General features: G+C 44.2%; 3 protein-coding genes across 6 annotated transcripts in view; 2 read left to right on the top strand and 1 right to left on the bottom strand.

The window, feature by feature from the left end:
• The window catches only part of LOC118385872 (serine/threonine-protein kinase D2-like), a 55238-nt gene extending 38768 nt beyond the window's left edge, over positions 1 to 16470 (top strand). The window contains exons 5-18 of the mRNA XM_052525563.1: positions 84 to 267; positions 399 to 470; positions 1660 to 1822; positions 1905 to 2016; positions 3474 to 3551; positions 4045 to 4366; positions 4751 to 4803; positions 4950 to 5022; positions 5111 to 5217; positions 7238 to 7399; positions 13008 to 13106; positions 13928 to 14195; positions 14346 to 14431; positions 14645 to 16470. Coding sequence (XP_052381523.1) covers positions 84 to 267; positions 399 to 470; positions 1660 to 1822; positions 1905 to 2016; positions 3474 to 3551; positions 4045 to 4366; positions 4751 to 4803; positions 4950 to 5022; positions 5111 to 5217; positions 7238 to 7399; positions 13008 to 13106; positions 13928 to 14195; positions 14346 to 14431; positions 14645 to 14857 — 1992 coding nt within the window. The 3' untranslated portion in view covers positions 14858 to 16470. The remainder of the gene's footprint in view (positions 1 to 83; positions 268 to 398; positions 471 to 1659; positions 1823 to 1904; positions 2017 to 3473; positions 3552 to 4044; positions 4367 to 4750; positions 4804 to 4949; positions 5023 to 5110; positions 5218 to 7237; positions 7400 to 13007; positions 13107 to 13927; positions 14196 to 14345; positions 14432 to 14644) is intronic.
• Positions 16471 to 23825: 7355 nt separating this feature from the next.
• Positions 23826 to 36554, top strand: LOC118385861 (G-protein coupled receptor 4-like). 3 transcript variants are annotated; one of them, XM_035773027.2, is made up of 3 exons: positions 23826 to 24247; positions 28579 to 28672; positions 33164 to 36554. In XM_035773027.2, exon 3 carries the CDS (start codon positions 33205 to 33207, stop codon positions 34195 to 34197), a length of 993 nt encoding a protein of 330 aa, XP_035628920.1. In that variant the 5' UTR covers positions 23826 to 24247; positions 28579 to 28672; positions 33164 to 33204; the 3' UTR covers positions 34198 to 36554. The 3 variants fall into 3 exon arrangements, with proteins under 3 accessions (XP_035628920.1, XP_035628931.1, XP_035628941.1); XM_035773048.2 differs by lacking the exon at positions 23826 to 24247 and adding an exon at positions 27828 to 27861; XM_035773038.2 differs by lacking the exon at positions 28579 to 28672 and having other exon boundaries at positions 23827 to 24247.
• Positions 36555 to 48647: 12093 nt separating this feature from the next.
• LOC118395339 (prolactin-releasing peptide receptor-like) lies at positions 48648 to 53213 on the bottom strand. Of its 2 annotated transcripts, none has more exons than XM_052525550.1 (3): positions 53103 to 53213; positions 50189 to 51030; positions 48648 to 49932 (listed from the first exon to the last, which is right to left on the bottom strand). In XM_052525550.1, exons 2-3 carry the CDS (start codon positions 51011 to 51013, stop codon positions 49606 to 49608), a joined length of 1152 nt encoding a protein of 383 aa, XP_052381510.1. In that variant the 5' UTR covers positions 51014 to 51030; positions 53103 to 53213; the 3' UTR covers positions 48648 to 49605. The 2 variants fall into 2 exon arrangements, with proteins under 2 accessions (XP_052381510.1, XP_052381506.1); XM_052525546.1 differs by lacking the exon at positions 53103 to 53213 and adding an exon at positions 51240 to 51711.
• Positions 53214 to 71809: the final 18596 nt, after the last annotated feature.

Raw genomic sequence — 71809 nt, 5'->3', positions numbered from 1 at the left:
ATAGCCGACACTGATTTACATGCGTGGAAATACCACGGGTAGAGCGTTATCATTTGAGTTCCTCCGTCTCCTCCCGTCCCCAGCCGCGGACCCCCAGCGAGGCGCGGCGGTTCTACACGGGCCGGCCGGTGCACCTGGACAAGATCCTGATGAGCAAAGTGAAGGTGCCGCACACGTTCGCCGTGCACTCCTACACGCGCCCCACCGTGTGCCAGTACTGCAAGAGGCTGCTCCGGGGCCTCTTCCGACAAGGGCTGCAATGCAAAGGTTAGTATGGAGTCAAAGGTTAGTGTGGGGGCCCCTGGGGTTTATCAAGAGGGGGATAACTTATTTGGAGTGCATATTGGAAGAAGATAAATTGTCTAACAATGACGTTGATTGTCCGTGTCGTGTCGTAGACTGCAAGTTCAACTGCCACAAGCGCTGTGCGTACAAGGTTCCCAACGACTGTCTGGGGGAGACCATAGGAGGTAAAGAAGACCAAACGCATCTTTGTTGTATCATGTTGTGTCATGTTGTTACATTTACATTTACATTTAAGTCATTTAGCAGACGCTCTTATCCAGAGCGACTTACAAATTGGTGCATTCACCTTATGACATCCAGTGGAACAGCCACTTTACAATAGTGCATCTAAATCTTTTAAGGGGGGGGGGGGTGAGAAGGATTACTTTATCCTATCCTAGGTATTCCTTAAAGAGGTGGGGTTTCAGGTGTCTCCGGAAGGTGGTGATTGACTCCGCTGTCCTGGCGTCGTGGGGGAGTTTGTTCCACCATTGGGGGGCCAGAGCAGCGAACAGTTTTGACTGGGCTTAGCGGGAACTGTACTTCCTCAGTGGTAGGGAGGCGAGCAGGCCAGAGGTGGATGAACGCAGTGCCCTTGTTTGGGTGTAGGGCCTGATCAGAGCCTGGAGGTACTGAGGTGCCGTTCCCCTCACAGCTCCGTAGGCAAGCACCATGGTCTTGTAGCGGATGCGAGCTTCAACTGGAAGCCAGTGGAGAGAGCGGAGGAGCGGGGTGACGTGAGAGAACTTGGGAAGGTTGAACACCAGACGGGCTGCGGCGTTCTGGATGAGTTGTAGGGGTTTAATGGCACAGGCAGGGAGCCCAGCCAACAGCGAGTTGCAGTAATCCAGACGGGAGATACTTGTTAGAAGTGTGGCCGTGATTTGTTCAGCCACACTTTAGTGGCGCTGCGGTCTAAGGCACTGCATCTCAGTGCAAGAGGCGTCACTACAGACCCTGGTTCGAATCCAGGCTGTATCACTTCCGGCTGTGATTGGGAGTCCCATAGGGCGGCGCACGCAAAAAAATGAATGTTTTTACATTGTCTACTGCAGAGATGAGTAACTTTGATGGGGGCCACAAAAAAAACTAATTTGTCATGAGGGGCCGCAGTGGCTTGTGGGTCTTCGTACCCACATCCATACCTGCCAATATTATATGCAATATTAGTACATGTAGAGTCCTAATATTATATAGTACTTCTCACCTTTTTTTCTCTCAGACAACAGAAGTTGTAAGTACTGCCCTACTCACATACTGGTATAATGGGCTTTGTAATGGAAGGGGGTGTTATGCAATTTTCTCTGTCTATTTTTCTACATCTCTTTGTAGTCATGTCATGTGTGGCTGGCTCTGTCCTCCTCTCTCCTCCAGACATGTTGAGTCCCAGTGTGGACCACGAGGTGCCTATGGACTACAGCAGTGAGTATGCCGACTCAGACAAGTCTTCTCTGACGGACGATTCAGACGAGTCCTGCAGCATCCCTGGCTCTTTCTCCCCCGAGAGTAGCCAGGATGGGGTCGGCGGGGACCAGAGGTACGCTCACGCACAATAACACACACATACACACACGCATCAGACCCTCCGACCACCTAACCCTGTCCCGCTTGTTCCTCAGCGCTAACATCCCGTTAATGAGGGTGGTTCAGTCCATGAGGCAGACCACCCGTCGCTCTAGCACATCCATCAAAGAGGGCTGGATGGTGCACTACAGCAACAAGGACACACTGGTAATACTATTGACCGGCTGATGTACTGGCCGACAATGCGAAACATTTTTCTCTACCACACCGGATTCAGTCTTTTTTTTCTATTTCTACTTTGTTTCTAAAACGTATTCCACTCTGTTTTAAGGCCTCCTAATTAACATTTTTTTCTAAGGCATTTATAAGTCGTGTGTTCGCTGTTTATGAATCGTTGCTCCCAGGTTTGTAAACGTTAGTTAGCTAGTTATTCTCACATTTCCTTAAGCGTCACTTGTTCTTTTACCAGGTACTGCTGGGATGTCTACCAATGGCTAGCCGATTTAAACTCAACTCCACGATTTACACTAGTCGCCGCTCAACTCCACCGTAAATCGCGGCGTTGAGTCGGCTAACCAATGGCATGCCCATCTTTATTTGTGAGAGATTACACTGGTCACCCCATTTATAGCAAAACAACATATTTATAAAGTATAAATAGCACTCACTTTAGATTAGGGACTGTAAAAAGACTGAACTAATAATTAGTACGTGGGTCATAGATGTCAAGGTAATAGAACACACAGTATATGAAGGCCTTAGAAATGGTTGATTTTAGGTATCCTTTTAAAGTAGTTACCTCTCTTACGTTCTACTTCTTTTCTGGAACCTTCCGAGACGTTTTCTTCTCCGTGTTTGTTCTCCATGACGCTAACCCCCCTCTGCTCATCGTTCCCTCTGCCTCTCCTACCCTCCATCTCTTCTTCTCCGTGTTTGTTCTCCATGACGCTGACCCCCCTCTGCTCATCGTTCCCTCTGCCTCTCCTACCCTCCATCTCTTCTTCTCCGTGTTTGTTCTCCATGACGCTGACCCCCCTCTGCTCATCGTTCCCTCTGCCTCTCCTACCCTCCATCTCTTCTTCTCCGTGTTTGTTCCCCATGACGCTGACCCCCCTCTGCTCATCGTTCCCTCTGCCTCTCCTACCCTCCATCTCTTCTTCTCAGTGTTTTCCCGTTGGAGTTTATCTTACCTCTATAACCTCTACCTCCGTCGCCGTTAATGCTCTTCCTTTTCATCTGTGTGTTTGTGTGTCTCCGGCTGAGTGTGATAGATGGTGAATACCTGCTCCCTGCCGCACTAAAGCACTCGAGAGACGTGTGTTGAATTCACATCCACAGCCTCTTTTTTTTCCTTCTTCTCTCTCTCCTTCCTCTTAGAAAGTGTTTCTGTTTACCTGAACTCAGACCTGGGACACTTTCCGCCTTCTCAAAGCTAACCTGTCCTGGCTTTTCTGACACTGCTGTGGTCTCTCTTCTCCTTCTCTCTTCCTACCCACTCCCTTTTGCTTTTTCCTCTCCTCCACCTCTCAACTTGTCCCTCCCTCTCCTTGACCACTCCTTCCTGGACCACAGCTTCACCTTTTGACCCCTCTATGAACCTTGGTTGACCCCTTTGAACCCTTTTACCTCCTGTCCCCTCCTACTCCTCCCCCCCCCCCCCGCAGAGAAAGCGGCACTACTGGCGTCTGGACTGCAAGTGCATCATCTTGTTCCAGAACAACACCACCAACAAGTACTATAAGGTATTGTATTCTCCAGCTCCGCACAACTAGATTAGCAACCCAATAAACTTCACAGGTACTATATGAGTCGGGTCTCAATCAACTTTATTTTATAGAGCCCTTTTTTACACCAGTAGTGGTCACAAAGTGCTTATATACAGTAGATACCCAACTTAAAACCCCAAAGAGCAAGCGATACAGATGTAGATGCATGTTTATGACATTTATTATTGTTGTTATTATTATTATTTAGTAAGCATTTCACGGTAAGGTTTACACCTGTTGTGACATGCAATTTGATTTGATACATTCCCTAGTGAAAGTCGACACACCCCTTTGAAGAGTTTTCACATTAAAATTGAATCTAAAAAGGGATTCAATTGGATTTTTCCCCCTATATATCTACACAACCTACTCCACAATTTCAAAGTGAAAGAAAAATTCTAGAATCAAAACAGAAATGTCTTGATCGCGTTTGTGTTCACTTGATTGCGTACATTCCCATATCCTGTAGGAGATCCCTCTGTCTGAGATTCTGGAGGTGCGCCCCTCAGGGGACTTCACCCTGGTTCCTCCGGGCACCAGCCCCCACTGCTTCGAGCTCGTCATGGGAGCCATGCGCTACTTTGTAGGGGAGGACCCCAACGTCCACGTCCCCGCCCTGCCCCCCACCGCCACCCAGGCCTTCCCCCCCACGCCCCCCTCCCCCAGCAACGTGGTTCCCAATAGCGGCGTGGGGCGGGAGGTGGCCAAGGCGTGGGAGGGCGCCATTCGCCAGGCCCTCATGCCAGTCATCTTCCAGGATGCACCACCGATAGAGGGACACACTCCTCACAGTAAGATACAATACAACATCACGTTTTTAGCTAAACTTTAATTCCCAAGTTTCTTAGTTCCTAACGTTCCAGCCAAATTGGCCATCGGAAGAACAGAATCACGGGGTCTGGATCTGATATCAGTTTAGCTCTTAGTCTGGATTTACAGTCCTGCTGTTTGTGATCTGGGGCAAGGGGGGCTGGTGTTGTGGGAGAGGTTACAGTGAAAGGCTTACGAGTGGTATGCAGTCCAAAGGTCGAGGAACAGAAGCTTGTTTTCAGAGCTCCTACCACACACACAAACACTCTATCTCTGTAGTGACCCCACGTAAGGTCAGATGGGAGTCCTGTATATGTTATTGTGGATGGTTAGCTTTTTTATTTATTTTTAACTTTGATCCTCAGGACAGGCTTCAGTCAGCATCTCCGTGTCCAACAGTGTGATCCAGGAGAACGTGGTGAGTCGTCTCTTGACACACTGTCGTAATACACGACCGTACATTGTACACATTCACAATCATTACCAAGGACTTTGTGGTGATGATGATAATGAAATGTACGATAACGGTGATGTTTATGTTGCCTTCGTCAATTTCTCCTCCAGGACATTGGCATGGTGTACCAGATATTTGCAGATGAAATCCTTGGTTCTGGCCAGTTTGGAGTGGTGTATGGGGGTCAGTGTCTCCAGTCTTCTACCATCGCTGTATTGAGTCAGTTAATCAGACTCCTGTAATATCCTCTCTTCCACCCCCCCACCATCAGGGAAGCACAGGAAGTCGGGGCGTGATGTGGCGGTGAAGGTGATTGACAAGCTGCGCTTCCCCACCAAGCAGGAGAGCCAGCTGAGGAACGAGGTGGCCATACTGCAGGTGACCACCAGGGGGAGACACAGATACACATTTTCAACAGGTCTACCAGTACACTACTAGTCTAGTTCATCAGCCACACTACATGGCCAAAAGTATGTGGACACGTGGTCGTCGAACTTCTCATTCCAAAATCATGGGCATTAATATGGAGTTGGTCCCCCCCTTTTGATGCAATAACAGCCTCCACTTCTGGGAAGGCTTTCCACTAGATGTTGGAACATTGCTGCAGGGACTTGCTTCCATTCAGCCACAAGAGCATTAGTAATGTCGGGCACTGATGTTGGGAGATTTGGCCTGTCTCACAGTCAGCGTTCCAATTCATCCCAAAGTTGTCCGATGGGGTTCAGGTCAGTCAAGTTCTTCCACACCGATTTCGTCAAACCATTTTTGTATGGACCTCACTTTGTGTACGGGGGGCATTGTTATGCTGAAAGAGGCAAGGGCCTTACCCAAACTGTTGGCACAAAGTTGGAAGCACAGAATCGTCTAGAATGTCATTGTATGCTGTAGCATTAAGATTTCTCCTCACTAGAACTAAGAGGCATAGCACGAATCTTGAAAAACAACCCCAGACCATTATTCCTCCTCCACCAAACTATACAGTTGGCACTATGCATTTGAACAGGTAGCGTTCTCCTGGCATTGACCAAACCCAGATTCGTCCGTCGGACGGCCAGATGGTGAAGCTTAATTCATCAATCCAGAGTCCGCGTTTCCACTGCTCCAATGTCGGCGAGCTTTACACCACTCCAGACAACGCTTGGCATTGCACATGGGGATCTTAGACTTGTGTGCGGCTGCTCAGCCATGGAAACCCATTTCATAAAGCTCCCGACGAACAGTTCTTGTGCTGACGTTGCTTCCAGAGGCAGTTTGGAACTTGATAGTGAGTGTTGCAACCGAGGATGGACGATTTGTACGTGCTACGCACTTCAGCTCTCGGCGATTCCTTTCTGTGAGCTTGTGTGGCCTACCACTTCGCGGCTGAGTTGTTGTTGCTCCTAGATGTTTCCACTTCACAATAACAGCACTTACAGTTGCCCGGGAATATTTGAAGAACTGACTTGTTGGAAAGGTGGCATCCTTTGACGGGGCCACGTTGAAAGTCACTGAGCCTTTCTATACGAGCCATTCTACTGCTACTGTTTGTCTATGGAGATTGCATGGCGGTGTGCTCCATTTTATACACCTGTCAGCAACGGGTGTGGCTGAAATAGCCGAGTCCACAAATTTGAAGGGGTGTTCACATGCTTTTGTATATGTAGTGTATGTATGGCTGGTGGCTTACTGCTGCCACACAAAGAAGGTGTCCCAAATGGCACCGTATTCCCTACATATTGTACTACCCTGGTCAAAAGTAGTGCAATATGTAGGTAATAATGTGTCATTTGGGACGCAAACTGTTAGGCTCCCACCTACAGATGTAGGATCTTAATTTGAGCCAGTTTGCTACAGCAGGAAAATAATCCTGCAGCAACAGACAATGTGAATTATTATGTGGATTATAATTCAGGGTTTGAGGCATTTTTCGTGAGGACAAATCAAGTTTTAAAGTGGAAATTACAAACTTGAGAAGCCTTTTTAAACCTTGAATACACATGCTGTGCAGGAAAATTCTCAGCAACAAAAAAATTATCCAATTAAGATCTTACCTTTGTACAGGCCACGAGGGTCCATTTTTTTTAAATCATAGGGTTGTCATGCCAACTGCGTTCAATTACATTGGCAGGTTTTGCAGCAGAATTATCATCTCTATGGGGTGTAGTTAGATAAAGGTCAAGTGACAAATAAACAATGCCATCGCACTATACTCTAACTGATACTCAGTCTAATTCTCTCTCAATCTTCCATCCCCTCCACTGTACCTCTCCCTGTTTCTTTCCCTCCCTGGGTGCCATTTCCCAACTCTTCTTCTGCCCTCTTTCTCTCTTCTTTTCTCTCTCTCACACTCACGCTCACTCACACACTGTCTCGTGCCCCCCCGTCCCCCCCCAATGCTTTCCCTCTCTCCATCTCCCAGAGTCTACGTCACCTGGGCATAGTGAACCTGGAGTGTATGTTTGAGACTCCAGAGAAGGTGTTTGTGGTGATGGAGAAGCTTCATGGAGACATGTTGGAGATGATCCTGTCCAGTGAGAAAGGACGGCTCCCAGAGAGGCTCACCAAGTTCCTCATCACACAGGTGAGTGTTTGTGTGTGTGTGTCTACTCCCATACGGGGGGACTTTAAAATATATATTTTTTTATAAATGTTTTAGGATACATGTGAAATATGTAAAATTAGACAAGTAATATATTTGTCCAATTGTAATGTTCCACGAAATGAGTGCTTTTTGTATCCCTTTAAGTTAAGTAGCAATAATTCACCAATATTTCATTTTTTAATCTTCTGTTATATGAAATGAAGTGCCCTTTAACATGGAGAATTCAATAAATCTACATTTCAAAATGAATAAAATTCAGCATTTGGACATGTCCCTCTGTGTACCCTCTGTGACTTCTAGGAAGATTTAACGTTAGCTACCGAGCTAACAAGCGAGAAGTTAACCAATGATCTTCAGGTCGGCGCTCTAGAAAGAGGCAAGAGTTCCCGACTTGGAATTCCGCGTTGGATGACCGTTCATAATGTATTTTCCAAACTGGTTTCCCCCCCCGGGTTGAACGCACTGAAGTCTGAGATTTCCCAGTTCCGAGTTTCCAGTTGTTTTGAACGCGGCAGTCGTCATGCTGGGTTGACAGCATGGCCAATGTATTCAACCTTTTCTGTTGCGTGTGAATGTTTATCCTTTTAAGCTTGGAAAAAAATATACTTTCAGACAGATGTTTTAAATCCTTAAACCCAGACTTGGACCACACACCCTCTCCACCGAATAGCAGGCAGGGGAAGCAAAACACTTGCAGTTAGCCATTAATTCCTTCCAAACCACTTATTGTGTCTGTGTCCAGCGTCTGTGTTCTTTTGCTCATCTTAATATTTTCTTTTTATTGGCCAGTCTGAGATATGGCATATTTTCTTTTCAACTCTGCCTAGAAGGCCAGCATCCCGGAGTCGCCTCTTCACTGCTGACGTTGAGACTGGTGTTTTGCGGGTACTATTTAATGAAGCTGCCAGTTGAGAACTTGTGAGTCGTCTGTTTCTCAAACTAGACACTCTAATGTACTCGTCCTCTTGCTCAGTTGTGCACCGGGGCCTCCCACTCCTCTTTCTATTCTGGTTAGGGACAGTTTGCTCTGTTCTGTGAAGGGAGTAGTAGTACACAGCGTTGTACCGGGTCTTCAGTTTCTTGGCAATTTCTTGCATGGAATACCCTTCATTTCTCAGAACAAGAATAGACTGATGAGTTTCAGAAGAAAGTACTTTGTTTCTGGCCATTTTGAGCCTGTAATCGAACCCACAAATGCTGATGCTCCAGATACTCAACTAGTCTAAAGAAGGCCAGTTTCATTGCGTCTTTAATCAGCACAACAGTTTTCAGCTGTGCTAACATAATTGCAAAAGGGTTTTCTAATGATCAGTTAGCCTCTTACAATTATAAACGTGGATTAGCTAACACAACATGCCATTGGAACACAGGAGTGATGGTTGCTGATAATGGGCCTCTACGCCTATGTAGATATTCCACAAACAATCTACCGTTTCCAGCTACAAAAGTAATTTACAACATTAACAATCTATCTATTTCTGATTAATTTGATGTTATTTTAATGGACCAAAAAAAGTGTTTCTTTCAAAAACAAGGACATTTCTAAGTGACCCCAAACTTTTGAACGGTCGTGTGTGTATATACACACAGTAGGAAGAAAAAGTATGTTAGAATTACCTGGATTTCTGCATAAATTGGTCATAAAATGTTATCTGATCTAAGTCACACCAATAGACAAACACAGTCTGCTTAAACTAATAACACACAAACAATTATAATTGTTCATGTCTTTATTGAACACACCATGTAAACATTCACAGTGCAGGCTGGGAAAAGTATGTGAAACCTTGGATTTAATAACTGGTTGACCCTCCTTTGGCAGCAATCACCTCAACCAAACGTTTTCTGTAGTTGCGGATCAGACCTGCACAATGGTCTGGAGTAATTTCAAATCAAATTTTATTGGTCACATACAAGTCATTAGCAGATGATATTGCGGGTATAGCGAAGTGCTTGTGCTTCTAGCTCCGACAGTGCTGTAGCATCTAACAAGTAATGGCATATTTTCTTCTGTTGAAGCCATTCTGTTGTTGATTTACTTCTGTGTTTTGGGTCGTTGTCCTGTTGCATCACCCAACTTCTGTTGAGCTTCAATTGGTGGACAGATAGCCTGACATTCTCCTGAAAAATGTCTTGATAAACTTGGGAATTCATTTTTCCGTTAATGATAACAATCTGTCCAGGCCCTGAGGCAGCCCCAAACCATGATGCTCCTTCCACCATACTTTACAGTTAGAATGAGGTTTTGATGTTGATGTGCTGTGCCTTTCTTCCTCCACACGTAGTGTTGTATGTTCCTTCCAAACAGCTCAACTGTAGTTTCATCTGTCCACAGAATATTTTGCCAGTAGCGCTGTGGAACATCCAGGTGCTCTTTTGCAAACATCAGCCGTGGAGCAATGTTTTTTTTGGACAGCAGTTGTTTCATCCGTGGTGTCCTCCGATGAACACCATTCTTGTTTAGTGTTTTACGTATTGTAGACACGTCAACAGAGATGTTAGCATGTTCCGGAGATTTATGTAAGTCTTTAGCTGACACTAGGATTCTTCTTAACCTCATTGAGCATTCTGCGCTGTGCTCTTGCAGTCATCTTTGCAGGACGGCCACTCCTAGGGAGAGTAGCAACAGTGCTGAACTTTCTCCATTTATAGACAATTTGTCTTACCATGGACTGATGAACATCAAGGCTTTTAGAGATACTTTTGTAACCCTTCCAGCTTTATGCAAGTCAACAATTCTTAATCTTAGGTCTTCTGAGATCTATGTTGTTCGAGGCATGGTTCACATCAGGCAATGATTCTTGTGAATAGCAAACTCAAATTTTGTGATGTTTTTTTTATAGGGCAAGGCAGCTCTAACCAACCTCGTCTCCTTGATTGGACTCCAGGTTAGCTGACTCTTGACTCCAATTAGCTTTTGGAGAAGTCATTAGCCTAGGGGTTCACATACTTTTCCCAACCTACACTGTGAATATTTAAATGATGTATTCAATATAGACAAGAAAAATACAACAATTTGTGTGTTATTAGTTTAAGCACACTATGTTTGTCTATTGTTGGAACTTAGATGAAGATCAGATCAAATTGGATGACCAATTTATGCAGAAATCCAGGTAATTCCAAAGGGTTCACATACTTTTTCTTGAAGCTATATACGTTTGTTTTTTTGTTAGCTTTTTTGCTAAACAGGTGGCTCTGCCCCACATGCGCTGAATGACGGGTCGCCACTAGTTGTACGATGTATAGATTTGGTTTGAATCGATAAAAACAAAACAAAAACTTAAGAAAAAAAAAAAAGTGCCCAAGATCTATTATTTAGTTGATTAATAAAATAAATACTTACTGTAGGCATTTTTTTTCTACCTCTTGAGATGGGAAAACTGTTTTTTTACATTGTGTCATAAAGAGCACATGTTCAAGGTGCACTATGCAGAAATTGCTATTTGAAAATTACATCGCCGAAGTCGAAGATCGGTAGGATGGTCAGTTTTACGAGGGTATTTTTGGCAGCATGTGTGAAGGATGCTTTGTTTGCGATATAGGAAGCCGATTCTAGATTTAATTTGGATTGGAGATGTTTAATGTGCATCTTAGACTTGCTTTCAATGAGAATGACAGATCTCACATTTCTATGTGAATTTAGTTCGGATCACCCAAAAAGTGACATTGTCTTATTCTGGTGACAAGACAATCGATGCTTGGCAGCCGTTTGAAAAATGAAATATCATGCTTTTTGGTCCATAATAATCTCATGTAGGCTAAACACTGCGTATACAAAACATTAAGAACACTTGCTATTTCCATGACCATAGACTGACCAGGTGAATCCAGGTGAAAGCTGTGATCCCTTATTGATGTCACTTGTTAAATCCACTTCAATCAGTGTAGATGAAGGGGAGGAGACAGGTTAAAGAAGGATTTTTAAGCCTTGACACAATTGAGACATGGACTGTGTATGTGTGCCATTCGGAGGGTGAATGTACAAGACAAAATATTTAAGTGCCTTTGAACGGGGTATGGTAGTAGGTCCCAGGCACACCGGTTCGTGTCAAGAATTGCAACGCTGCTGGGTTTTTTTCAGGCTCAACCCTTTTGATGCATATAATCACATATTTGTCCCTGCAGCGTACCATCGCCAATATGTGATTGGAACAGTAGCAACAGAATGTATGATGCCAACAAACGCTTCTAAACAGCATTGTTGTCTGAAAAGCATCTAAACAATGTTTTGTACTGATGGGAAATAAAGGTCTTCACAACGCTCTTCCTCAATTTCACCTTTTATTGTGAAAAATTAAATGCGAACTTAATAGCATCACACAGAATACATCCACAGCCAAACTCCTTCCATAATCCAGTCTATATAACAGGTTGCACTGACAAAAGAACTAAACATAAGTTAGTGACCTAACAGCTAGACATGTTTACAATGTACCACATCTCTGGTGAGCACAAGGGAGAAATGCAACATTATTTAGAAAAGAGATGCGTGTCGGCTAATTTGTTTTATGATGGCAGCCATGTTTGTTTATGTTTGACAAGCGAAAACTCCCTAATCCCCGAATGCCATTCATTTTAAGACGCAAATCAGTCAAGTCAAAGATGGCTGCGCCCATTGCCCGCATAAGATCTACTTGATTTGGCAACTCACTTTGGCAGCTCGAGCTTAGGAAGGTGTTCCTAATGTTTGCTGTTCTCAATGTACTCTGCAGATAGTGCTGTTGGCTAGAGATAACGCTGTTGGCCAGAGATAACGCTGTTGGCTAGAGAGCACGTGCCAATACCAGAGTGGACACACTCGCTATATAACGCAGCATTTTTGTGAGAAAACCATTGTCCTTCTTTTTTAATTTTTTTTTACTTACATTTTTTATTTGACACACGGGAATTTAAACCCAAAATATATTTGTATGTGCACTATGTCATCACAGACAGCCTTTAAATAGTATATTTATTGGAACCAAATCTCTGGTAGGAAAATGCAGAGTTTAGAATATTTCGCATGAAAATCTGTCGCCAGTTGGATGGAAACTAACTACTGATCAATATGTAAAGAGTGATTTAAAAAGCCAAATTAGTAACCACTCTAGCTACCCCGTAGACTAGATGTCAGGGCCCTGAATTTCTGGAATATTGTCAGGCATTTATATGCATTTTAGTAAAGATGCAAATTTGAAATGCATTTCAAATATACTTTTTTTTTTATCTGCATGGGTTTGATACTGTTTTTCATAGTTAATTTTTTTTACGCCACATTTTAATAAACTTATCTAGGTGTGTTTGTGTGCGTTTCCTACAGTTGTATAGTTTCTCAACCGCTGTGTGTGTTTCTCATATTTTCTCACATCATGAAAATAAACCTGCAGTTAAACCATCGAAGTGTCAAATTTACTTCAGAGTTTTGTTGGTTCCCGGTCGTGTTCTGTAGTTATTCACTCCACAGATCACTCACTACGTAACACATACGTCCTTCCTGAAGCGGATGTTTTCCTTAGGGGTATATTCTCACTCTCTGTGTGCGTTTTGGTTTCCTGTTTACAGCCCAGAGAGTCTAAACCATATCCTGTGTGTGTGTATGTGTGTATAGATTCTGGCAGCCCTGAGGCACCTGCACTTTAAGAACATCGTCCACTGTGATCTGAAACCTGAGAATGTCCTGCTGGCCTCTGCCGAGCCCTTCCCCCAGGTACAGACACCTGTCATCACACACACCACGACTCTACACATCCAAGCTAATGTAGACAACCCTTAACTCAATGTAATGCACCTTCATTCATATTATACAAATTCACCCCGACTTTATTCCACTCCAAAGCAGCAATTCACACACGTCTGTCTGTCTGTCTGTCTGTCTGTCTGTCTGATTTGCTTTATTGGCATGACCTAACAATATACACATTGCCAAAGCTTACTTTGGATATTTATAATATGGAAATAATAAGAATCAAAATTGTCAACAGGACAACAGTAACAGCAATAACCAAGGGTCAAAATAACCATACATTCAACAATACTAAGCATACAGTAGAGGACATGTGCAGGGGGATTGGTCTGTCAGACACTGTCCCTCATCTTATGGCAGGCAGCAATGTAGTGCACTGCCAACCCACAGCTCTCTGCGTCCTCCCCCAACAGGACGGGTAGCCTACTCTCATCAGAGAGGTCTTTAAAACCTTGCTTGAATAAGGGTTTCAAATTTGGGGAAATGACACTCCAATTGTTTTATATTTTAGACATTTTGTCAGGAAATGCAGCTCTGTCTCAGGTTCTGCTGTGGTTGCACAGCCTTTCCTCTACAGGGGAGCCAGGTTTTCCTGTGTCTTCCCTTCTCAATGGCAAGGCTGTGCTCACTGAGCCTGTACTTTGTCAAGGATCTTTCTAAGGTTTTGATCACTCACTCTCTCTTTCTCTCTCTCTCACTCTGTCTTTCTCACTTTCTCTCTCTGTCTTTCTCACTTTCTCTCTCTCTGTCTGTCTCGCTGTCTCCGTCTGTGCGCGTGTATCCAGGTGAAGCTGTGTGACTTTGGCTTTGCCCGTATCATTGGTGAGAAGTCGTTCAGGCGTTCGGTGGTGGGCACCCCGGCCTACTTGGCCCCAGAGGTGCTCCTCAACCAGGGCTACAACCGCTCCCTGGACATGTGGTCTGTAGGAGTCATCATGTACGTCAGCCTCAGTGGCACCTTCCCCTTCAACGAGGACGAGGACATCAACGACCAGATCCACAACGCTGCCTTCATGTACCCACCCAACCCCTGGAAACAGATCTCACCTGATGGTAAGACACACACACACACACAAGACACACTTGTGCTCATGCATGACAAATGCAACTGTCTTACGCAAACATGGGTAAGTCTATCTAAATATGCAGGTCGTTATGGCGTTCACACACTGTTCTCAACTGTGTGTCTGTGTTTCTCTTCAGCCACTGACCTGATCAACAACCTGCTCCAGGTGAAGATGAGGAAACGCTACAGCGTGGACAAGTCTCTCAGTCACTCCTATCTACAGGTACACAAGTCAACAGAAGCATGGTGGCGATACAAAGGTCCATTACCTACAGTGGAGACACGAGGCCACCTAACTTACTTATTTCTCATGTTTCTCTCCATCCTCTTTCCTCCTTCCATGCTCTTCTCTTCTTCCCCTCCTCCCTATCCTCCCATCAACCATCCCTCTCTCCCTCCATCCCGAACCTCCCTCAATCCCTCCCGCCCTCTCCAGGACTACCAGACGTGGTTGGATCTGAGGGAGCTGGAGACCAAGCTGGGCGAGCGCTACATCACCCACGAGAGCGACGACTGTCGCTGGCAGATGTTTGCCCGCGAACACACGCTCCCCTACCCGGCCCACCTGGTGCCCCCTCTGCCTGCGCTCGGCTCTGACGATGAGGACGCAGACATGCAAGGGCTCACCGAGAGGGTCAGCATACTCTGAGAACCTGGAGAGCCAGGACCCACGCGGACCCAAGGGACTCGGACTGACCCAGGGAAGCGAGTAGAGAGAGAGAGAGAGAGAGAGAGAGGGGATGGATGGATGGAGGTCTGGAGAGTGGGGAGGGGGAGGCTGGGAGGTTTAGCTGTTAGAAAAGCGCCTTCTATTGAGATGATGCCGCTCCTAACCGTCTACTAATGGTGTCCCACTCCGGCCCTAGCCTGTCCAGTCTCCAGACCCCATCCTTGACCCCTCTCTCATCGGTCTAGCTTAGCTCTTCCACCCTTGAACTCTTTGAGTGTAAGATATTTGCTCTTCTGTATCCCACAAGGCCATGCTGTACTGTACCCAGTGGTCAGGGGATGTGTAGAATATTGTTGCTTGCAGTGTGCTCATTCAGTCTAAGCTGCAGTAAGGCAGAGGTCAGTTTGGGTGAAACACTCAAAATGCAATCTAAGCTCCTGGCAGAGGCACAACTTGCATCTTTCTATCTCCGAAGTCTGGGGAAGCACAGGGATCCCCTGCGTATTGTGACGAGAGACGGGGATAGAGACAGACAAAAAAACTTGAAGGACTCGGATCAATCCACTTACGTGGGACTTACATCCACCCATAAACAAATCCTTATGAACTGTTTTATTGTCATTGAACGCGATGACTGGAAGCGCCCTGCCTGTACTGTCAGAACGGTTTGCTGCAGACCTCGAAGAGTTTAATGGGGACAAAGGAGTCATTTAGTGCCTGTAAGTGGTAGATAAAGGGCTTCTAACAGTAGGCAGCAGACCAGCGCTCGTGGTCTGTCATGGTCTCCGAGGAAATCTGCCGTTTCAAACGACGACAGAAGAAAACAAAGCCGGAAGTGGATGTAGCAATCGAGGATTGCACCTTTTTTTTTAAACCACTGATACTTTCCTAGTTGGCCCAGCGTCATTATCGATGACGACTTTATTAGTGAAGACTCGCTTATCATCGGAAGTGCAAATTCACGAGTCCTGGTGATTCGAGGGTGTCCTAGACCCGTAGACATGCACGGTTACAATGACGGGGGGGTGCTATTGCTCTTCTAGTTAATGTAGAAAGACGACCGACTGCCCATCTCTGGCGTCAACGTTAAAGTGTGGGAGGAGGGCTCCGATATCGATGGCTGACTATGAACCTAGCATGTCAACTCGTTGGATGTCCACGTGAGGTCGATTTTGTCTAGAGGAAAAGCATTGTCATGAAGGAATATTGTGTACATGTGTAACCATATCTTTATGTAGTGTAGTCAACATATGCCCGGTGGAGAATGTAAACCCATGGAAGGTCCCAGCATTTATATGTGACACCGATACAAACCATGACGTACAATTGTTCATCTGTGTCATTTTATCTGGCGTGTTGCCTCTTGAACATTGAGACGGAAGATTAGGGGGGGAAATGTGGAAGGCTGGGGCGAAGCATAGGAGGGAATAATGACGGTGATTATGCATACCGCTCTTAAAACGTTACCTGCTCAGAATTTCCATCACACTGGAGCATATACACTATGTGGATTGAATGACAAATTGAGTGTGGTAAATATGTAGCGAGCGTCCAATAAATAATCAGCGTGTATGGATGATGTTTTCCTCGCACGATGCTTGCTCCCCTTTTTGATTGACAGGCCAAATGTCTGCCTATTTAATACATCATCATGGGTGGCCTGCTGCCAAGGCCTTTTCACAGCCTGTAAATCAGCTCTCCTAGGTAACGAGTGTAAATGACATGCTACACATGGACAGATGGGAGAGAACTGGGGCTTCAGATGGACATGGGGGGGGGGACAAACTCATTCCACGGAGGGCCGAGTGTCTGCGGATTTTTGTTCTTTTCTTACAATTTGTGTCCAATTAAGACCTAAACAACCAGATAAGACGAGTTCCCAGCTAATCAGGGACCTTAGTTGTTCCATAGTGGACAACGGCGGAGAGAAAACTGCGGAGACTCGTCCCTCCATGAAATGAGTTTGACACCTGTGCCACTTGTCAGGACACAAAGCCAGCGTTTTGCATTATTCTACACAAGCATATTATGAGAGCCTTGTGGCCAGCTCTGAAAGAAAGGACCACTTGTTAATTACGATTTTTCATATGTAATTTAGCAGGCGCTTTTATCCAAAGTGACTTAGTCGCACATGCATACATTCTCGTATAGGTGGCCCCAGGGGGAATTGAACCCACAGCTCTTGAAATTGCAATGCTCTACCAACTGAGCCACAGGACCATGCTGAATGGTGAGAGCTCTTCACTAGACTGCTGGGTCTGCCAGAGGGACAATTGTTACGCTTACTGTCTTGGAAAGGTCAAGAGGGGAGCATGGTTGGAGGATAAGTGGCCGTCTCACCCAGCAGGTAAAAAAAAAGACATCATACTCTGAAACTATTGGTGGCAGCAACAAACCCATCAAACCTGGTTTCAAATACATGTGTATTTGTTATTTAAATACTTATTTTCTGTGTCTTTTGAGTATTTTCAAATAATGTGGCCCAAATCAACTACTTCTATTGGAAGTATTTGAAGTATATTTTGAAAATGTTCTATAAATAGCCTACTATTTCAAAGTACTTATTTCAAATGCTATCTTTAGAAACCAGGGTTAAATGCATGGGATATATTTGAGTGAGTGTATTTAAGTATTTTCAAAAACTTTTCAAGGGTTTTTCCAGATACATTCCAACATTCAACTAGCTGTCTTTTCAATAATAAAAAAATATTTAAATATATCCAAATGTCTTTGAAAGTAATTGAAATACACTAAATAGTATTTTAACCCGGGTCTGAAACCCATACTCGATTGTTTTAAATTATGTGATGTGATCCACAAAGCAGTCAAGTTATGGAAAGGGGGTATTTCAATGATAGGACAATGCCTAGACTTTTAGCTGCCATGGCAACAGACAATAGGCCTACGAGTATACATATTCGACTAGTACGGTTTTCGTCTCGCTACAATGCCAAACAAGGTCATCAGTTGGAAGTCATCACACGCACATCCTGGTGCCCATCCTGTCGAGCTTGATCTGTGCATGTTGGTAGGCCTGCTGCGGCTGCATACATGTTCTAGTTGGGCGCAACTCTTTCATGTGCTATTCTATCAAAACGGTTGTTGATGTGCACGGCTACGTTTCTGGTACATTTGAGCATGCGGTAGGAACCAATCTACCTTGTGTTATTAGGGCTCTGACACAATACTAGTTGTGGATTTAAAATGCCCACTCGTGTATGTCATCCTGGAGCCAGGCCGAGAGGGAAAGAAAGACAGAGGGAAAAGACCGAGAGAATGACTGAGAGAGGGGAAATGGGGAGCGAGATGGAAAATATTTGAACATTTTGCGGTAAAGCATGTCTCAGTACCCCACCTCTGCTCTCCTCCCCTGAGCTCAGTTAGTTCCCGCTGCGTGCGTCTGCCAAAGCTCTGCACTGCATCATACAGCAGTTATGTCGACGCCTGTTTCCTGTAGCGTTCTTTAACGGTTAATATCAAGGTGATCTGTACTTAGCAAGTAGGAAAATACCAGTTGGGTAGAAATGGCATGCACAAGACTGGTGACGGTCTTACTCTGCTCCGAGTGCACAACTGTGAGCGTGTACGTCCAACGGTGTGTCTATCGGTGTTCAGAGATTCATTCTAAATAAATATTACTAAGGCCTAGAGATGAAAGACATCCGCATAGCTGGTGTTTTGGCTGTGTCGGAGGTGGAACTGTGTTGGAGCGTTACAACTCGGTGAGCAGCTGCTCTTGCACGACTGTCATGAATCCGCACCTGCCTCACTCACATTGGAAGTTCAGAACGAGAAAGTGTAGGCTATGTCGAAATAATGACGCTCAAGTAGGAAAATCACTCGACTAAATAATGAGGATTTCTATCATTCCCATGGAGGTGTAGATTACAGCTCACATTCTAGTGTTTGAACTTGTATACAAGGCTGCATGGGATTTCTGTTGTGACTCTGTGCAGCCAATGGCAATGTCTGCCAGGAGTCACCTGTGCATTTGACAGCTCTATTGCAGTTCCACTGCTGACACTGCCAAAACAACGCTATGCAATTTTCAGCTAAAGCGAATCTGGTTGAATACAGCCCTTAATTAATACATTGTAGCCCAGAGGAGAAACTGATATCTCAGTGATTCCTAAAAGATGGGACAATCCCAAACTTTATTTTCACAAATCAATTTTTCTTCATATTAAACATTTTAAATATATATTTTGAGAGCATGAGCTATCACACCATGTAACGGAAGAACCTCATAATTCTTAGTTGCATTTCATTTAGGTCAACTTGATTTAGGTCAACTCTGTCAGACACCATAAAAGACATTTCCTTTTTTTTTATTGAAGTGTTTAAAAGCCTTGATTGTTTAATTTTAACATGGGACAATTCAAGTATGTAATTACAAGTCTCCAAAGTTTGAGAGAGAGAGAGACGGAGAGCTATGGCATGCTCCAGGGATCAATTTTGTTAGCATTTTGGCATGTTTTTCTAGATTCAGAACATGAAACAGCATTTGTAAAGCAAACATTATCCCTTAGATCTAGCACAGGACATATGTCAATAGTTTAAGCATGTGTTGCAGAACAGTGATGAACAACAAAACAAATCTGAATATTGACAAAAAGATCTCAAGGTGGATGCTGTCAGTGACGGGGTTGATAAGCCACTGACAGTTAACATATGCTCAAAACGGACATATGTTTGCCTCTAAAATAATATCGAACCATTCTATCAGAACTTTCCGCACTCTTGACGGAGTTGACGTTAGACAAAAATCTGAAGGAGTTTGTTTTATGGAATTGCGGTGTTAAGTTCCCCCAGCAAGAAAAACTGAAAATGTCGTTCGCTTTGAATCAAAATCCACGTTCTATCTTAAAATAAAAATCCACTCCAAAACTGTAATTAGGTATTTTTTCCATTAGTCCACCGTTGATACAGTGGCAAAATATTTTCAGGCATTTCAGCAGTCAAGTTGTCAAGATATTGGACTTTCAAGAAGGAAAGTGATGAGTCATGATGATGTGACAAGGTTTTGAGTGATTTCCTTTCATCCAGAGTTGATCGTTTATGGTTGTGACCATGGTGATTTCAATATTGTTTGTTTAAATCTATCAAAAGAAATGTTATAGACCATGAGTTGTCTTGCCCCCCTCCCTAAAATATATATATTTGTGTATATATGTATCCATGTTATACTATATTTAGTTTGAGCTGGAGAAATATGGTCATGGGCAGGTAATTTATTCTTAAACATTACTGTTGCATTGTACAGTGCCTTAAGCTGAAGTCTTCCCATCACAAGTTCACTTTAACAAAATAGTTGTCAACAACAGAAATGAAACATTTTGTTATGAAGCCTTTAATCAACATGGCTGTATGTTCCTTGGACCTAAACAGGGAGATATCAGCCCATTTATTATAAACTCTGTAGGAGAAGATGGATGGGTGCACAGAGGTGAGCGCTGGCTTTGGTCTCTCTCTGAGATATAAGAAAAGCCTGGAATCTCTCATGAGTTATTTAAAAGAGCCGGACTAGAATATTCCCGGCAAGAGGAAGCCGTGGTAAATCAATAGAATGGCCTTGATGCATTAAGTGGAATTTCAGCCCCATCCATTTTCCCTTCACTGACATTATTTATTTCACTTTCACGTCAGCTTGGTTTATGTGTGTTGTTCCATGGATGAATAATGTCACAATGACATCCAGCACTGTACATTTAGTATAAAGTTGTTTGTGTAGGAGCTTATCAAAGATTCTTACAGGCTTCAAAGCTTAAACTTGAAAAATTAGAACTACATTATTTTTTTGTACCCCTTTTTCTCCCCAATTTCGTGGTATCCAATTGGTAGTTTACGGTCTTGTCCCATCGTTGCAACTCCCTTATGGACTCAGGAGAGGCGAAGGTCGAGGTCAAGCCGCACTGCTTCTTGACACAATACCAGGTTAACCCGGAAGCCAGCCGCACCAATGTGTCGGAGGAAACACCGCACACCTGGCGACTGTGTCAGCGTGCATGCACTCAGTTGCTAGAGAACGATTGGCTGGCCGGCCCAACGCCCCCCTCACGACACTGGGCCAAATGTGCGCCGCCTAATGGGTCTCCCGGTCACGGCCAGGTGTGACACAGCCTGGAATTGAACCAGGATCTGTAGTGACACAGCCAGCACTGTGATAAAGTGCCTTAGACTGCTGCGCCACTCTGGAGGCCCTTATAGGCTACATTTCTGTTGAATTTGTGACACTTGAGCGTAACCAAGCTGTCACTTCTCCAGGGACGCAATATTTTATGTGTGGGAGCGTTTCAGGAAAGACAACTCAATCAAGCTAAGTGCATATTCTATAGTCATAGCTGATGTAAAATGTCCTACATGGCAGTAGCTAATTTGAATCTGCCGGGAATAAGACTAAATGCCCATTCTGAGCGCAACACACACACACACACACACAGCATAGCAAGAGAGCAGGGAGGGTGCCGAGAAAGTAAGCCGTTTTCATAGTATCGGGCTACTTTTACAGTAGCTGGGCTACTTTTACAGTAGCCCATCACACAATGACTTTGTAATGCAGAACAGAGTCAAAGTTTGCCTACTTGCTTCAGTAGGCTACACACTGTATGGGTCCTACATATAAGACGTACCAAAAATGTAGGCCTATCTGAAATGCAGCCATATACACAACAACTGACTGCACCAGGCGTTGAAGAAAAACACCATTTATTCAGGACCATGGACAGAAGGCTACCTCCAGTCAGAGCAATGAAAGGAGGACTTAAAAAAAAAAAAAAAAAAAGCACTTCCAATTTCAGCATCACCTCAGAACGCAACAAATAGGCTACATTGGTCATTGTCACCATGCCTGTGGAATAATGCAAAACTGTATATCGATCAATAGCAATTGGACCCGCAAAAGCAAGCAATGACATTAAGAATCACAGATGCATCTAAAGTATGCATTGAAGTAAAAAGCAAAGGCTTAAACTATACGTTACATCTGCCAAACAACCAGTAGGCTTACATGAGGGAAAACCAATGAAATAACCCTTCTGGCACAGCGGATAGGGCCATAAAGGTTGTAGCTTACCATTTAGACACGTGTTTTTGCCTCCTCCATGTTGTGTTGAACCTCTTGAGAAATCTCTGATTCCATTCTCCTTCCTGACGAAATATACTTGCCAGGTCTAGTTCAAATGCCAGCTGGACCAGCTGGGCTTTCCGTTGATGTAACATCACTCAGTAAGCTCTTTAGAGTGGAGAAGGAATTTTCACACACTGCTGTCGATGTCCCAAATGTTAATCCAAACCCATATTTCAGTGCCAACAGCACAGTCGGCATTGATGACAAAGGCCTGCCAAATCTTTTAAAGACCACTGAGTGGGATCCATTTGTTGTTGCTGGCTGTGGTTGCGATTTCACTTTGCAAGAGTCCAAACAATCTGCTTCCACTGGTTCAGTTTTGGTTTGATCAAACAGGTCCGTCAGGTGCAAGTTACTAGTGGCTGGGGAAACGGCGGTGTAGGTGCTTGTCGTGATGTTACCCTTGTGCAGCTGGTGCTTGGCCCTGGCTCTCCTCCATGTTGTTGGTCAGCAGGCAGTATGCGCGATGGACGGGTATTACATTTGCTGCAAGGCTCCTCAACCTCGGCCCAGTGGGTAGGCCCAGTGGGCTGCTTGGTAAGCTTGGCATCTACATGGTGGTCCTCCGTTTTTATGCTCTTGGCAGTGCCTAGCCATTTTCAAAAATCCACGCTGATTAGCCAACTATAAATATTCAGCTCACTGCTACCAAAAGTTAATGAAGCTAGTAGCTACTAGCTAGCCTATTAAAACGGTCAATTTTACCCTGCCCTGGGTGGAATCCAATGGGTTTCCTAAATGAAGGTAATGAAGATGGTACCTTATGACAATGAATGGCTAGGTGCCCAATCACAATGCATTTTGGGATTTTAACTACTAAACATTACATTATTACATCCCCCTCAGATCATGAGCCCGTACCCAGCATAGCCTCTATCCCGGGTCTGTGCTATTGGCAGGCCCGACAACTCTGCATTGGCAAAATTCATAAACCATTTGTTATGTTTATGGGGAAACAAAACTGGGGGGTATGTCTAGGGGGTCCATGCCATGTCCGGCTTTGCCACCCCCCGTACTTTGCCAACCCATAGAGGCGGCTCTGTCTCTCGTTTCGTCTCTCCATCTCCCTGTTGAGCACAACACATCCTCACTTCCGGACAGATTTTCCTCTCCAACTCCCAACTTCTAATTTCTGACCGCATCTCTGAAACTTATCACCGCTGACAATTGTAGACTATCTGCTCATTTACCCACATACCTTCATGCCTTCCTGTACATTTCCCTGCAGCAACGTTCATTCAACCTCAAGTGCATATTGAGAGAGTTATTACAAGACAAAATGCAAAGATGGGATGATAAATATTAACACGGAGTGTAGGGCAGGTCAGTTTATAAAGGATATTCGTTTCCCATTCCCAGTTGAATTGTGACTGTGATACACATATTTCCCTCTATTAATTAATAGGCAGATGCCGTCCAAGTCATGTAATCTCCGGATGTGATTTACTTCTGGTACGGAGATGACGTTAGAGACGACCTGACCCGTGATGAATCATTTTAGAGTTTTCACTGATGGTTTCAGTCCAGGTTGACATGTGTATCAGATTTCTACGCCAACAGGAATAGCCCATTAGTCACATCTAAAGATAATTTTGCTCTATTGTGTTGTTGACTCACATTGCCTGTGTGTCTACAATATCGGTTGCTGCGGATTGCTCTCTTTGTGGTCTCTTGTGGAGGAAACGACCATTGTGATCAGCCTGACTGCCTGTCAAGTAGTAAGTTTCAGTCTAAACGATCCATCTAGGGGTTGTTGGGGAGTTGGTGTGTGTGAGAAGTGTCTACCCCCCTGAAGTAATTACTTCTCAAATGCACGTGTATGCTGAAGGAAACTCCCTCCTCCCCTAAACATCACTTCTCTTCCCCTCTCGTGTCTGACTTATTCTCTCTCTGTGTCTCTCTCGTGCATTGGCTGTCTGTCTGACATCTTGACTTCAGTGAGTGGACTGACTGCTAATGGTTGGCATTTCCCCATCACAGAGGAGAGGACGTGTACTGGGTTGAAAACCATCAGTCTGTCGGTTGTCTTCTCTCATCAGAGTGCTTCTAACCGGAGTGGGCGCAGCTCTCTTCCTGTCGTCATGTGGGACTCTGGTCTGGCAGTAACTCAAAGGTCCTGAAGCCTCCCCTCAGGCTGTCTGAATGGACATCTCCTGTGCCTGAGGGTTACTGAAGGAGACAGATGTTCTTGACCCACTTTGGAGAACCATTGTCGACAACAAGCTGAGTCCCACAACTGACAGGTGAGGTCTTGATGATAGCGCTTTTGTCAACTTCTTCCTTTCGGATGGAGAGCAGACATTCTCTGGAAGTTAGTACACAGAGTATCACTGTATGTTTTAGAAGATAAGACATACACATATTGTCTCAAATTGATTGAGAGTCCTTGAGGTCTCCGTTCAATCCCTTCACAGATGCACGTCTATGTCCCGCCGTCCCCCCCACCCCCAACACACAATTTCCCCTGTTGCTCTGGCCCCAGGATGACAGTGGTAAAAGGAAACCTGTAGCAGTGTGAGTCAGTCTTACTAAATGATTAGACTATAGAGGTCTGGGAATGTAGCCAGTGACTGATTCAATGTTCGAAAACATGCAAATTGCTCCCACAGGTGCTTAAAGGGCAAAACAGAGGGTTGATTCTGAGAACTGTGGAGGACTGTCTGCTGATTGAGAACAAAAGTGGACATTTTCAAGGATGTAAACGAGTTACGCTTTGGGACCGTTGGGACACGAGACTGTGACCTGGGAGATCTTTCGTTTAGCTGTCACTGTACGTCTGAGTCCCCTCCCTGTGCGTTTGGCTAAAAGAACATTAATATACTACTGGACAGATGTAATGGAGTGAAATCCACAATAGAAGCGGTCTAGAGGGCTAGTCAGGATGGCTTCAGTGGGTAGATATTACATGTAGTGTCAGTCAAATGGACTCTTCTAATTGCTAAGCAAGGTTCATTTGACGTTAAGAGAATACGGACAACACAAGGACTAAACGAAACCCACAATCTCAGGGAGTTAACCGAGATGGTGTGCAAATCTGACAGACAGAGAATCCTGTGGGAGAGAACGCAAGGCAAGTAGCATGTAGAGTTGCAGACTTATGAAGCCTGCTACACGAATATTCATGATGTTTTATTAATCAGACAGGACAGATAGTGCATTCTTCAGGTCAAACATGAGATAACAAAACTTGCCTGGGAAAGTAGACCTACGGTGTTCTCCAGTAATATACTGGAATGTACAGTTGAAGTCTGAAGTTTACATACACCTTAGTAAAATACATTTAAACTCAGTTTTTCACAATTAATGACATTTAATCAGAGTAAAAATCCTGTCTTAGGTCAGTTAGGATCACCACTTTATTTTAAGAATGTGAAACGTCAGAATAATAGTAGAGAGTGATTTATTGAAACTTTTATTACTTTCATCACATTCCCAGTGGGTCAGAAGTTAACACAGTCAATTAGTATTTGGTAGCATTGCCTTTAAATTGTTTATCTTGTGTCAAATATTTTGGGTAGCCTTCCACAAGCTTCCCACAATAAGTTGGGTGAATTTTGGCCCATTCCTCCTGACAGAGCTGGTGTAACTGAGTCAGGTTTGTGGGCCTCCTTGCCCGCACATGCTTTTTCAGTTCTGCCCACAAATTTTCTATAGGATTGATGTCGGGGCTTTGTGATGGCCACTCCAATACCTTGACTTTGTTGTCCTTGAGACATTTTTCCACAAGTTTGGAAGTATGCTTGGGGTCATTGTTCATTTGAAAGACCCATTTGCGACCAAGCTTGAACTTCCTGACTGATGTCTTGAGATTTACATTTAAGTCATTTAGCAGACGCTCTTATCCAGAGCGACTTACAAATTGGTGCATTCACCTTATGACATCCAGTAGATCAGTCACTTTACAATAGTGCATCTAAATCTTAAAGGGGGGTGAGAAGGATTACTTATCCTATCCTAGGTATTCCTTAAAGAGGTGGGGTTTCAGGTGTCTCCGGAAGGTGGTGATTGACTCCGCTGTCCTGGCGTCGTGAGGGAGTTTGTTCCACCATTGGGGGGCCAGAGCAGCGAACAATTTTGACTGGGCTGAGCGGGAACTGTACTTCCTCAGTGGTAGGGGGGCGAGCAGGCCAGAGGTGGATGAACGCAGTGCCCTTGTTTGGGTGTAGGGCCTGATCAGAGTCTGGAGGTACTGAGGTGCCGTTCCCCTCACAGCTCCGTAGGCAAGCACCATGGTCGTGTAGCGGATGCGAGCTTCAACTGGAAGCCAGTGGAGAGAGCGGAGGAGCGGGGTGGCGTGAGAGAACTTGGGAAGGTTGAACACCAGACGGGCTGCGGCGTTCTGGATGAGTTGTAGGGGTTTAATGGCACAGGCAGGGAGCCCAGCCAACAGCGAGTTGCAGTAATCCAGACGGGAGATGACAAGTGCCTGGATTAGGACCTGCGCCGCTTCCTGTGTGAGGCAGGGTCGTACTCTGCGGATGTTGTAGAGCATGAACCTACAGGAACGGGCCACCGCCTTGATGTTAGTTGAGAACGACAGGGTGTTGTCCAGGATCACGCCAAGGTTCTTGGCGCTCTGGGAGGAGGACACAATGGAGTTGTCAACCGTGATGGCGAGATCATGGAACGGGCAGTCCTTCCCCGGGAGGAAGAGCAGCTCCGTCTTGCCGAGGTTCAGCTTGAGGTGGTGATCCGTCATCCACACTGATATGTCTGCCAGACATGCAGAGATGCGATTCGCCACATGGTCATCAGAAGGGGGAAAGGAGAAGATTAATTGTGTGTCGTCTGCATAGCAATGATAGGAGAGACCATGTGAGGTTATGACAGAGCCAAGTGACTTGGTGTATAGCGAGAGTAGGAGAGGGCCTAGAACAGAGCCCTGGGGGACACCAGTGGTGAGAGCGCGTGGTGAGGAGACAGATTCTCGCCACGCCACCTGGTAGGAGCGACCTGTCAGGAGATGTTGCTTCAATATATCCACATCATTTTCTTTTCTTTATATTTGCTTACTACTGTTTGTACAGATAAACGTAGTAACTTCAGGCGTTTGGAAATTGCTCCCAAGGATGAACCAGACTCGTGGAGGTCTACAATGATTTTTTCTGAGGTCTTGGCTGATTTTCTTTTGATTTTCCCATGATGTCAAGCATAGAGCCACTGAGATTGACGGTATGGCCTTGAAATACATCCACAGGTACACATCCAATTGACTCAAATGGTGTCAATTAGTCTATCAGAAGCTTCTAAAGCCATTACATAATTTTATGTAACTTTCCAAGCTGTTTAAAGGCACAGTCAAGTGTATGTAAACTTCTGACCGACTGGAATTGTGATATAGTGAATTATAAGTGAAGTAATCTGTCTGTAAACAATTGTTGGAAAAATGACTTGCTTCATGCACACAATAGATGTCCTAACCGGGTTGCCAAAACTTAACTTTGTTAAAAATATATTTGTCAAGTGGTTGAAAAAATGAGTTTTTATGGCTCCCAACCTAAGTGTATGTAAATGTCCGACTTTTCTGTAAGCACATTCGTTTAAAAAAAAAAAAAAGTATTAACAGAGTTGGGTTTTTTTTTTTAAGAAAGAGGAAATGAGTCTGTGTTAGAGCAAAGGGTAACCACAATAGCGCACTTATCAAGAACGCACCCACAGTGGTCACATAGATACAGCAGTATATATGTGGTGCCGTGTCAGCATTTGGAAAGATTTGTATCAGCAGTTATGAATTTATTTTTGGTTAAGAGTCAACGGAACATTAGTAATCTAGACCAGACCATTCTTTATTTCCTTGTTACTAAGAGGGGCTTGTTACTAAGAGGGGAATACCACGGTTACTCAACTCAAGCTATCGGTATGCCACCGACACCTACGTTCAGCCTTTTCACTTTTTCTGATGAACGTTGTCACGGGCGCAAAATGTTCAACTAACGCTAAGATTATTCCATCAATGTCTCTGAAAGTGAAAGATCTTTCTAAATTACACAGTGATTAATGGAGGCCAAATGGCCTGACTAGTCAGTAGATTGCACCAGCATAGCAGAATGCTCTGATTAATGATTAGCACGTTATGGTCCGTCATCTTTCAACAAACCAAAGTACAGTGTTCAGGTTGCCTAATTCACCGTGGTAATAATACAAAGGAAAATGTGCAGATCGTCACATAGTCAACGCTCATTCTTATTGGCTGCAAAATGCCTACCTTAGGTAGGCTATTTGCCATCATCCACATGGTGAGAACTTAGATTAATGACAGATCTGTGGATCAACCATAGAATTACCCTTTAAGATCCCTATCATGAGCATTAACCCACGGAATAGGAACGAGTGCTTGATCAGTCTGGATTACATACTAATTATATACCTTAGAGTACATTTACATCACATGCCAATTCATGCCAATGTATTATCATTCACTTATACCATTAAGGGCCTTCTGTTTCTGCACACTGACAACCAACAAAGCCTGAGTGTGGGATGAGGATGGAAACATAGCAACATCATCTTCTCAGCCCCATCATTTTAATTAAACTTTTTTTTTTTTTTTACAATTTCCTGTTTTATCTTTCAGAAATGGGCTTTTCTCCAATTCGAGCCAATCAACACATTTTCAGTGCAATAATTCAAAAGAAGACTTTGTATTAGTCCATCAGAGAGCTGAGAAGGTAATTATGCGATTGCCCTACTAATCATCTCAGAAAACACACGTTGGTGTATGTGTTATCGAAAAGGAACATAGATGTCCATCTTATGAACGGCTGCCACGTTTCCCAGAACCTAATTTGGGATTTACATTGGAACAGTGCTGTTTGTTTCATGTGATCGTCACACTTGCATGTCTGTTTCAGGAGCAAGCGAGCACAGAAACGTAGATCTGATTATCAGTGTGTAGTACCAGTCCGAAAATGTCATCACCAATTGATTGATAAAGGGACATATTTTCTTCCCGCTATGACCGTAGCACCCCTGTGACCTTATTTGAACTATGTCCTTCCTTGCATTTCACTAAAGTATTTAAATAAGCATTAAAGCTACGTACTGTCCTGCTGTCCGTCTTATTGCCTCCAAAATATCTGGTTAATCCAATCCCAGGGCCTGGCTCGGGCACATTGAACGTCACGATGAAGTGCAAATGCTCTCCCGCGAATCACAACCTGTGCCGTGGCAGATAGTCAGCCAGTTTGAAACCGTGCAGAACAATAACCATGGAAAATGTTGATGCAATTTACTGGACAGCGGCATTAACATAAGGTAATTTAAACCCGTTAGGAGGAGGGAGCCAATGACAGTAACTGCTATCATACACAGAGGGGGTCAGAAAATATAGAAGGTCACAAATCCTGAAATTGGTGAGGCTTTTCACACAAAGTATTTAAAAGTGGAGAGATGGTTTCACAGGCAATTTGGAGTTAGCCAGTTCCACTGCAATAAAGGCTCAAATCGATATTTGTGAGACCATGACTAAACCTCAGAGGCCCACTCATATTTTCCATCCAGAGCCCATTATCAAGCTCAAATAGTATGTTACATTTCTGACTGTGTCAGAGTAGATAGCCAAAGGGTTTTATCTTTTTCACACACAAACAATTTTGTCAATGAAATGGGTTGGAGCAAAGTGTGATGAGCTGGATACTGGGATATAAAAATTTTAAAAAACGATTGTGAGTAATGATTGTGAGTAAGAGGATGCCATCTTTTGAGGGATGAGTTCAACTCATATGTGCTATATATATGCTATATATTCAGACCCCTTCACTTTTTCCACATCGTGTTATGTTACAGACTTATTCTAAAATGGATTTAAATATGTTTTTTCCTCATCAATCTACACACAATACCCCATAATGACAAAGTGAAAACAGGTTTTTAGAAATGTTTGCAAAAGAAACAGAAATAACTTACTTACATAAGTATTCAGACCCTTTGCTATGAGAGTCAAAATTGAGCTTAGCTGCATTCTGTGTCCATTGATCATCCTTGAGATGTTTCTACAACTTGATTGGAGTCCACTTGTGGTAAATTCAATTGATTGGACATGATTTGGAAAGGAACACACCTGTCTATATAAGGTCCCACAGTTGACAGTGCATGTCAGAGCAAAAACCAAGCCATGAGGTCTAAGGAATTGTCCTTAGAGGATTGTGTCGAGGCACAGATCTGGGGAAGGGTACCAAAAAATACCAGCAGCATTGAAGGTCCCCAAGAACACATTGGCCTCCATAATTCTTAAATGGAAGAATTTTGGAACCACCAAGACTCTTCATAGAGCTGGCATCCTGGCCAAATTGAGCAACCAGTGGAGAAGGGCTTTGGTCAGGGATGTGACCAAGAACCCGTTGGTCACTGTGACAAAGCTCCAGAGTTCCTCCGTGGAGATGGGAGAACCTTCCAAAAGGATAACCATCTCTGCCGCATTCCACCAAACAGGCCTTTATAGTAGAGTGGCCAGAAGGAAGCCACTCTTCAGTAAAATACACATGACAGCCCACTTGGAGTTTACCAAAAGACACCTAAAGGGCTCTCAGTCCATGAGAAAGAAGAATCTCTGGTCTGATGAAACCAAGATTGAATTTTGGCCTGAATGCCAAGCGAGACGCCTGGAGGAAACCAGGCAATGCTCATCACCTGGCCAATACCATCCCTACGGTGAAGCATGCTGTGGGGATGTGGGAGACTAGTCAGGATCGAGGGAAAGACGAACGGAGCAAAGTACAGAGAGATCCTTGATGAAAACCTGCTCCGGAGCGCACAGGATCGCAGACTGGGGGGAAAGTTCACCTTCCAACAGGACAACAACCCTCATCACACAGCCAAGACAACGCAGGAGTGGCTTCGGGACAAGTCTCTGAATCTCCTTGAGTGGCCCAGTCAGTGCCCGGACTTGAACTCGATCAAACATCTCTGGCGAGACCGGAAAATAGCTGTGCTGCGATATTACCCATCCATCCTGGCAGGGCTTGAGAAGATCTGCAGATAAGAATAGGAGAAACTCCCCTAATACAGGTGCGCCAAGCTTGTAGCGTCACACCCAAAAAAGACTCGAGGCTGTTATCGCTGCCGAAGGTGCTTCAACAAAGTACTGAGAAAGGCTCTGAATACTGTAAATGTGATATTTAAAAAATAAAAGCTTTTGCTTTGTCATTATGTGGTATTGTGTGCAGATTGATAAAGGGAAAAAAGTCTGTAACATATCAAAATGTGAAGGGGTCTGAAAAATGTCCGAATGCACTGGATGTGTCTCTGTGATTACACTTTATGGGCTCTATTCAATCTGTAAAGCTGAAGTGTTACAGATTCCGCGATAGAAATGTGAAGGTCATTTCCGAATGAGCTGACATATGCAGTGTTTACTGTGAATGCAGTCTCCTGCCAAAATTTTAAATTTCAATCAAGCTTTAAAGCTGAACTTCCGCAATGCGGATTGAGTAGAGCCCTATGTGAGTAACTTTCTACTAAATGAGACTACAGGAAGATCTATGGAAAGACAGACTAGTCTCATTTATGACTCAAGACTGTGTGTAAATACAACTTTCCTGGTTAAATAAATGTTTTTTTTTTAAATGGCAAAGACTACCGAAACCTGATTTTGTAACACAGGTGATAATCAAGCTTTTCTGATCAAGAACATATTGTGCCTGTGCCCAAGAACACGAAGGTAACCTGCCTAAATTGCTACGGGTCAGTAGTCCTCACATCTGGAGCCATGAAGCGCTTTGAATGGCTGATCATGGCTCACATTAACACCATTATCCCAGAAACCCTAGACCCACTCCAATTTGCATACCGCCTAAACAGATCCACAGAGGACGCAATCTCTAATGCACTCCACACTGCCATTTCCCACCTGGACAAAAGGAACACCTATGTGAGAATGCTATTCATTGACTACAGCTTAGCGTTCAACACCATAGTGTTCCCTCAAAGCTAAAAAATAAGCTAAGGACCCTGGGAGTAAACACCTCCCTCTGCAGCTGGATCCTGGACTTCTGGACCGGCCGCCCCCAGGTGGTAAGGGTAGGTAACAACACATCCGCCACGCTGATCCTTAAAACAGGGGCCCCTCAGGGGTGCGTGCTCAGTCCCCTCCTATACTCCCTGTTCACTCTTGACTGCACCGCCAGGCACGACTCCAACACCATCATTAAATTTGCCGATGACACAACAGTGTTAGGCCGGATCACCGACAACGACGAGACAGCCTATAGGGAGGAGGTCAGAGACCTGGCCGTGTGGTGCCAGGACAACCTCTCCCTCAAAATGGTCAAGACAAAGGAGATGATTGTGGACTACAGGAAAAAGAGGGCAGAGCATGCCCCCATTCTTATAGACGGGGCTGCAGTGGAGCAGGTTGAGAGCTTCTAGTTCCTTGGTGTCCACATCACCAGCAAACTAACATGTTCCAAGCACACCAAGACTGTTGTGAAGAGGGCACGGCAAAACCTATTTCCCCTCAGGAGACTGAAAAGATTTAGCATGGGTCCTCATCCTCATAAGGTTCTACAGCTGCACCATCGAGAGCATCCTGACGGGTTGCATCACTGCCTGGTATGGCAACTGCTCGGCCTCCGACCGCAAGTCACTACAGAGGGTAATGTGAATGGCCCAGTACATCACTGGGGCCAAGCTTCCTGCCATCCAGGACCTCTATACCAGGCGGTGTCAGAGGAAGGCCCTAAAAATGGTCAAAAACTCCAGCCGCCCTAGTCATAGACTGTTCTCTCTGCTACCACACGTCAAGCGGTAACGGAGCATCAAGTCTAGGTCCAAGAGGCTTCTAAACAGCTTGTTCTATAAGACACCTAATCAAATGGCTACCCAGACTATTTGCATTGCCCCTGCCCCCCTCTTTTACACCACTGCTAATCTCTGTTGTTACCATCTATGCATAGTCCCTTTAATAACTCTACCAACATGTACATATTACCTCAACTAACCGGTGCCTCCGGACATTGAATCAATACCGGTACCCCCCCCTGTATATACCTCGCTATTGTTATTTTACTGCTGCTCTTTAATTAATTGTCACTTTTATTTCTTATTCTTATCCATATTTTAAAAAACTGCATTGTTGGTTAGGGGCTCGTAAGTAAGCATTTCACTGTAAGGTACACCTGTTGTATTCAGCACATTTGATTTTGATTTGTTTGTGTTTTCAGGAACTACTCCAGTTTGGACCTGAACAAAGATAGAGAAACAGATGGATAAAACAAACTTCAGCTTGACTTGCGTGACCATCTCTAATAGCCCTATCAGTGACTTCCTGATGGGCATCTACATCCTGGCCTTTATCCTGGGCTTGGCCTTTAACCTATTGACCCTTGGCCCCATCGTCCAGCAGGTCCGCAGCCAGAACACCCTGGGGATATTCCTGCTCAACCTGTCCCTGTCTGACCTACTCTATATCCTTACCATGCCTCTCTGGATCAACTACTACCACCGGGACCACCACTGGAGCCTGGGCAGCCTCTCCTGCAGCGTGGCCGGCTTCTTCTACTACTCCAACATGTACCTTAGCATCTACCTGCTGTGCTGCATCTCTGTGGACCGCTGCCTGGCCGTCACCTACCCCCTGAGGACCAAAGCCTTCCGCAGCGCGCGCTACGCCTGGGTGCTTTGTCTGGTCGTGTGCGTGACTGTCATGTCCGGACACAGCCTGGTGCTGTTCAAGGACAACCTGCAGGATGCCCACGACGACACGCAGGACCGCTGCTACGAGACCTACCCCATGCCGCAGCCCGTGGCCCTGTTCAACCTGCTGCGGGTGGGCATCGGCTTCCTGCTGCCCCTGCTGGTGCTGGGGCTGTGTTACTGGAGGATCATGGGCCAGGTGAAGCAGAGCGAGGGGCTGGGGGAGCAGGCTAAGAGGAAGGTACGGCTGCTGTCCTTCGGGGTGATCGGGATTTTCTCTGTGTGCTTCGCCCCCTACCACCTCCTCCTGCTGACCCGTTCCCTGGCCTACTACCACATGGACGAAAATATGTACTGTCAGTTTGAGCAGAAAATGCACTTCCCTTTCTCGTGCACGCTGGCCCTGTCCAGCCTGAACAGTGTGGTGGACCCAGTGCTGTATGTGCTGGTCAGTAACGGGGTGAGGGAGGACATGAGACTGTGCTTCTGTGGGAACAGACAGGGTCAGAGGGTGAGAGAAAGTCCCCTCTCCACTGAACCATGGAACACACATATGATCTGATTACATACTGTGTGTTTGTGTGGAGGGTTGGGTAGGTTACTTTCTAAATGTAATCCATTACAGTTACTAGTTGCCTGTCCAAAATTGTAATTAGTAAAGTAACTTTTGGATTACCCAAACTCACTCTTAGTTACTTTTGGATTGCCTTCCCTTTTAAGAGGCATTAGAAGAAGACAAAAAAGGATCCATTCAAAGCATTTGGTATGTCATCATAGTGGTCTCTGACTCACCCAGGTGGAACAAACTGATGCTTTTTCCAATGCTGAATTGAATGTCATTGAGAAAACAGAATGTTGTCATAAGGTGTCTGAATTTAAAAGTAGTCTAAGTAATCATGTTGTCGGTAATCTGATTACAATATCTTTGCTGGTAACGTAACTGAATACAGTTACAGTTTTATTGTAATCAAATGACGTGTAACTGTGAGCATGTGTGTTGTATTTACACCCTTCGCCTATTGCAGTAAATCCCTTCCGTGCACATTGTAAAAAGGATGGCATGTTTGTTCTGTGTGACTTCAATAACATGTTCTTTCATATCAACCCACTTTCATGGACAATCAGTCAATCAGGTTGTCTTTTTAAAATGTTCAAAGAAAAGCCTTTGTGTAGTTTTTCTTAACATTCCGCTTGGTGATGAGGATGGGTATTGTGTTTCTGAATTGGAGCTTTCTATTAAAACGCCTGTCCTCATTGGTAAGGAAAATCCTTTCAAAGTCTGTCTGTTCTGGCTTTATGTTACAGGATTGCTCCGCTTGAAGGGCCCTCGACTCTCTTCAGGCCTGCCACAGGTTTTTATTGACATGTGCTTGGTTTACAAATGAACCTTGTTCAAATTTGCCTGTTTGTGGACTGACATGAATCAGAAGAACATTTGTCAATTATATATGTACTGTATATCCCAAACTAAATCTACGTCAAACAATACTGGCGTTGAAATCAAAGAAAATACAGTACTGGACATTGAAGACATGTCGTACAAATGTTCACCCAATAAACATAAAAGGAAGCTACCCAAATGTGCATTTGTTCTTACGTTTCCATGTACAATTCCATTATCGGACAAATCAGTTCCCCTCTCAGTCCATCAAGGTAAAATATGAAAAAAACTCAAATCCAGCGCTGGAAAACAATGAACTGCCTCATCAATTTAGACACTTAGTCAATACAGCTCTTTAACAAATGCTCTGAACATGAGAGGTCACTGTAGACCGTCGCTTTAATTACGGAGTGTGATGCTGATTTATGTCGGTTGGCGCCCACCCCCCCCTCGGGTTGTGCCGTGGCGGAGATCTTCGTGGGCTATACTCTCCCTTGTCTCAGGATGGTAAGTTGGTGGTTGACGATATCCCTCTAGTGGTGTGGGGGCTGTGCTTTGGCAAAGTGGGTGGAGTTATATCCTGCCTGTTTGGCCCCATCCGGGGGTATCGTCATACGGGGCGGGGCCACAGTGTCTCCCGACCCCCTAATCAAATCAAATCAAATTTATTTATATAGCCCTTCGTACATCAGCTGATATCTCAAAGTGCTGTACAGAAACCCAGCCTAAAACCCCAAACAGCAAACAATGCAGGTGTAAAAGCACGGTGGCTAGGAAAAACTCCCTAGAAAGGCCAAAACCTAGGAAGAAACCTAGAGAGGAACCGGGCTATGTGGGGTGGCCAGTCCTCTTCTGGCTGTGCCGGGTAGAGATTATAACAGAACATGACCAAGATGTTCAAATGTTCATAAATGACCAGCATGGTTGAATAATAGTAAGGCAGAACAGTTGAAACTGGAGCAGCAGCACAGTCCGGTGGACTGGGGACAGCAAGGAGCCATCATGTCAGGTAGTCCTAGGGCACGGTCCTAGGGCTCAGGTCCTCCGAGAGAGAGAATTAGAGAGAGCATATGTGGGGTGGCCAGTCCTCTTCTGGCTGTGCCGGGTGGAGATTATAACAGAACGTGGCCAAGATGTTCAAATGTTCATAAATGACCAGCATGGTTGAATAATAGTAAGGCAGAACAGTTGAAACTGGAGCAGCAGCATGGCCAGGTGGACTGGGGACAGCAAGGAGTCATCATGTCAGGTAGTCCTGGGACATGGTCCTAGGGCCCAGGCCAGTTGAAACTGGAGCAGCAGCATGGCCAGGTGGACTGGGGACAGCAAGGAGTCATCATGTCAGGTAGTCCTGGGGCATGGTCCTAGGGCTCAGGTCCTCCGAGAGAGAGAAAGAAAGAGAGAAGGAGAGAATTAGAGAACGCACACTTAGATTCACACAGGACACCGAATAGGACAGGAGAAGTACTCCAGATATAACAAACTGACCCTAGCCCCCCGACACATAAACTACTGCAGCATAAATACTGGAGGCTGAGACAGGCTGAATGTCTCAGCCTCCAGTATTTATGCTGCAGTAGTTTGTGTCGGGGGCTAGGGTCAGCCTGTTATATCTGGAGTATTTCTCCCGTCTTAACTGATGTCCTGTGTGAATGTAAGTATGCTCTCTCTAATTCTCTCTTTTTCCCTCTATCTTTCTCTCTCTCTTTGTTTCTTTCTCTCTCTCTTTGTTTCTTTCTCTCTCTCTGAGGGCCTGAGCCCTAGGACCATGCGTCAGGACTACCTGGCCTGATGACTCCTTGCCGTCCACCTGGCCATGCTGCTGCTCCAATTTCAACTGTTCTGCCTGCAGTTATGGAATCCTGACCTGTTCACCGGACGTGCTACCTGTCCCAGACCTGCTGTTATCAACTCTCTAGTGACAGCAGGAGCGGTGGAGATACTCTGAATGATCGGCTATGAAAAGCCAACTGACATTTACTCCTGAGGTGCTGATGTGTTGCACCCTTGACAACCACTGTGGTTATTATTATTTGACCCTGCTGGTCATCTATGAACATTTGAACATCTTGGCCATGTTCTGTTACAATCTCTACCCGGCACAGCCAGAAAAGGACTGGCCATCCCTCAGCCTGGTTTCTCTCTAGGTATCTTCCTAGGTTTTAGCCTTTCTAGGGAGTTTTTCCTAGCCGCCGTGCTTCTACACCTGCATCGCTTGCTGTTTGGGGTTTTAGACTGGGTTTATGTACAGCACTTTGACATCAGCTGATGTAAGAAGTGCTTTATAAATAAGTTTGTTTGATTGATTGATTGATGCGGCTGTGGGGATGGGACTTACTGTAGTCCCTCTGTTCCCAGGTGGGGGTTGGGGGGGGTGGGGTATTTGTGGGGCTCATGGTTCCTATCCTAGTAGCGGTCCCTTTGATCCTTACATTCTGGATAACAGCTCTCTGGTGCTGATGAGGAAAGCTGAACAGAAGACTCGGGAGACGCTATGGCTGACAGAGAGCACGGCTCCAATCTGGCCTCGCTGACATCTAACATAACGTAAAATGAGCCGTAATTAAAACAGTCCATAATCAGCAGACCGCCCCACAGGCCATAATTAAAATGGCCAGCGATGTTACGTCTCTGTTGCTGCAGTTACAGAGAGGGATGGACAATTATCCACTGCTTTCAGAGCGTTTATTTGAACATCGCTCCCGAGCAAGGTCACGTCGGCTCTGCTTGATGAGTTGGAAGAAAACGGACATTAGCCAATAGGTATGTCTCATGAAGCAAATCCAATAACCAGCGGTGAGAAGGAAAGTTTGTAATGGAATCACTTACTACAATCCAATATAACGGTCTTTGCATGGATGAAATGACGTTTGTTCTATCTGCTCAGCGCTGATCAGATGATAAGAGCTGAGAAGAGAAGATGTTTAACTAAATCTGACAGGAACGGTCAGGTTCCAGACACGGTCCAGACTCAAATGGTTTTGGAACCCAATTGGCCCGCCACATTCTTTGTCACCAAAAGGAGGGTTCAATAATCGCTTCTCGGGTGGCAAGCATTTCTGTGACCTTCCTTAGCTCTGACAGTGGAGAGAGTTGAAGAGGGACAGCATTGAAATGGCAGGTTATCTTGCTATGTGTGAAATGGTGTCCAATGATTCACATGATAGCATGCTGCTTGTCAATAAAGCTCCCACTGTGCCCGTCGATACTGTAGCAGGCTGAGTGGTTGGCATTCTACTGGTGAGACCAGTTGTGTACGACGTGAATGCTTGCTCTGATTCTGAGCTGCTCACAGGGACTAAACTCTTGAAATGAGACGCACTGAAAAGCACAGATTTATCTGTCATATTGAATTGGTTTCATGAGGGCTGGGGACAGCCTGTTTACAGAAGGAAGCCCCCCCTCTTAGAGATAACGATAAGGTACTTTCACATAGCTATAAAAAAAAACTAATTTCCATTGTAATTTCCTCTCTTTACCTCACTGAATGACTATTGGTCTGTCTCAGTGCCAGAGCCTTGTTGAACATGATGCCAAGGAAAGATATGCAGACAGTGCTCATTTTGGAGACTGTGAACATTCTTCAGAAATACAACTAATTTAAGATGGTAGACTAGGTCCTACTTCTCTAAAAGCCACGGGAGTGGTCCGGGTTTCTTCTTGCTCTGTTTGTTATGCTGCGCCCGGGAAACTACTCATGAATTATGTATGTTGCAAAAGTGAGTTTTGTTTGCGAACACAACATGTAAATCTAGGATCTTTATAAAGGCAGTGCCTCATTGAAAACCAATTTCCTCTGTCTAAGGGTCCTTGATAGATCTCATCAAATTATGGAAGAATATTAGATTACCTAAACCCTTACTTCCATGTGTACCATTTGTGAAAGCAATGTGCTAAATTATGCATGAACTGTAGCGATATAATGTTATTTTATAATCTATTAATGCAGCTCTCTAGCACTCAAGCAAAAATGGCCTAGATGAATGGAGTTTTCAACCTGTGATAGATGTAAAATGATGCTAATAAATGAATGTGACTTTAACCCTTTCTGGGCTACGCAGAAGTAAAATGATCTTGCGAAAGTTTGTAATGTACTGTTTCACTTCTGGAGGGGGGGGCCCAATTAACAATTGTGAAGCAAAGGAGATGATCGTGGACTTCAGGAAATGGCAGAGGGAGCAGCCCCCTATCCACATTGATGGGACAGTAGCGGAGAGGGTAGTAAGTTTTAAGTTCCTCGGCGTACACATCACGGACAAACTGAATTGGCCCACCCACACAGACAGCGTGGTGAAGAAGGCGCAGCAGTGCCTCTTCAACCTCCGGAGGCTGAAGAAATTCGTCTCGTCACCAAAAGCACTCAAACTTTTACAGATGCTCAACTCCAGCCACTTTAATAATGGAAAAATGTATGTAAAAATGTATCACTAGCCACTTTAAACAATGCCACTTAATATAATGTTTACATACCCTATATTACTCATATTACCTATATTAGTATATATATATTACCTATATTAGTATATACTGTACCCTATACCATCTACTGCATCTTGCCATCTTTATGTAATACATGTATCACTAGCCACTTTAAACAATGCCATTTTTATGTTTACATACCCTACATTACACATATCATATGTACAGTGGGGAGAACAAGTATTTGATAACCTGCAAAATCGGCAGTGTTTCCTACTTACAAAGCATGTAGAGGTCAGTAATTTTTATCATAGGTACACTTCAACTGTGAGAGACGGAATCTAAAACAAAAATCCAGAAAATCACATTGTATGAATTTTAAGTAATTCATTTGCATTTTATTGCATGACATGAGTATTTGATACATCAGAAAAGCAGAACTTGGCACAGAAACCTTTGTTTGCAATTAGAGATCATACGTTTCCTGTAGTTCTTGACCAGGTTTGCACACACTGCAGCAGGGGTTTTGGCCCACTCCTCCATACAGACCTTCTCCAGATCCTTCAGGTTTTGGGGCTGTCGCTGGGCAATAGGGACTTTCAGCTCCCTCCAAAGATTTTCTATTGGGTTCAGGTCTGGAGACTGGCTAGGCCACTCCAGGACCTTGAGATGCTTCTTTCGGAGCCAGTCCTTAGTTGCCCTGGCTGTGTGTTTCGGGTCGTTGTCATGCTGGAAGACCCAGCCACGACCCATCTTCAATGCTCTTACTGAGGGAAGGAGGTTGTTGGCCAAGATCTCGTGATACATGGCCCCATCCATCCTCCCCTCAATACGGTGCAGTCGTCTTGTCCCCTTTGCAGAAAAGCATCCCCAAAGAATGATGTTTCCACCTCCATGCTTCACGGTTGGGATGGTGTTCTTGGGGTTGTACTCATCCTTCTTCTTACTCCAAACACGGCGAGTGGAGTTTAGACCAAAAAGCTCTATTTTTGTCTCATCAGACCACATGACCTTCTCCCATTCCTCCTCTGGATCATCCAGATGGTCATTGGCAAACTTCAGACGGGCCTGGACATGCGCTGGCTTGAGCAGGGGGACCTTGAGTGCACTGCAGGATTTTAATCCATGACGGCGTAGTGTGTTACTAATGGTTTTCTTTGAGACTGTGGTCCCAGCTCTCTTCAGGTCATTGACCAGGTCCTGCCGTGCAGTTCTGGGCTGATCCCTCACCTTCCTCATGATCATTGATGCCCCACGAGGTGAGATCTTGCATGGAGCCCCAGACCGAGGGTGATTGACCGTCATCTTGAACTTCTTCTATTTTCTAATAATTGCACCAACAGTTGTTGCCTTCTCACCAAGCTGCTTGCCTATTGTCCTGTAGCCCATCCCAGCCTTGTGCAGGTCTACAATTGTATCCCTGATGTCCTTACACAGCTCTCTGGTCTTGGCCATGGTGGAGAGGTTGGAGTCTGTTTGATTGAGTGTGTGGACAGGTGTCTTTTATACAGGTAACAAGTTCAAACAGGTGCAGTTAATACAGGTAATGAGTGGAGAACAGGAGGACTTATTAAAGAAAAACTAACAGGTCTGTGAGAGACGGAATTCTTACTAGTTGGTAGGTGATCAAATACTTATGTCATGCAATAAAATGCTAATTAATTACTTAAATCATACAATGTGATTTTCTGGATTTTTGTTTTAGATTGTGTCTCTCACAGTTGAAGTGTACCTATGATAAAAATTACAGACCTCTACATGCTTTGTAAGTAGGAAACACTGCCGATTTTGCAGGTTATCAAATACTTGTTCTCCCCACTGTATATACTGTACTCGATACCATCTACTGCATCTTGCCCATGCCATTCTGTACGATCACTCATTCATATCTTTATGTATATATTCTTTATCCCCTTACACTTGTGTGTATGAGGTAGTTGTTGTGGTATTGTTAGGTTAGATTACTCGTTGGTTATTACTGCATTGTCGGAACTAGAAGCACAAGCATTTCGCCACACTCGCATTAACATCTGCTATCCATGTGTATGTGACAAACATTTGATTTGATTTGGATTACCTTTGTGCAAATGGAGGAAGTGAAGTCTCCTCCCTAGCAAATGGAAACTATAGGACAAACCCCTGCCTTCTGCTAATTTAACCCGTGTTTATCATGACCAAAAAGGGAAAGGTTTGTTTTCATGAATTATTACTACATAGCCAATTTTGACTTAGTGCAGACCGTACAACCCAATTGCGATTAGTCCAAATAATCAATGATGAAAACCCAAAACCAGGAGCTACTGCTTATAATCACATAATTCTACGTGAGCCTTGAAAGATTCTCGCCATTTAAATCTGTCCACGAGAGATTAAGGCAGCAGAAGCTTGTATATGATCATGCTACATAAAATGGCTGTATGTATAGAAAACACTTGACCAATTAGCAGTTTGAAAAACAATATCAAGGGCTAGGCACTCTGTGGAACAAACAGTTATCTCCCTGATATGCATGTTTTGTGTGTGTGTGTGTGTGTGTGTGTGTGTGTGCGCGTGTGTATGCTTGAAGACACTTTTGAAGACACTCGTCCCCTTATGTATCCTCAAGTCTTCTCATGTCAACTACGGCTTGCATACACACTTGTATACACACGGTTGATCATGTTCGTCTGAGGATCTCCGCAGCTCTCCCTGAAGCCTACACAGTGTCCCATTCACTTCACACAGATCTGTGTAAAATATTAGGGTTGCAACATTTGTGGACATTTCCACTAATTTTTCAACCCTTGTAAAAACAATGAAATCTCATTGCTACACTACAGGAAGAAAGCACAACAAGAAATTTGCTTTCAATTACGAATGTGGAAAACGTTCCCTCACCCTGTCACTAAAGAACGTCATGGTCTTGCAGTGTGTGTTGGTACTATCAATGACAAGCTCCCTTAAACATTGATATATGGTACCCAACACGAATCCAGTGTGAGATACAACTAAGCTCTTAGAGGAGTAGAAAATAGAAAACAGAAATCACAAAAGATAAGTACTTCAGATCCAAGCTAAAAGCGAATCTATTGTCTCTCAGTGCCACATCTTCCATTACTGCTAAATGTGGTATGGAGCAGCTATAATGAACATACTAGTAACAACTGACAGATTCCCTGCCACACCACTCTCACAGTTGGTGTTCCAATGTGTGTTATAGTGAAAATTAGAAGTGTTTTTAACACGGGAGGAAATTGAAAAGTTGGAGTATAGGTGTAAAGAAGAGAATAAAGTAGGCCGATTGAAAATGATATTTGTAGTTGGTGAAACTGCCATGTCTGTTTTTGATATTACAACAACAAAGAAGTTTACTTCAAACATCAAACACTCTTGTGTCCCTTTTACCGCAATGCTGAATGCCCCCTTTTTAATTTCATCAACAAAACAAAAACAGTAACAAAGGCGCTGGGTGGGGGACAGCGGCGCTCTTTCCCCTTCTACAGATTTCAACTTTAAGGGCTCTATTCAATCTGTGGCGCTGAAGATCTGTTTTGTAACAGGATTGACAATTAAAGGCAATGTTCCTGTGGTAGCAGAGACCGCATTCACGGTAAACACTGCATATGTCGGCTCAATCGGAAATTACTTCTAAAATGTTCACACCGATGTTCCGCGAAACACACACAAAGCTCTCTCTACAAGCAAAAACTCAAAACAGGAAGTACCAGTGATGCGCCCAATTGGGAAGTGGTCCGATGAAGCGGATGCTAAGCTACAGGACTGTTTTGCTAGCACAGACTGGAATATGTTCCGGGATTCATCCGATGGCATTGAGGAGTTTGCCACATCAATCACCGGCTTCACTATTAAGTGCATCGACAACGTCGTCCCCACAGTGACTGTACGTTCATATCCCAACCAGAAGCCATGGGTTACAGGCTAAAGAATAGAGCTGCCGCTTTCAAGGACGCTACAAGAAATCCCACTACGACCTCCGATGAGCCATTAAACAGGCGTCAATACCGGACTAAGATCGAATCCTACTGCGCTGGCACAGATGCTCGTCGAATGTGGCAGGACTTGCAACTGCCACGGATTGCGACGGGAAACCCAGCCGTGAGCAGGATTGGAGTGTAATGGATTACAGCATGTAAACATCATTAAAGTAACTAGTGGTCGGTTATTAAAGTGACCAGTGATTTCATGTCTATGTATATAGGAAAGAGGCCACTAAGGTGCAGGGATGAGTAGCCGGGCGGTAGCCGGCTAGTGATGGCTATTTAACAGTCTGATGGCCTTGAGATAGAAACTGTTTTTCAGTCTCTCGGTCCCAGCTTAGATGCACCTGTACTGACCTTGCTTTCTTGATGATAGTGGGGTGAACAGGCCGTGGCTCAGGTGGTTGATGTAATTGATGATCGTTTTGGCCTTCCTGTGACATTGGGTGCTCTAGGTGTCCTGGAGGGTACAGTGTTCCCCCCGGGGGTGCGTTGGGCAGACTGTACCACCCTCTGGAGATCCCAGTGGTTGCGGGCGGTGCAATTGCCATGCCAGGTGGTAATACAGCCCGACAGGATGCTCTCAATTGAGCATCTGTAAAAGTCTCTGAGGGTCTTAGGGGCCAAGCCAAATTTCTTCAGCCTCCTGAGGTTGAAGCTGCACTGTTGCGTCGCCTTCACCACACTGTCTGTGTGGGTGGACTATTTCAGATCGTCAGTGATGTGTACGCCAAGGAACTTGAAGCTTTCCACTTTCTCCACTGCAGTCCTGTCGATGTGGATAGGGGCGTGCTCCCTCTGCTGTTTCATGAAATCCACAATCAGCTCCTTAGTTTTGTTGACGTTGGGTGAGAGGTTATTTTCCTGGCAACACACTCCCAGGGCCCTCACCTCCTCCCTGTAGGCTGTCTGGTCATTGTTGGTAATCAGGCCTAGTTGGAGGCATGCGTGGTCATGCAGTCACAGGTGAATAGAGAGTATAGGAGGGGACTAAGTACGCACCCTTGTGGGGCTCCTGTGTTGAGGATCAGTGAAGTGGAGGTTTTGTTTCCTACCTTGACCAACTCCGAATAACTCTTCTCCGCTGGCGGCGTACTGGAGCAGCCTCTGTGATTAAATTTCCCTGCAGGGTACGAACAAAGGATCGAATTCGGAAAGTCGTATTCCTAGTTGTAATACTGGTGAGTTACTGCCTCTTTGATATCCAAAGTTATTTTATGTAATAACACAAAAAACATTCTGGGCTATAATTTAAGAAGTAACACTCAAAAAAATGAAATACTGCAAAGTTGCTTAGGAGCTAGAAACAGAGCTGGCATGTCTGTCAGTGCCATCTTACCAAGCATCAAGTCTGGAGAAAACCTGGCACCATCCCAACGGTGAAGCATGGTGGTGGCAGCATCATGCTGCGGGGATGGTTTTCAGCGGCAGGGACTGGGAGGCTAGTCAGGATCGAGGGAAAGATGAAAGGAGCCAAGAACAGAGAGATCCTTGATTAAAAACTTGCCCCAGAGCACAATTTTTTTGTCAGCAGGACCATACAGCACTGAATGAGAGCAAATGTGACTTAGAAAGTTGTCTATTATTCAGCTACCAAAAAGACAAGCTTACATTAATTATAAATATTCATAGTTGATGTTTCCACCTATAAATATTTACATTTACATTTAAGTCATTTAGCAGACGCTCTTATCCAGAGCGACTTACAAATTGGTGCATTCACCTTATGACATCCAGTGGAACAGCCACTTTACAATAGTGCATCTAAATCTTTTAAGGGGGGTGAGAAGGATTACTTTATCCTATCCTAGGTATTCCTTAAAGAGGTGGGGTTTCAGGTGTCTCCGGAAGGTGGTGATTGACTCCGCTGTCCTGGCGTCGTGAGGGAGTTTGTTCCACCATTGGGGAGCCAGATTATTTATTTATTTATTATTTATTTATTATTATTATATTATCAGATATTTCTGTGTTTACAGGTATATTTCCAAGATTAATTAAGATTTCGCAATGCTGTTTGTTTGTGTTTGAAGGGAAGACCACTGACTACTATTTTTAGCAATATCAGCGCTTTTTAAATTGGGTCATGAGTTTATGTAGCCAACCCCTCTTCAACCAGGCAATATTCTGCACATTGAGTTAAGGTGGACATCAAAATATCTATTAATTTAATTTAACCACTTTTGCATTAAAATGTGTTTGGTTGTCCGTTGGTTAGAGGTATCTCAAAAACCAAAGCTCATTTTGAGGATTGGCCACTCGCCTAATATTCTTGTACTTCTCTTTCTATAAAATGCTTTTATTAAATTACAGCTCAAATCGAGACCATTTCGAATGTGCGATTAATCACAGCAAATCCTGCGGTTAACTTGATTCAATGGCCCTAATTGCAATGCATGTCCGTGTTGTAAAGGTCACGTGACTCAGTCCCTCCCTACATGCCACACATGCACGCACACACACAGGGAGAAGGGACTTATCTGGGGAGCTGGCGCCAGCGAGAGAGAGCTCTGTCCCTAGGGTTCATCCGTAGACTATACACTTATCTCCATAAGCTGCAACTGCTGCTGTTGTGTGTTGAGCCCTGCTGGTCCTGGGAAAGACAGGCTATATCCAGGCTTTCTAATCCCATTACTGTAATGGCTGCCAGATAGGATAAATTAAACAAATTAGCATGCACACACATTTAGCACCATGGCATCACTGGCCCATCTCACACCTCTGCCCTTTGTTAAGGGCCACTTCCTGTGGCACTTGTCACTGCTACTGGTCTAAATAGCTACATCACGTTGCTATTGGTGGGTGTGCATGTGTATATTTCATTGTTTTGTCTGTGTGTATGTGAAAACCTGACGAATGAAATAGACAACAAAAAAAAAAGAACAGAGTAATTGTTTTTTCTTCCCACATGTATGATTTCACAGTCTTTTTAATTAGCAAACGAACAGGATCGGGGGCGTGCGTCATGCAGACATTATTTTCGGAGGATGGAGGGGATGGTAAGTTGGAGCTTTTTGCATTTTTTTTTTTAAACACCCGAAACAGCTTCATCCTGCAATCTTGAGCCATAATCATTATACCTAATTCCTACTAAAAATATATATATATTTTTTTCTGCATAGTCAGCATACCTCTTTACCTGTTCAATTGTCATTTCAATGAGGGTGTCATTTTGACTGTTGTAAATCCCACACCTCAATATACCGCACTAACATGCCTAGGATATTACATCCACACTACAACACGTTACATGGGATCATAACATAACATCATCAATACAGGCACATATCATGGCATCATAATTAATACACAAATAATCTGATATTATCATAAATTGTCAGATCACATTTAAACTAAGTATGTTCCTGACCTGTGTTTAAAAAATGTTTATTTAAGAAACTAAATATGCTTCTCCTGCATCTCTGCAAAAACAAAATCTGGGTAAAAGAGGAATGTGAATGTTCAGTACATTTTAGCATTTGCTTGCTTTTCTTTAAGTCAAACAACCTTGCCAGCAGGCATGCCAGCTAAGATGGTTAGACAAGCTACTCCAACTTGATTGATAGCCTCAAATAGCTTGGTAGCTGGTTATGAGGTTGGGAGATTGGGACCATAGCTAGCTGGCAAAAATTGCTAGGTGGCTAGTAATACAGAGAAACAATGCAACATTTTTGCTTTATATATTTATCAAGAAGGAATCAATAGTCTACATGGCTTGATCAAATTCATTTACAAACATAACTCCTGCAAGTCCTGGCCTTCACTAACATCAAATCAACTGCCGTGTCTGTCACTCGACACTCTCTCCTCCTACTGACGATACTGTCTGCATGCACTAGAGCCCTCAACTCTGGACTTTGAAGGCAGTTCAATTGTATTTTTTTTTTTAAAAATAGTCCCCCTCTAATCAGGGACTGATGTAGACCTGGGACACCAGGTGGGTGCAATTAATTATCAGGTAGAAAAGAAAACCAGCATTGTCCGGACCTCGTAGGGTCAGAGTTGAATACCACTGCACTAGAGTACAGTATTTAGCGTCCTGCCGAGCCAATCTTTACTCTGTGGTGTACCGGTTCCCGCCTGTGTATAGTCTCACTAATGTTATTTTAGTGCTGCTCTTTAATTACGTGTTACTTTTATTTCTTGTTCTTACTCTTTTTTTAACTGCATTGTTGGTTAGGGGCTCGTAAGTAAACATTTCACTGTTGTATTCGGCGCATGTGACTAATATAATTTGATTTGATTTAACCCCGGAAGGAACCATTTTACTCGGTAGAATGGGGGAGGGGGGGTGTACTGTTTTCCTGGTCCAGTCATTGTGCCCTCTCTGCAAAATACAGCTGACTGATCTTTTTATAAATAATTATGAGAAAATGTGGGGTTAACCATTTTGTTCGGTAATTCATTTAACATCTGCAACAAAAAAAAAAGTATTCCCTTGTGCCCCCCCCCTATGTGCATGATGCCTCTGAACCTCATACAGGAAGCCAAGGTGATGCCAACAATAAGGCAGGGTAGAACAGGTGCCTCTACAGAGAAGGAACAGAAACAGGGATGTGTGAAACTACAGGCATGCATTCGCTGCGAGTAATTGTTTCTGATGTGTGTACAGTATGTGTGACACGGTGTATTACTCAAAACCTACATCATCTATTTGTTTAAAGGAGGTTCATTCAAATCCCCTGTGCCTTTTCCATTATATTTGATTATGAAGATTGAAAAAACAACATTTTGCTCACACTCAGCAGCGGTAGTCTGTTTTGAAGTCAGATTGATGATATCTGGTCGTACACAAACATCCATACAGATCACAATTAAAGCCATTCAAACCCAGTGTTCTTGTTGGACTTTGACACCGTGGGTGGTGTGCTAGAGTGAGTCAGTGACAGCTTGCTCAGAGGCCTTGTGAATGTCAGCTACATGAACCCCAGCGAACTAGACAGACATGGACAGCGCTGCCCATCCCTGTTAGAAACGCACCCGTCCTCCTCCGTTGCAGCCACTGAAACCACGGCTAGAAAGCTCGCTTTCACTCAGTGTAACCATCGCTATAAATTGTGTTGTCAAAAGATGACAACAGGGTTATGATTTGGGGTTGAGACACACTGGGAAATCAGATGGCAGGAGTTTTGTGCAACATCAGTTTTTTTTGGGGGGGGGGGGAGAAATTCACTTTGAAAACAACTCAAGTTTTTAACAGAACATAACAGCAATTCACAGACACCAACAGAAAGGGCCTCTGGGAATGAATCCATTTTATTAGGCTCAAAGACAGTGTCTCTGGGTTCAGCAAGTGGCATAACAATGGGTTAAAAAGTGTATGTTGTGTTCTAGATGCGCTACTCAGCAACAGATAATAAACAAATCCAAATGTGAGGTACATTTGGCAGACCGGGTGCTGTTCCTGGGCTGTCAGTCAACATGGCAGCCATAATATCACTGTGGGTGACTGCACAGATAGCGCTTTGCTTCGGATTAATTGAGTTCCGGGGAGCTGATTGGGTTTGAGACTGCAGGGAAATCCTGCAGGGAACAACACCTGTTCAAAGATACTCCAACACACTTAACTAGCACTGGGCTGGGGAATCGCTCCATATGGCCCAGGCAGAGAGAAAGACAAGACGGAGAGAGAGAGAGGAATCAAAATAAAAAGTAAAGCTACATGCATTGAAATGAATCGGGAAAAGGGATCGAGAGAGAGAGTAAGACGAGGGAGAGAAAGTACAAACCATGTCAAAATCAGGCGAAGGCACAGCAGAACGAGGGAACAACAGAAAAGGGTGAGCTATCTTTGCGGACTGTTTGTGCCCTGTTGCCCTCCTCTGTTTCCTGTGTGTGTAATCCATTTGGAGAGTGAGGAGTACAGAGCAGGGTCATCACCCCCCTCTGCCGCTTTCCAGACCTGCATCCCGGCCCAAGGTCCCAACAGTGTTTACACGCTCTGCCTCACAGAAGATGCGGGACCCTGCTCATCGTCCTGGGCTGCTGTAGTGACACCCAAGGTGAAAGTGACGATCTCCAGAGTAGCCTGACCCCCCCCCTCTGTCCCACGGTCTCTCTGCGTCTCCTCATTCTCCCCTTCCTCCCTGCTCCTACGTCGTCTCTAACTGCGTGTATGAGATATATGTAATGGCTGCTGCTATGGCATATGACCTTTGAACCCTATCTATAAACCATGCTGTGGTTCCTGATGTTCTCAGAGGGTGCTGTCGGACTCTCGACCGGCGGCCCCCGGGGTCTCCTTGCTGGGGGCGGGGACCTCAGAGAGCAGGCTGAGGCAGGTGGCCGGGTTCCGGGAGGTGCAGCGGGAGAGGAGCTGGCCCCCTGGAGGCCCCTGGCGGCGGCAAGGGCACAGGTAGCCCTTGAGGTGCAGCCATATCTTGCTGTGCAGGGAGGCGTAGATGAAGGGGTTGTAGCAGGCGGAGCTCATGGCCACCAGGTGGCAGCACACCTGCAGCACGTTGACATAGCGCTTGTCCACGATGTGGTAGTCTGGGTCCAGGTCCAGCAGCAGGTTCAGCACCTGTAGGGAGGGAGGAGGAATACACATGCTCAGGGGTCACATATATTAGGATTACAGTGGATTACATTGGGATTACATTGGGATTACATTAGGATTGTATACAGCCAAGGTGATGCCCCTAAAATGCTTTTTCAGCATATTTTCTCAAAGACATCAACTCAATTATATAAAAATGACAGGAAAGTTGATGGGCTATCAGGAAAGTGCATCGTGCCTGTGTGTGTGTGTGCGCATCGGTGCATGCGTGTGTGCTCACCTGCAGGGGCAGCCAGCAGAGGGCAAAGGCAAGCACAGAGGCCACCAGGAGAGAGAAGGTTTTCCTCCTCCTCTGGCTCCAGCGCTGCTGGCAGTGTGAGGGCTCTCCGGGCAGCGTGTGGCGTCTCAGGTGCACTGTGATGGCACAGTAGGACACGCTGACTGACAGCAGAGGGATCATGTAGGAGGCTACCAGGATACAGCAGGAGTAGAGCAGCCTGAGCTGGCCAGAGCTCGGCCAGAACTCCTCACACACCACCAGCTCCACCCCACGGGGCCTCAGGTCCAGGTAGCGGGTGTGGAGGGAGGGAGGGGCAGCCAGGGCCAGAGACAACCCCCACACCCCCAGAGCCACCGCGCCGCAGCCCCCGATAGAGATCCTCCTCCTCACTGGGTGGGCCACCACCACGTAGCGGTCCACAGCGATGGCCGTGAGGGACAGCACCGAGGCGAAGACGGTGGCGGCCTGCAGCAGCGGCACCAGGTGGCAGAGAGGGCGTCCGAAGGCCCAGCCGCGGCTGTCGAAGGCGTACGAGGCGGTCAGAGGGACACAGGTCAGACACATCAGCAGGTCGCCGGCCGCCAGGTTACCGATGAAGAAGTTGGTGGCGTTGTGGAGCTTCTTATCGGCCAGGATACAGGCCAGCAGGATGGAGTTGCCTATGCCGGCCACAGCCACCAGGAGGCAGTAGAGGGGCAGGAAGAGGGGCTTGAAGCGCAGCAGCAGCTGCATGCCAGAGAACATGTCAAGGGGGTTGTTGCTGTGGTTTAAGGAGGGGCCTCCAGTAGTGTTGGCCCCACTCAGGACCTCCAGGATGGGATCCATCTCAGTACACTGCTCCCCTACGACAACACAGACAGTCACTAAGTTGTGTCAGTTAAGAAAGACTGGGGGAAGCATCAGCACTTACAGTATGATATAGCAAAGAAAAGGCTTGAACCAATATCGAAGTTCACTTATTTTCTGAGTTCAACCTGTTCATGACCCTCAGCAGCCCTTTCTGCATTTAGCTGCTATTTTAACATGTACCAAAGATTATGGATATACTGACAAGATAGATGTCTCTCCGCCCCTAACGATGGGAGACGTTGTCCACAAAGCGGCACGGTGGGCTGTCCAGCTCCCGCCTATCCTTTCTTTGATTGGTGGATGCATACCATTACTGTAATCCTTTTTTGAATACTCAATGAGGGTTGTTGACATCAACCACCTGTATTCAATGGAGATGCTATGCTGCTAGCCTCATGCCATGAATATGCAAAGCCATCTCAAGACAACAGATAAAACGTTTTTTTTTTCTTCTCAAAGTTGCCCAGGATGTCACGTGTCCTACTTATATTAGTACACTTGTAACAACTTAAGCATGACGAAACTTCCATTCAATCAAATAAACCTCACGTATCAAAATAAGCCATTCATTTTTTTGTTGTTGACCAAATTCGAAACACTCATTGTCCTCCATACAGAAACTCCTCACTTGGTGGGCGAAACAACGAAAAAGCGCCACCTGCTGGTGAGAGACAGATTTTCCACCTAGTTGGGCATCTCTCTTCCTTATCCTCTATGTATGTACTAACCTGAATGTCGTTTCACTTTTTTGGGGAGGCGGAATGTGGGCATCTGTGTAAACGTCATGATTTTCCCTGTCCGGTCTCTTTAATACTGTGACCGCCCACTTTACTGCCTGCACTCACTTTACTCACTTGGTCTCCCCTTTAATGCTGTTGCAATGCACTTGATAGAGTTCTCCCAGCCACTTATTTCTGATCCTCGACGAGAGCTGAAAACCCTCTGATTGCAAAACGGAGGAGCTCTTTACAGCTCATCCGTGTCACGTCTGCACTGACGCATACTGTGGGATTAATCAGATGGCTTTATTGATTTAAATGTTTTTTTTTTTACCCTCTTCTTCTAGTTAATGTGGGAGACTATCATGATTTCTTCGATTAGGAAAAGGAGATTATTAGTGACCCCCCAATCATAGCCTACTGTTTGAAGAATTCTAGTATTATTGCCCATAATCAAATATGCTTTAGGCAAGAGATACAGAGGTGGGTAGATTGATATACAGATTTTAAAAAGAGAGTCCCCCTGTCGCTCTGAACATGGTAGATCAACAGGTGGCGAGGAAGGAGGAGGGATTGAATATGTAGCTTAAATCATTGCGCTGTGACATAACAAACAACAGTAGATAATGCAACGCGTTGGTGAATGGTATCTTCATGCCGTAATGTCCAGTGCCTACAGTACATTTTGAGTGAGTCTTCAGGTCTTTATAGGCTGCATATGTAGATGTACTCGTCCATGCAGAGCGAGACACTGAGATGAAAGACAGTCCTGTACTCTGGGTGGTATTTGCAGGCTAGTTTTGGATGGTTATTTCAACAGGGAAATGACCAGGTTCCCTGTTTACTTTGAAGTGAGCCTAAAAATCTATGGCAAACAGAGGTAACAGTCAAATTGCTCCTGAAACACGTTTAATCTGTTGCCCTGCCATCTGATCGAGCACACTGGTGGATCCGGCTGGCGACAAAAACGCACACGAAAAGACTGGCTAATGCAAAATTAATAATACACAACATTTTTACACATTCCTTTTAATTTAAAAAAAATCTGTGATTAAACAAATGACATATCATTACAAATGATAATATTTGGTAGCATTTGAACCGTTAACAATTTCATGAAATCATCCAACTCGTCAAACCAGCTAGCTGTACATACTGTAGTTTTAGTACTATTTTGGGGGGGGGCTAAGTTGAACCTTTCAAAATAGAATATCAAGTGTTCACATTTTCCGTATTCCACAATAAAACAAGCAACATTGATTTAAGCTGTAATTATGTGTATTGTGCGTTTCTTTTGTACGCATCATTTGTGTGCATTGTGTGTAAGATAAGAGAGAGAAGCCTACTTGTACAGTGCCTTGCTTTTCCTCAGAGGCAGTACGCGTCTCTCCTCTCTGTCACGTCGCTTCACTTCTGTGACTGTGTCTCTCTCCTCTTCCTCTTCTCTTCCCCCTCTCCCTGTGATGTGAGCATTGCCCCCTCTCTCTCTCTCTCTCTCTCTCTCTCTCTCTCTGAGCCCAACCAGTGGTTGTGCTCCAGCAGAAAGTCTGGGAATGAGGGGTAGCAGGCTGCCACAGACGCTATATCCTTCACAGCACATATATATAGGCAGGTGATTGAAAAGAGAGACTGTGTGGTGTCCCAACACTTATCCTTCCTTCACCCTCTTCCCCCCCTCCCTCTTTTTCTCCCTCTCTCCCTCACACACTCCAGAGATGTCAATCCCACACACTGCATGAATTTCCAAATTATTTCCCTCCCAAAACGCGTTGCTAACCTCCTTCCATAAGTGCACAATGCAACGCATATAGTTCTCTCCCTTATGCAGTCAGGTACAAAATCCAAACCTGCATCAAATGATGTGCTAACAACAGATGGACAACCTGCAATTAAATGTCGGCTATCCCTCCATCCCTTCCTGCCTCAAGCGCACATGCACGCACGCATGCACACGCATACATCACAGGAGGTTGGTGGCACCTTAATTGGGGAGGACGGGCTCTTGGTAAGGACCGGAGTAAAATCAACGGAACGGTATCAATTACATCAGAACACATTGTTTCCAGGTGGTTTCCAGGTGGTTTCCAGGTGGTTTAAAGCCATTCCATTTGCTCTGTTTCCCGGGCCATTATTATGAGCCGTCCTCCCCTCAGCAGCGTCCTGTGACACACACTCAGAGTCATTTTTTTGGGAGGATTTCAGCGTAAGGGCTCAGACACACCAAGAGCGTTCGTTGTCCGAGAGTACTTAGCACCCCTGAGTGTTATTTTTGAACTGAGTGGGCACCAATTTTACATGTAGAATCGCATGAACATTTCCAGCAGACGTTTCAGAGTGGTCCCTGGAAACACAGCCTGAATGACCGGTAGACGGATGCTAGATCCACATTTGGTGCGACGTGTGAGATCCTTAAGGCAACCAATTGGAACAGGATTGTGAGTTTGCACATATTCATATATTCAGAGGTAAAGGCATATTGTTAGTGTTCCGAAATTAGCCCTATAGATAGGATGCCAGTTTCTTTCAATCACTTTGGCACATTTTTCAAGCGTAGGTGGTATATTTTCTAAAGTACAAAACGTCAAACTTATAACACTTGTAGATGGTCCCTGTCTTTATGTTCAGAACCTTTGACTCTGCTTCAGGGTTTCACACATGGTTCACCCCTCAGTCATTCATGCAGAATCGACGTTTTCCGTGAAATACCATGAGAACATTTGGTTTAGTCACCAATACATCCGATGAGGATAGGCTCACCATGTACCATTTAATCCAAAGGCAAAAAAACAAAAGATGCACATTTCAAAAATGTTATATTTTGAAGTCCTGTTTGGTGAGAATAGTAGATTGCGTTATGATTTTCTAAACTGTACTTAACTACAACTTGAAATGCACAATTCTTGAAGTGTTTTGTATCCGATGGCAGGTTGTGAGCATGTTGAGAAGGATGTCAGTCTTACAGTTTCATTGTCCTTACACAGCCCACGCATAGGACAAATCGTCAGAAATAGGGTATTGTAAAGCAGTTAGCTACTTTAACAAAAAAATAAAAAATAAAAAATAGCAAGGTGCTGTGTGTCATTTATGCCCCATGCGCCATTGTACAAGATCACCTTTTCTAAATGTCAGCTGATACAGTATCGCTAGTCTCTCTGCTCAAAATTCATCCGCTTACATTGCATTAGGGTTGCAAAATTCCAGCAACTTTCAATTCAATTCTCTGGTTTTTCAGAAATCCTGGTTAGATGATTCCCAGAATCAGAAGGCAATAAACAGGAAATCCAGAATCGTCCAACAAGGATTTATGGAAAACCGGAGAATTTATTGAACATTCCCAGAATTTTGCAAACCTACAATGTGTCAATTTAATTGATCAGCTTAAAGTGTATTCAGAAGTGTAAGGACCAGAAATTGGAATGGGTTTAGCATATTTATTGAGGAAATATTGAGAATATGAATGGACCAGATGAAGCCAAAGGGCTGCAGATGAAGGATCCAGGGGAGTTGCCTCTATAGGGCATATGTGTCAAACTCATTCCATGGAGCGCCGAGTGTCTGCGGGTTTTCGCTCATCCATTGTACTTGATTGATCAGTTAAGGTCACTGATTAGTTAGGAACTCCCCCCACCTGGGTGTCTAGGTCCTAATTGGCCACAAATTGAAAGGAAATAACAAAAATCAGCATACACTCAGTCCTCCATGGAATGTGTTTGATACCCCTGCTGCTTGGAGTCTCAGGTAGACATCACCGTCAGGCTGCTGTGGTCAGGCTGCTGCTGTGCCTCCCCCAGCAGATCCTTGAAGGAACCTATGTAAAAGGAGAATGACATGGGAGAAGGAGGGATGCCTCTTTGATTGGGTTTAAATAGGCTGGTGATGGTGATTAAGAACGGGTGTGTGTGCTGATTAGCAGTTAGTGGCAGCTGGAGCTTGTTTTTAGGAGCAAAGTTCAGGGCAACTAGGTAAGTGTTGTAAACAATAGGAGGCTGATTGGCAATGGTTAGCAGCTGGTGCTTGTTGAGTTGCTAAGGAGGTGCGTTCAAGCAACTCGTTAAGGTTTACATTGAAATCTAGTCTTCACTCCTGAGTTTTTGTTCATCTACCTAAACTATATTTTGGTATTTGTTTCCGGGGTCCATTGTTGACATCAGTGGTGTAATTATACTTGAAAGTACTACTCAAGTTTTGGGGTACCTGTACTTTGCTATTTATATTTGACAACTTTTACTTCACTACATTTTAAAAGAAAATAATGTACTTTTACTCTGTACATTTTTCCTGACACACAAAAGTACTCATTACATTTTGAGTGCTTCGCAGGGCAGGATAGCGAAATGGTCTAATTCACACACTTATCAAGAGTGGATCCCTGGTCTGACTCACTAAACACATGCCTAGAGTGTTGAAGTGTGCCCCTGGCTATCAGTACATTTAAAAAAAAAAAAAAAAATTAATTATACTTTGGATATACTTAAGTATTTTAGAAATTACATTTACTTTTGATACTTAAGTATATTTACAACCAAATACTTTCACTGTAGTAGTATTTTACTGAGTGACTTTCACTTTAACTTGAGCCATTTTCTATTAAGGTGTTCTTTACTTTTACTCAAGTATTGGGCATTTTTTCCACCACTGGTTGACATAGTCCCAAAATGTTTTCTTGTCACTTTCAAAGTACATAAAAGACCCGCATGATGCATTTTCCATTGTACGATGCAAAACGCAGTGTCATACGATCATACGACGATTTCTGTATTTTGAAAGTGACATGTCTTGAAGACTTGATTGCTGACAAGCAAAATATTTTGGGGCAAGTAGTACCAAAAGATAACTTCTGGGTGGAGTTTTCCCTTTAACACCATTCAATAAAATTCAGATGATCAGTGGCAAGAAAAAGTATAAGAGCCCTTTGGAATTACCTGGATTTCTGAATAAATTGGTCATCAAATTTGATCTGTTCTTCATCTAAGTCACAACAGTAGACAAACAGTGTGCTTTAAACTAATGATACACAAATTATTGTATTTTTCATCATTTAAACATTCACAGTGTAGTTTGGAAAAAAGTATGTGAACCCCTAGGCTAATGACTTCTCCAAAAGCTAATTGGAGTCAGGAGTCAGCTAACCTGGAGTCCAATCAAGGAGACAAGGTTGGTTAGAGCTGCCTTGCCCTATAAAAAAACTCACAAAATTTGAGTTTAATGTGAACCATGCCTCAAACAAAAGAGATCGCAGAATTTTAAGAATAGTTGACTTGCATAAAGCTGGAAAGGGTTACAAAAGTATCTCTAAAAGCCTTGATGTTCATCAGTCCATGGTAAGACAAATTGTCTATAAATGGAGAAAGTTCAGCACTGTTGCTACTCTCCCTAGGAGTGGCTGTCCTGCAAAGATGACCGCAAGAGCACAGCGCAGAATGCTGAATGAGGTTAAGAAGAATCCCAGTGTCAGCTAAAGACTTACATAAATCTCTGGAACCTGCTAACATCTCTGTTGACAAGTCTACAATACGTAAAACACTAAACAAGAATGGTGTTCATGGGAGGACACCACGGATGAAACAACTGCTGTCCAAAAAAAACATTGCTCCACGTCTGATGTTTGCAAAAGATCACCTGGATGTTCCACAGCGCTACTGGCAAAATGTTCTGTGCACAGATGAAACTACAGTTGAGTTATTTGGAAGGAGCACACAACACTATGTGTGGAGAATCAAAACCTCATCCCGACTGTAAAGTATGGTGGAGGGAGCATCATGGTTTAGGGCTGCCTTGGGCCTGGACAGCTTGCTATCGTTGCCAGAAAAATGAATTCAAGTTTATGAAAACATTTTTCAGGAGAATGTTAGGCGATCTGTCCACCAATTGAAGCTCAATAGAAGTTGGGTGGTGCAACAGGACAACGACCCAAAACACAGAAGTAAATCAACAACAGAATGACTTCAAAAGAAGAAAATATGCCTTCTGGAGTGGCCCAGTCAGTCCTAACCGACTTGAGATGCTGTGGCAGGAATCGAGAGCAGTTCACCCCAGACATCCCAAGAATATTGCTGAACTGAAACAGTTTTGTAAAGAGGAATGGTCCAAAATTCCTCCCGATCGTTTTGCAGGTGTGATCCGCAACTACAGAAAACGTTTGGTTGAGGTTATTGCTGCAAAAAGTGGCTCAACAGTTATTGAATCCAAGGGTTCACATACTTTTTCTTGCTACTGTTTATTCTTATACAACCCAGGTGTTTCAGCAGTGCATTGTACACTATCATTCCAAATTAGGCACATTTGGGAAGTCTTGATACAAAATGTTTAACTGGATCAGTCTAAAACTTTACACCTACACTGCTGCCATCTAGTGGCCAAAATCTAAATTGCATCTGCGATGGAATAATACATTATGGCCTTTCACTTGCCAGATCTATTGTGTTATACTTAAAGTTCAAAGGCACTTAACTTTGGTCTTGCCCATTCACCCTCTGAATGATGGCACACACAATCCATGTCTCAAATCCTTCTTTAACCTGTCTCCTCCCCTTCATCTACACCGATTGATGTGGATTTAACAAGTGACATAAGGGATCATGGCTTTCAGCTGGTCAGTCTATGACATGGAAAAAGCAGGTGTTCTTAAAGTTTTGTATACTCAGTGTACATACTGAATAACATATAAATGACAATATCCAAAGGTACAAGTTTATTATAGATATCATGAATTTGACATCCTATATTGGGTTTACGGTAACTACTTCTAAACTTCCAAATATCCAATCAACCATGGTTTAATGATAGTATACCTTCCCATTGGAATGATGGTGTCCTTTGGGCAAATCAGATGTCAATGGAGCCTACATAAACCCAACCTCACTCTGAATTTACTTTCAGAAGCAGCTTCTGTTAGAAAAGTAAGATTTAAACTACTCCGTGTTATTTAGGTAGTCCATGCAAATTAGTATGGAAGCTGATCAATCTCTGAATGTGTTGACATGATAGCTCAGCTGAAACGAACACAGACAAAAAAGAAACGGAAAGGAGCTAAGGGAAAATCTTAAGACGAAAACCTGGTACAGTCCGCTTCCCACCAGACACTGGGATATGAATTCACCTTTTAGCAGGACAATAACCTAAAAACACAAGGCCAAATCTACACTAGAGTTGCTTACCAAGAAGACCGTCAATGTGGCCGAGTGACAGTTTTGACTTCAATCTACTTGAAAATGTATGGCAAGACCTGAAAATTGTTGTCTAGCGATGGTCAAACGAATTTGACAGAGCTTGAAGAATTCAGAAAAGAATATTAAAGTGATGATTTGCAAACATTCCTAAAAACATGTTTTAACCTCATCCTTATGGTGTATTGTGTGTAAATGGGTGATATCATTAATAATACTTACATGTTGACTTATATAAATTACAAGCGATTTAGATAGCATACATGGTTAATATTTGCCATTTACCTCTGCTAGATCACATTTATCAATAAAAGCGCTTGTCTTGGACTTGTAATTCGGTGGTTAAATATTTCTGGCATCCCCTCTGCAAACATTCCTAAAATCATGTTTTCACTTCATCCCGTATTGTGTGTAAATGGGTGATATCATTAATAATACTACATGTTGACTTATTTTTTTTATATCAAATGTTTATAATCAAAAAATGGGTGGAATAAATCATGTTTATCTTCAACAAATACAAATGAAACAATATTTTCATCACTATTGATATTTATTGCTTTGAACTGAACAAATTGAAAGGACACATTTTTACATACAGCATTTTATGGAAATGATAAATGAGCCCCATTGAACACAAATAAGGCCGGTCTACACACCACATGAGGGACAGAGTTTTACTGTGTGTATGTTGCAAATGTATTTCTTCCACTTGATGCATGTGTACTGTGTCGTCCTTCTTGGGTCCACACACAATCGCAGCGCTTCTTCTTGTTACTTCAAACTAGAATGACGAAAACACTTCATTCACGGAATTTTACTAACATCTCACTCACATATAGTTACAGCAGGCCAAGGTAGGAGAGTCAGACACACACATGCAACAACATCACTCACACTTACTTCTGGTATTGGAGTTGTTGGTTCTGTGGTTCGGGTGGATGGGACACCAGCATCCTGGGGTTCTTGGGATATGTTGCCTCCTCTGGAGTTGAGGTCTTACCAATGCCTTGCCCAGCTCCTAGAGAAAGAGCCGTCTCCTCTGGAGCTTCCCTCTGTTCCAATCTGGGTTAAACACCAACAAGATGACAAACGCCTTGTACGCCGAGATGTCCGAGATGTTGAAGAATGGCCAGTGTATGTAGGGTTCTTCTTTTGCAGCTGTAGCCAGTCACCAATTCCCCCTTTTGCCTCATCATAGAGCCAGGCCCGATTTCAGGTACACTGGCATTTACCATCTCAGTTAAATCTAAGTTTTAGTTCTATGTCAATATATATATAACACGTACCTGTATTTAAATAGATTATCTGAAACTTGTCATCCATTATCCAAACCACACTCTCTCCGCAGTCATTTCCCTCTTTTAACTACACTTCTTTTGACTGGCACATTTTCAAAAAAGGGAAGTGTGAAGGTGTGTGATGTCACAACTGTTTGCAAATAATGACCCCGAAGTTATCTTCCGAAATAGAGTCACAGAACATCCAGGAAATGGTGTAAAGAATCTGTCACGGATAAAACAACATGGAACAATTTTCAAAGATTTTACAGAGTTACAGTTCATATAAGGAAAATCAGCCAATTGTAATAAATGCATTAGGCCCTGATCAATGGATTTCACATGACTGGGAATACAGATATGCAGTTGTTGGACACAGATACATAAAACAAACAGGTAAGGGTGTGGATCAGCAAACTGGTCTGTATCTGGTGTTTCCATTATTTGCATCATGCAGCGCGACACATCTCCTTTGCGTAGAGTTGATCAGGCTGTTGATTGTAGCCTGTGGAATGTTGTCCCACTCCTCTTCAATGGCTGTGCGAAGTTGTTGGATATTCACGGGAACTGGAACACGCTGTCGTACACGGCGATCCAGAGCATCTCACACTTGCTCAATTGGGTGACATGTCTGGTGAGTATGCGGGCCATGGAAGAACTAGGACATTTTTAGGTTCCAAGAATTTGCTTACTGAAACATGAGGTGATGGTGGTAGATGAATGGCACGACAATGGGCATCTCGTCACGGAATCACAGTGCATTCAAATTGCCATCGATAAAATGCAATTGTGTTCATTGTTTGCCCACCGCTACCATGGAGCACTCTGTTCACAACATTGACATCAGCAAAATGCTCGCCCACATGTGGCCATACACGCCATCTGCCCGGTGCAGTTGAAACTGGGATTCATCCGTGAAGAGCACACTTCTCCAACGTGCAAGTGGCCATCGTGTTTGTGTGGTTTTGGTGACAATTCAAATGATGCAGTCCAAGTGACATGTGTTTGTGTAGTCACTCTGAGGCTTACATTATTCTGTTGGTGTTTGTTGTGTGTGCTCTGTGTGGCTACATCATGTGTTTACATGTGTGTGGTAGTATGTGTGTGCGTGCCTGTGTGAGTGAGTGTGTTTGTGTGTGTGTGTGTGTGTGCTGACCGTGACAGCGTCAACTGCAGGGCAGGCAGGGCAGAGAGGGTCAGACCGCAGAAGGTGTACGAAAGGTACACAACACAACAACGGAAGGCAACATAACAACAGAACACAACAGGCGAGAACAAGGTCCCACAAGCTCCTTTCATGATTCACACCTTAACAAGAGCGACACAAAGACCAACGAGAAGAGCAGTCCAACTTCACCATCTCCTGTTTTGCCCCTTAGAGACGATACAGGGCACAGTCCTTTGGGCACAAGAGTAAGTGATTTAAGAGAAAATGTAGGTCTCGGTTCAATCAGATCTGCTTTTGCCGACGTCCGCATAGTGGTTGTTTTGGCGGTGCCGGCGGTGAAAATGTATTAGAGCTGTCAAATTCACAAGCGGCTTCTGGCATTTCACCTAAAGTGGACTTTGCCATTGGCTGCACGGACAGACCTTCAGAGAAACCCTGTGCAGTCTTGTTTAGAAGAACCCTGGAACGCGAGATGCAATCTACACTTCGATTCGGCTGATAGAAATCCTCATTACCTCGTTTAATGATTTTCAGATTGAGCATCACTATTTCTATATGGGCTCCGTCTTCTCGTTCTGAATTTCTAATACGGGCGGGACAGGTGTGGCTTCATGACAATGATCTCAAGAGCAGCTGCGCACCGATTTGACAGCTCCAATGTAGTGACTCCTCCGACAACGCCAAAACATCAGCTGTCAGCTATCGCCGGTTAACGCCGGATCTGATTGAATCTATGTGTTATAACCATCATGTTGCTTGCTGCCGATAATACACGCAAAACTGCATATTTGGAAATGTTTTAACATATTGTATGGGCATAGAATTTATGCTTTGGCTTGTTGTCGAAAGAGTTTTAGAATGTAAATTGCAGGAACCATATTTACAGCCCACCAATGTCAACGTTGACAGAGTAAACATGGTATAAAAAGTTGTTTTTTAAACTTCAGATGTGATTGTGTTCCCGTCTCCTTGAATGATGCCCTACGATACAGCTAGCTAGCTACAATGGCTATGATTATACAGGTGAACTGGGAAGATTTGAAAGGTTAATTGTGAGCCTGTCTGTCTTGGTAAATGTCTTAGCCTGGGTTTTTTAGTGACATTGGCCAGAGGCCATGCTGAGACTAGATGCTCCACTGGGTTCAGGGTCATGGCTGTTCAGGGGTCATGCCGCTAGTCCAACACAATCAAGACAGGTCACTTTAACCCTGGCTTTACCCCGGGACCAGTTACTAGCACCACCTCAGGTCTGACCCCTGAACCCTGAACCCAGTGGAGCATCTAGTCGCAGCATAAAGAAGGCAGCTATGACAGAATGGTATATAGACCCATGAGGAACTGAAGGAAGGCTGGAATGGAACCTGTTTTGAGACTTAACACTCAAGCTATCATTTTGACCCAAGAGGCATATATATATATATATTTTTTAATCATAGCCCAAATGTGGTTCCTTCAAATCTTCCAATTGTTCATGACTTTGTCAATCAACTTGCTTCAAATGCTCTTAGTTGTCGTGGAAATTGACTCACTATTTACTATTTAATTGACCCGCTGTTTACTTTCTGCAGCTACGTCCTAACGCTGTCTACCTTTAAACATTTGGAAAACTAAACTATACTTTAAACAAATGACGGTAAGTTTGCTTTTTAGTAGTAATGTGGATTGTACTTTGGGAAAAAAAAAATCTGCACATTATATAAAGGAAACATCTATTGAGAGGTGAGGTTGCTGCTTTTGTGTGTGGCCAGGGAAGAGGAAATAAACAAAGAGAGAGAGAGAGAGGGAGGTTATAAGTGAAGGACAAGGGTCACCGTCCCACCGGTCACCTGCCTTCATCCCTCCCTCATCACTCGCTCTCTGGCTGGAATGTTGGGTTGTTGTTTGAATGATGGAAAACGGATGGTAGAAGTGATGAGAAAGATAGAGGGCCAGACAGAGACCGAGACAGAGAGCACTACACTCAGCCTGTCATTGTTTCATTCGATGGTGCCAAAACCCCTCATCTACGCCTATAGAGGACAGACCGTCACACTCAAGTTAACCTCCCACATACAACCCAATATATCACTCAGGCACAAATACGTCTGTGCAAACTCACGTCAGTGTGAAATGAGATATAATACAATTTAGAAGAAAATGAAAATACATGCCGATAGAAACGGGTTATTGCTTCCATATGTCTAAGTTACTGACATTAAGCTGCGATGATACTTTCCTGTCATCTCTCTGTAGGTTATTATATTGTAACCTGTCAAACCACTATTGTGCTCGGTGTCTCAGAGAGGCGACTAATTAAAATCATTGAATGTAATTTCTGTTTGGCTAATTGAAAACAGTCTACCCTGTTTCATCATCCCTGCATCTCTCTCTCGCTTTCTCTCTCTACCTCTCTCTCTCTCTCTCTCTCTCTCTCTCTCTACCTCTCTCTCTCTACCTCTCTCTCTCTACCTACTCTCTCTACTCTACCTCTCTCTACCTCTCTCTCTCTCTCTACCTCTCTCTCTCTCTCTCTCTCTCTCTCTCTCCTCTCTACCTCTCTCTCTCTCTCTCTCTACCTCTCTCTCTCTCTCTCTCTCTCTCTCTCTCTCTCTCTCTCTCTCTCTCTCTCTCTCTCTCTCTCTCTCTCTCTCTCTCTACCTCTCTCTCTCTCTCTCTCTCTCTCTCTCTCTCTCTCTCTCTCTCTCTCTCTCTCTCTCTACCCTCTCTCTCTCTCTCTCTCTCTCTCTCTACCTCTCTCTCTCTCTCTCTCTCTCTCTCTCTCTCTCTCTCTACCTCTCTCTCTCTCTCTCTCTCTCTCTCTCTCTCTCTCTCTCTCTCTCTCTCTACCTCTCTCTCTCTCTCTCTACCTCTCTCTCTCTCTCTCTCTCTCTACCTCTCTCTCTCTCTCTCTACCTCTCTCTCTCTCTCTCTACCTCTCTCTCTCTCTACCTCTCTCTACCTCTCTACCTCTCTCTACCTCTCTCTCACTCTCTCTCACTCTCTCTCACTCTCTCTCTCCGGTCATGAATTTACCCGGTCTATTAATACTCCAGATTATGAAAATGACTTACAGGCAGTCTTTGTCAAGCCACTAACTGACTAATTCACATTTATAATGCGAAGTTTGAATAGTCCGTAGGCCCAATAGACTTTGTTCATGGAGGATATACAGACAGTGAAAAGAGATAGTCAACATATGAGTAGATGAAAAGAAATGAGTACACACTACCATTTAACAGTTTGAATGCAAACATTTTGATGACATTTATTCATAGTGTTACAAAAAAAACATCTGAGGTGGTCAGAGGATGGAGCTGTTTGTTTAACTTTGTTGTCGTCTCCACTTGGATTTGCCTCTTGACTGCAGGAGATGGTGAGAAATATATAATTAGTGTCCCGGAGTGCCATTTGACATCTCTCTCTCTCTCTCTCTCTCTGTGTGAAGGTGATTGGACCTCTTACCTGTATATCAGGGATGACTGGCTTCTCACCGGCTCTGCTACACGGTTCATTTGATAAGCTCCATCCCTGCTGCTTCTCCTTGGTCCCATGTCCCAAGTCTGAGGATTCAACGACAGGCTCAGAATACTAATTCTACCAGTGCAGTACCATGTACCATCAACACACACCAAGGTTATGAGGCCAGATAGGAAACACAGATATTGACTTTACGGGGAACTTCAGAGTAAACCTGTCAAAAAGATCTCATCCTTTATCTCAAAGTCATTATGAAGTGATTTGTTCATGCTGGTGCTTTTTTTCTGACCTTCAGCTCTGGTCTGGTCAGCTCTGGTCTGGTCAGCTCTGGTCTAGTCAGCTCTGGTCTGGTCAGCTCTGGTCTGGTCAGCTTTGGTCTGGTCTAGTCAGCTCTGGTCTGGTCAGCTCTGGTCTGGTCAGCTTTGGTCTGGTCTAGTCAGTTGGGGCCCGGGCTGTGATGGTTCCTCTGTAAGGTCTTGGCTGACTCTTTGGCCAACGGCATCAATACCAAGGGGGGGGGCTGGCTATGTGGTCCTGGCTGTGTGGGAAGTGGTTGCCTCACACTTCCCTGCCTTGCCGAGCATGCAGGAGGAGGGGGGCCTCCAGAGGCGTGGGGTAGGTTCCAGTTGTGAAGTGGCCATCTTCAGCAGCTTCAGAGGTAGGGCAGATCAAGAAGCCTTCTGGGACCTGCCCTGGGTGGGCGGGTGTGGAGGTCCAGGCTCCTGGGTGACCGGTCAAGGTTTTCATCAGAACCCTGGGATTGTTGTCAATTAATTGTCATCAATTAACTAATTGATCATCTATATCAGGGATGGGCAAATCCAGTCAGAGGGGGACTGATTTTTCCCAGCCCTAGCTAACACACCAGATTAAACTAATTGTATTCTCAACAGAATACCATGATTAGTTGATTATTGGAGTCAGGTGTGTGTGAGCTAAGACTGGGGCAAAAGTGTGCCACCAATCAGGCCCCTAAGGACTGGAGTTTCCCATCCCTGACCAATATGTAGACTATTATTATCATCATTTCACTTTCTGTGATTAGTACAACGTACAAATTCAGATATTTTTTTATATAGCTAGATTTGAAGTTGAACACTTTGATATGGAGTACATGCAGACACAGAACATCGACTTTGACTTTGTTTGCACATGTGTCAAACTCATTCCAGGGGGCCGAGTGTCTGCTCTTCCCTTGTGCTTGATTGATGAATTAAGGTAACTAATTAGTAAATAACTCCCCTTACCCGGTTGTTTAAGTTTTAATTCAAAAGAAAAAAAGAAAAACCACAGACACTAGTCTCTCCATTGAATGAGTTTGCAGAGCTGGGGATCAGAAACGTCCCGTGCGAGAGATTCAGGTTGAGGTTTCCAGGGTTAGAGTAGTACAGAAGTTGTCATATGCTGAGGCAGTGGAGAAAGTAGAGGAAGATGGGTTAAGAGGTGGTGAGAGTAATAGAGACATACCAGTACAGAGGGAGAAGTGGTGAGAGTAGTAGAGACATACCAGTACAGAGGGAGAAGTGGTGAGAGTAGTAGAGACATACCAGTACAGAGGGAGAAGTGGTGAGAGTAGTAGAGACATACCAGTACAGAGGGAGAAGTGGTGAGAGTAGTAGAGACATACCAGTACAGAGGGAGAAGTGGTGAGAGTAGTAGAGACATACCAGTACAGAGGGAGAAGTGGTGAGAGTAGTAGAGACATACCAGTACAGAGTGATTGGCCAAAAATTGATACGTTTCAGTAAGATTGGATTTTTAGCATTTATAACAATGGCTATTAACTGTACTGCAGGGATGGAACGGAAGTCGCGGAAAATTGAGGTGGTGGTGGCAGCTGCAGAGAGGTTTGGGTGTACGAGACTTGACATCAGAAGAGTAACAGGGTGTGTTAAGTGGTGATGTCCCATTCTTTCAGGATGATGGCATGAGGTAGGAATAAATACATTTAATTCGTGGAGCAGGGTGGTGCTAATTTGATTTTATATACTTTTGAAATTAGTGAGTGTAGTGTTAGATGGTAGGGTATTCATTTAGTACATTTGTATTTTTCAAGCAAAATATAAGGGAGTTGTACTCCAGTCTAGTAGGTGGCGGTAAATGCAACGAATTAGATGCCAACCGCCGTTAAACCTCAGAAGAAGAAGGGTAGTAAAGATGGCAGACTGAACACATCAGTGGAGATCAACTCAAGATAAAAACACAATATTCAATATCAGTAAATTAAACTAAATATTAGCACTTCACAAACTGCTGGGTTAAAACCAAAACAAATCATAAGGTTGGAGAAATTTGCGACAAACAAGCTACACTCAAACACGACGGTGAGTTAAACAGGGGAACCAATCCTGAAAAGAAAACGCAACTCTTCGACAGACAAAGACTATTTAATATTTTCACCACCGGGAATGGTAAGTGTGGAAACCGACCTGTTAAAATCAACAAATGACAAACTGGGCATACTTGTACTAGTCAGTTAGGATATAGAAGAGTTGAAGGCCTCGAGATGAGTGACCAAAACGCTGCGACATTGGAGAACGACAAAAACAAGCTAAAAGGGATTGAATCCGATGTTAATGAACTTAAAATGGAGAACACCGTTCTGAGAGAAGGCTTACTTGACATACAGACTAGATCCATGAGAGAGAATCTGGTACTTACTGGTATCCAAGAGAAAGGAGGAGAAGTTCCTGAATATGTAGTTAGAGAGTTCCTCCTTACAGCTCTTCGAACGTGTACACCGTTTCAGACAGAGAGGGCAGCGATATGATCGCCCAATCATTGCCAAATTAGCTTCCTTTAAAGATAAAATAAGGGTTAAAAGCCTGGGTAAAATACTTGCTGAAACGAAAATAGGCATGAATGATCCGTTCCCGAAGGGAAATTGCACAACGGCGCAAAGTCCTGTATCCAATCTTCAAGGGAAATAGATTGAAAGGGAAACGCGTGTAGCTCTCGTAGTCGATAAACTGTACATTGATAAACAAATATTCAGATACACAAAGACTACTCAATGGCTATTCTAAATATTGCACAGTTCCCATAGAGGAGTCGAATAATGGAACACACAATACTAGACATGGGAAGAAAAAGCTATAGGACAAAATATAGAAAAGCGATAAAAGTACAACAATTGTTAAACAAATCAACTACAACTACACCTTACTAGATAGGGCTTGTTGGAAAATTAGACTTTCCATTTATAGTATTTCATAAATTGACAAGACGGCATTAGAAGGATACATCTTTATATACAATGACCTAGAATGCAAAAGTACTGAATCAACATGGTAGAGATTCAACACAGAGGACATAGAAGGCACAGTATGTGGGTATGCGCGCATCTATCGTCACGGACTGGTGGCGTGTGTGTTTTTGTGTTTGGAAAAGTGTGGAGGTTATAAGTGAGTGAAAAAGGATACGGGTTGCAAATCCCAGAGCCCATGTGTGATGATTGTCCTCCTCTTCTGAGGAGGAGTAGGAAGGAGCAGACCAATATGCGGCGTGGTACGTGTCCATGTTAAATCTATTACGACTGAACACAAAATAACAAACGTCAAACAACGGAAATCGAAACAGTTCTGTATGGTGAAAACACAAACACGGAAAACACAACCATACCAGGCCAGACACAGACATAAAAAAGGAACTACGGTCAGGACGTGACACCATGTGTGTTTGTGAGCAGGGGTTACAAGAGTGCAGATATGGGATTTACATTTAAAAATAAATGATTCATATTTATTTATTCACTGTCCTATCATGATGGAATGGTCCCCAACCCTATACACCCGCCTGAGAGACCCATACACTAAGGAGAAGTCATCTGTTTTATGGGCCTACTGTAAGTAGCCAAATCAGAAAGATGAATGTGATCAGAAACCTCCTAAAGCAGCACCGCTCCCTCAAAATTCTGACCCTGCCTGACAGGGTTGGGCCTACAAAGCCAAAGGAAATTGTCAAAGCTGCTAATGAGAATCTTATCGACCTTGTACCTAGCCGGTGGGGATTCCGGTGGGGTGCCCCCACCCAGGCAGTGGCAGTGCTGGCAACACTAGCTGCAGTAATCCCATGGGGAGGGGGGGTCACACTCAGACATTCAGAGAAGGGACATATTATTGTGGCCCTGGTGGCACAAAATCATCAAAGGTCTGACTGCACAGAGATGCTTGGGAATATGATCACAACAGGGGACAGCGTTTGAGTGTTTCAGGGGAAGGGGGTATATCTGATCTCCATCACCTAGGTCGTGACAATGGTTAATCAAATCTCACAATTTTTGCCAATTTTTGCTCAATTTTGCATGCTTATTCATACAGCTGCAACTGTTTATACATTTTCAAATCAAGGCCTTTCTTGAGTTGGGCTCTGGGTTGGAACAACTGTTGACCATCTGAGTGTATGATTGTTTGTGGGGGAAAGGGGTTGTGTGTGTGTGTTGCAAGGGAGTAAAGATGTTAGGAACAAAATTGGACAAATCACAATAATTATTTGCTAAAATAAAAATTGCTTGCCAAAATGTATTTTTTGTAATGTCAATACTGGTATGAGGTAACAATCCTTTACATACACTACCTGCATTATTACAATTACAATGATTACAAATTAATTATGGAAATTAAGATAAGCAGTATTTTTTTAATATATATTTTTAGTAGCTATATATAATATGTGAGCGGACCAAGTACCTTTGAGTTTGCTCTAAAGCGGAAAGGTGGATAAACGAGTCAGGAGCAGGTTTTCTGAATTGAACAAAGTTCTCTACTGAGGAAATGCTTTCTTCTTAAACACTCCAACACAATCAAGAGTTATCTTGAAACACAAATCTTCTTTACAAGAACAATGAACATAAGGAGATCTTTAAACTAACTAACATAAATCACGGGTGTGTCGCTGCCTTGACGATCCGTCCGTGGAGAGGTCCGTTCGGGTGGTGGTCCAGATCCGTGGTGGCCATTCCCCAGAGGTAGTTTGTCCCCTTCTTCTCCCTTCCGAAAAGATACGTCCTCTCCTTTGGAGAAGCAAACGCTCTTCTCTTTCTCCCTTCTCTGCCAGTTCCCTCCTCTCTCTTGTAGGGGAAAGAGAATAGCGCATTAGTACCGTCAGCTGTGCTTAATTGCCTCTGATCACCTTGACTCACATGCCGGGCTGGGCTACTGTCCGTGGGAGAAGCCTGCCCGCTGGTGGTCCTTCCACATACTTCCCCCCTCAGGACCGGACGGAGGGCCGGGCATCAGACGCACTGTCTTGGTCGCGCCGGGACAGCGCATCCGCATTCCCGTTCCTCGTTCCAGCCCTGTGAATGACATGGAAAGAGAACGGTTGTAAAGCGAGAAACCATCTGACTATTCTGTTGTTATTGTTTCTCTTACCGGCGCGAATACCCTGCCAAATGACATAATCAGCTTGTCTAGTTGTCTCGACTGCTCTGTAGCAGGGCCTCCTCCTTTTCCTTGTCCTCCACGGCCATCAAAGCCACACCCTCCTCTATCCCATGGTACTTCTTCAGCAGGTTGATATGATAGAGTTGTACCTTCTTCCTCCTGTCCGGTTACTTGATGAGGTAATTGAACAGTGACCCCTTTCGTTACCTCGTAGGGCCCCATCCACTGTGCCAGCAAGCGGTGTTCGGCCGTGGGCACAAGTACCATCACTTTCTCTCCCACTGTGAACTCCCTGGGTGTCACTGACTTATTGTAGGCCCGGCCTTGAGTCCATTGCGCCTTTTATGGGCCAGACTGCCGACAGGCGGTCTCTCATCAGGGTAACATGTTCTATTGTTGACTGGAACTGGCATGGTTAGGCCTCCCAGATCTCCTTGGCTAAGTCAAGGATCCCTCGACATGCCCTGCAGTAGAGCAATTCGAACGGGGAGAACCCAGTGGATGCCAGGGGTACTTCTCACAGGACAAACATTAAGTGGGGCAGAAGCATGTCCCAGTTTTTTCCGTCTCTGGACACCACTCTTCTCAACATGCTTTTAATCATTTTGTTCAAGCGTTCGCACAAACCGTCTGTCTGCGGGTGGAATATAACTGTGCATATGTGTTGACCTGGTTTAACCGACAATTCCTTCATCAACCGGGACATGGACGGGGTTCCCTGGTCAGTTAGGATCATCTTTGGAAGGCACAATAAGAGCATGTGGGCAGAAATCTGACGAATTGACTTGTTGGAAAGGTGTCATCCTATGACGGTGCCATGTTGAAAGTCACTAAGCTGTTCAGTAAGGCCCTTCTACTGCAAATGTTTGTCTATGGAGATTGCATGGCGGTGTGCTCAAATTTATACACCTGTCAGCAACGGGGGTGGATGAAATTGCCAAATCCACTCATTTGAAGGGGTGCTCACATATGTTTGTATACAGTTGAAGTCGGAAGGTACATACACCTTAGCCAAATACATTTAAACTCAGTTTTTCACAATTCCTGGCATTTAATTCAAGTTAGGCTTCCCACAATACGTTTGGTGAATTTAGGCCCATTCCTCCTGACAGAGCTGGTGTAACTGAGTCAGGTTTGTAGGCCTCCTTGCTCACATACGCTTTTTCAGTTCTGCCCTCAAATTTTCTACAGGATTGAGGTCAGGGCTTTGTGATGGCCACTCCAGTACCTTGACTTTGTTGTTCTTAAGTCATTTTGCGACAATTTTGGAAGTATGCTTGGGGTCATTGTTCATTTGAAAAACACATTTGCGACCAAGCTTTAACTTCCTCACTGATGTCTTGAAATGTTGCTTCAATATATCCACATAATTTTCTCTTCTCATGATCCCATCTATTTTGTGAAGTGCACCAGTCCCTCCTGCAGCAAAGCACCCCCACAACATGTTGCTTCACGGTTGGCATGGTGATCTTCGGCTTGCAAACCTCCCCCTTTTTCCTCCAAACATAACGACAGTCATTATGGCCAAACAGTTCTATTTTTGTTTCATCAGATATCAGGATATTTCTCCAAAAAGTATGATCTTTGTCCCCATGTGCA

The sequence above is a fragment of the Oncorhynchus keta genome, chromosome 1 (genome assembly GCF_023373465.1).
Source record: "Oncorhynchus keta strain PuntledgeMale-10-30-2019 chromosome 1, Oket_V2, whole genome shotgun sequence".
Lineage (NCBI taxonomy): Eukaryota > Metazoa > Chordata > Actinopteri > Salmoniformes > Salmonidae > Oncorhynchus > Oncorhynchus keta.
Note: the sequence above shows the minus strand (reverse complement) of the source record. Positions and strands in the feature narration are given on the sequence as shown.

Coding starts and splice junctions, on each gene's coding strand:
- LOC118385861 (XM_035773027.2), top strand. CDS start 33,205: ATGGATAAAACAAACTTCAGCTTGACTTGCGTGACCATCTCTAATAGC.
- LOC118395339 (XM_052525550.1), bottom strand. CDS start 51,013: ATGGATCCCATCCTGGAGGTCCTGAGTGGGGCCAACACTACTGGAGGC. Junction 49,933..50,188: donor TCTGCTGGCTGCCCCTGCAG/GTGAGCACACAC, acceptor CCCTCCCTACAG/GTGCTGAACCTGCTGCTGGA.